Source organism: Clytia hemisphaerica, unplaced genomic scaffold (assembly GCF_902728285.1).
Source record: "Clytia hemisphaerica strain Z4C2 unplaced genomic scaffold, Clytia hemisphaerica genome assembly, whole genome shotgun sequence".
Lineage (NCBI taxonomy): Eukaryota > Metazoa > Cnidaria > Hydrozoa > Leptothecata > Clytiidae > Clytia > Clytia hemisphaerica.
The window spans coordinates 10,069-81,818 of NW_027104528.1; the positions used below are offsets into that span (position 1 = coordinate 10,069).

General features: G+C 35.1%; 7 protein-coding genes and 1 long non-coding RNA gene across 8 annotated transcripts; 7 read left to right on the top strand and 1 right to left on the bottom strand.

Moving 5' to 3' along the window:
- Positions 1-15,620: 15,620 nt before the first annotated feature.
- LOC136822067 (uncharacterized) lies at positions 15,621-17,707 on the bottom strand. The gene is made up of 2 exons (XM_067078278.1): positions 17,076-17,707; positions 15,621-16,527 (listed from the first exon to the last, which is right to left on the bottom strand). Exons 1-2 carry the CDS (start codon positions 17,705-17,707, stop codon positions 15,621-15,623), a joined length of 1,539 nt encoding a protein of 512 aa, XP_066934379.1.
- Positions 17,708-22,045: 4,338 nt separating this feature from the next.
- LOC136822075 (uncharacterized) lies at positions 22,046-23,660 on the top strand. Its single transcript, XR_010848855.1, has 2 exons — positions 22,046-22,774; positions 23,005-23,660. It is a non-coding gene; the product is annotated as an uncharacterized lncRNA (long non-coding RNA).
- A 12,997-nt stretch (positions 23,661-36,657) lies between these two features.
- On the top strand, positions 36,658-57,266 carry LOC136822088 (uncharacterized). The gene is made up of 4 exons (XM_067078302.1): positions 36,658-37,182; positions 37,548-37,679; positions 39,187-39,281; positions 55,920-57,266. Exons 1-4 carry the CDS (start codon positions 36,658-36,660, stop codon positions 56,722-56,724), a joined length of 1,557 nt encoding a protein of 518 aa, XP_066934403.1. The 3' UTR covers positions 56,725-57,266.
- On the top strand, positions 47,858-55,431 carry LOC136822117 (uncharacterized). The gene is made up of 2 exons (XM_067078340.1): positions 47,858-48,204; positions 54,251-55,431. Exons 1-2 carry the CDS (start codon positions 47,963-47,965, stop codon positions 55,029-55,031), a joined length of 1,023 nt encoding a protein of 340 aa, XP_066934441.1. The 5' UTR covers positions 47,858-47,962; the 3' UTR covers positions 55,032-55,431.
- Positions 57,267-59,427: 2,161 nt separating the features above from the next.
- LOC136822118 (uncharacterized) lies at positions 59,428-61,271 on the top strand. The gene is made up of 2 exons (XM_067078341.1): positions 59,428-59,719; positions 60,016-61,271. Exons 1-2 carry the CDS (start codon positions 59,481-59,483, stop codon positions 60,851-60,853), a joined length of 1,077 nt encoding a protein of 358 aa, XP_066934442.1. The 5' UTR covers positions 59,428-59,480; the 3' UTR covers positions 60,854-61,271.
- A 2,840-nt stretch (positions 61,272-64,111) lies between these two features.
- LOC136822043 (uncharacterized) lies at positions 64,112-65,839 on the top strand. Its single transcript, XM_067078263.1, has 2 exons — positions 64,112-64,378; positions 64,879-65,839. The coding sequence occupies exons 1-2, from the start codon at positions 64,140-64,142 to the stop codon at positions 65,309-65,311; spliced, it is 672 nt and encodes a 223-aa protein (XP_066934364.1). The 5' UTR covers positions 64,112-64,139; the 3' UTR covers positions 65,312-65,839.
- LOC136822089 (uncharacterized) lies at positions 65,336-65,716 on the top strand. The gene has a single exon (XM_067078303.1). It carries the CDS (start codon positions 65,336-65,338, stop codon positions 65,714-65,716), a length of 381 nt encoding a protein of 126 aa, XP_066934404.1.
- A 1,726-nt stretch (positions 65,840-67,565) lies between the features above and the next one.
- LOC136822081 (uncharacterized) lies at positions 67,566-69,941 on the top strand. Its single transcript, XM_067078292.1, has 2 exons — positions 67,566-67,931; positions 68,612-69,941. The coding sequence occupies exons 1-2, from the start codon at positions 67,693-67,695 to the stop codon at positions 69,444-69,446; spliced, it is 1,074 nt and encodes a 357-aa protein (XP_066934393.1). The 5' UTR covers positions 67,566-67,692; the 3' UTR covers positions 69,447-69,941.
- The last annotated feature ends 1,809 nt before the right edge of the window (positions 69,942-71,750 follow it).

Below are 71,750 nucleotides of genomic sequence, written 5' to 3' on the forward strand. Positions count from 1 at the left end.
CATTTCTTAGTACTTTTGTTGACAACTACACAAAATAATGACGGGTTTAAAACTTAAGTTATGGCCAAATTATAACATTTATTTGACGTAATTTTGTCACTTTTTGCTTTGAGATTCCACTATATTGCTATTCAGAGCTTCCCAAAATGGTCCCAGCTACTTGTAGAATTATTATCTTTAGACTAGCTACTAATAAAAGGTCAGTAAAACGGGCAAAAATGATCAGTCAAATTATGAGTATGTAGTACATTATGAGTATGCAGAGGACCGTTAGTTTTGTTTTCACAAAACGATTAGAAATTTTTCATCAAAACAGGCCTTAACAATGACACATCACTTTTATTTCTACCCAAGTTAACAATATTTTACAAATTATTAGGCTCCAAATAACTATTCTACTTAAAAACCAGTACATGGACCATTTTTGGAAGCTCTGAATAGCAATATAGTGGAATTTCAAAGCAAAAACTGACAAAATTACGTCAAATAAATGTTATAATTTGGCCATAACTTAAGTTAAATCCGTCATTATTTTGTGTAGGTTGTCAACAAAAGTACTAAGAAATGACTGAAGGGTATATAACTGGTTTCCATCTCAAAATTTCATAAATTTGAGGCTACCATACAATAAAAACATCCAAATTCAGGCAACAACTACCAAGAAGTGGTGTATTTACCCCCTAATTTGCCCACAGTGACCCTGATTACAGACAATGAAAACCACAAATAACTTTCCCATTGCTCCTACTACAAAATGATCCTTGTTTCAGTGGTCAGAAATAAAATTGGTACACCATAAAACCGCTTTATGGGTGAAATAGGTCCAAAAACGATAAAAATCGCCTAAAATGGGCATTTTTACCCCCTGGTTTGTCCATTTACACCCTGGTTTTATTAGTTTTAAGTCAGCATTGTAATCTTTCAGGATATATTACACGAAAATCAAGTTAAAACTATTTTTGATGACGTTTTAACCAAGATTAGTGGTGAAAATTGCTCAAATAAGGTAAAAACCCATAAAAATGGGCAATTTTACCCCCTGCAGCCCTGAAATAATACTAAATACTGTCTGTTTGAAATTTTTCTGATGTATTGCATCAAAGTCTATCAAAACACCTAGTTTGGGTCTCATTAAAAGTTGTTTGGGTAGGTCCCAGACTTAAAAAGGGTCAAAATTTAGTTAAAATACCCAAATTTTCCCCTTTTTTCCCCAGGCAAACCTATAAAAATAATTTTTCACAAAAATTTTTTGCCGAAAATAATCATCAGCCTACCTTGAAACTTTTTGCAAAGTTTCAAAGCAATTGGTCAACTGATTGACTAGATACAGCAAATTATATCATCCCTGGAATGGCATTTTCCTTAACAAATCCTTACAAAGGGTAAAAAGTACCCCCTAAACTCGGTCCCAGTATAAAAAATTGACCAGGAGATAGCTTTGGGGACCGACCATTTCCAAAACTAGGATAGTTGAGGATTCCAAAAATGTATAGTTTGTCCTGTAGAATCTTGGGTTAAGCAAAAGTGCTTATTTAAGGAGATATAGGATTTGGCTCCCGGACTAAGGGTGGTAATACCAAAACGCCAATTATGATCTTCCATAACAGAAGGCAAGTTAGTTTCTGCTGCGCGAGTTACGTCATGCACTCCACCAGACTCCACCGCNTCCTTACTGGTTACGATGCATTGCGTAAGAGTTATTGAAAAATTTCGCAAAAATTTTATATCCCACTACACGGTCACGTGATTTAAAAGTTAGATTTTCACCGATCAGGCAAAAAAATTATCCTATACTTGGTCACATGGACTTGAAAGTTAGATTTCGCAGATTCAGTCAAAAAAAATTATCCTTAATTGTTCACATGACTTGAAAGTTAGATTTTGTAGATCAGTCAAATAATTTATCCTCCTTACTTGTCACATGACTTGAAAGTAGATTTTTCAGATCAGTCAAATAATTTCCTTACTGGTCACATGACTTGAACGTTAGATTTTGCCGATCAGTCAAATATTTATCCTTACTTGGTCCCATGACTTGAAAGTTAGATTTTGCGATCAGTCAAAATAATTTATCCTTACTTGGTCACATGACTTGAAAGTTAGATTTCGCAGATCAGTCAAAAAAAATTATCCTTACTTGGTCACATGACTTGAAAAGTTAGATTTTGTAGGATCAGTTCAAATAATTTATCCTTACTTGGTCACATGACTTGAAAGTAGATTTTGCCGATCGTGAAATAATTTATCCTTACTTGGTCACATGACTGAAAGTTAGAGTTTTCAGATCAGTCAAAGATTTATCTCTACTTGGTCACATGACTTGAACGTTAGATTTTGCCGATCAGTCAAATAATTTATCCTTACTGGTCCCCTGACTTGAAAGTTAGATTTTGCCGATCAGTCAAATAATTTATCCTTACTTGGTCCCATGACTTGAAAGTTAGATTTTGCCGATCAGTCAAATAATTTATCCTTACTTGGTCACATGACTTGAACGTTAGATTTTGCAGATCAATCAAATAATTTATCCTTAATTGGTCCCATGACTTGAAAGTTAGATTTTTCGGATCAGTCAAATAATTTATCCTTACTTGGTCACATGACTTGAACGCTAGATTTTGCCGATCAGTCAAATAATTTATCCTTACTTGGTCCCATGACTTGAAAGTTAGATTTTGCCGATCAGTCAAATAATTTATCCTTACTTGGTCCCATGACTTGAAAGTTAGATTTTGCCGATCAGTCAAATAATTTATCCTTACTTGGTCACATGACTTGAACGTTAAATTTCACAGATCAGGCAAAAAAAGTTATCCTTACTTGGTTACGATGCATTGCGTAAGAGTTATTGAAAAATTTCGCAAAAATTTATAATCCCACTACACGGTCACTAGGCTGCTGGCATCCACTAACGGATTCGTGCTCCTTATAGAGGATGCTTAATAAGCTATATTTCCTTTGTCCAGAGATGTGCCGCCTTTAGCCGATATACGGCTAAAGACATTTTTAGCTGGCGAGTGTCTACAAATATAACATTACGTAATGTTTAAATTTTCTGTGAGGCACCAAATCATAAATTGGAAAATATATTTGGAATTTGAAAAAAAAGTAGGCGGAAGAAAGTTTGCTTGTTTTTCTTCCTCCTTTATTGTTTAATGTGGAGATTTTGTAAAAGATGAGAAATTAGATTTATTGAATTTAAGTGCCCTGATGTATCTTCTGCGTGCACCAACAAAATTTTGCTTCATAAAACTACATTTTGATGCTTTAATTTGGACTTGCATGAGTGTATAATTTTTTACCACACTGGATTCGTTGATCACTTTGGCTCCAGATAATTGTTTTGTCAGTTCTACAGATATGTTGCAGATTATTTCAAGGTATTCTAGTTATGTTTATGCAGTACATTTTGGGGGTCATATTGAATATTTCTGACATTACTTCTTTATGATTCTACAAAAGGGAGTGTTGTTGTTCCTTCAACAAGGGCCTTTAAATGTTAAAACAAACAAAGAACTTTTCTTCAGCTTTGGCATTTCACTTTTTAATACTGTGTGGCCTTTGTATCTTTTCAGGTACTTTGCTTCAATTCTTTGAAGAGATTGGAGTGTTTCTGGTTGTTTTCTTTCACTTTTGTGTTCATATTTGTATTTTTTGAGCTTCGACCGAAGAGCTGATGGAAAAGTTTTGATAATTTTACAGACCAGATATCTTATAAAAGCAAAAATCAAAAATAAATCTACAGACTGAACATAATGCGCATCAGATTGTTTTTTTATCTTTTTACTGTTTTGTTTTTCTGGTCTGGGATTCGAATTTCAAATGTAAACATTCCATTGAAAACGTTCGAAACGATCGTTTTTGCGCGCACATCAATGTCAATTAAATTACTCGCCAAGATTTCCTTTGCGAACCGGAAAGCGGTTGGTAGATCATTAAGCAGACCTATACTACCTGTGGTTTTGTAGAGGTCTGCGATTCAGACTACACGGTCACGTGATTTAAAAGTTAGATTTCACCGATCAGGCAAAAAAAATTATCCTTACTTGGTCACATGACTTGAAAGTTAGATTTCGCAGATCAGTCAAAAAAATTATCCTTACTTGTTCACATGACTTGAAAGTTAGATTTTGTAGATCAGTCAAATAATTTATCCTTACTTGGTCACATGACTTGAAAGTTAGATTTTTCAGATCAGTCAAATAATTTATCCTTACTTGGTCACATGACTTGAACGTTAGATTTTGCCGATCAGTCAAATAATTTATCCTTACTTGGTCCCATGACTTGAAAGTTAGATTTTGCCGATCAGTCAAATAATTTATCCTTACTTGGTCACATCACTTGAAAGTTAGATTTCGCAGATCAGTCAAAAAAATTATCCTTACTTGTTCACATGACTTGAAAGTTAGATTTTGTAGATCAGTCAAATAATTTATCCTTACTTGGTCACATGACTTGAAAGTTAGATTTTGCCGATCAGTCAAATAATTTATCCTTACTTGGTCACATGACTTGAAAGTTAGATTTTTCAGATCAGTCAAATAATTTATCCTTACTTGGTCACATGACTTGAACGTTAGATTTTGCCGATCAGTCAAATAATTTATCCTTACTTGGTCCCATGACTTGAAAGTTAGATTTTGCCGATCAGTCAAATAATTTATCCTTACTTGGTCCCATGACTTGAAAGTTAGATTTTGCCGATCAGTCAAATAATTTATCCTTACTTGGTCCCATGACTTGAAAGTTAGATTTTGCCGATCAGTCAAATAATTTATCCTTACTTGGTCACATGACTTGAACGTTAGATTTTGCCGATCAATCAAATAATTTATCCTTACTTGGTCCCATGACTTGAAAGTTAGATTTTTCGGATCAGTCAAATAATTTATCCTTACTTGGTCACATGACTTGAACGTTAGATTTTGCCGATCAGTCAAATAATTTATCCTTACTTGGTCCCATGACTTGAAAGTTAGATTTCGCAGATCAGTCAAATAATTTATCCTTACTTGGTCACATGACTTGAAAGTTAGATTTTTCAGATCAGTCAAATAATTTATCCTTACTTGGTCACATGACTTGAACGTTAGATTTTGCCGATCAGTCAAATAATTTATCCTTACTTGGTCCCATGACTTGAAAGTTAGATTTTGTAGATCAGTCAAAAAATTTATCCTTACTTGGTCACATGGCTTGAAAGTTAGATTTCGCAGAACAGTCAAAAGAAATTATCCTTACTTGGTCACATGACTTGAAAGTTAGATTTTTCAGATCAGTCAAATAATTTATCCTTACTTGGTCACATGACTTGAAAGATAGATTTTGTAGATCAGTCAAAAAATTATCGTTACTTGGTCATATGACTTGAAAGTTAGATTTCACAGATCAGGCAAAAAAATTTATCCTTACTTGGTCACGATGCATTGCGTAAGAGTTATTTAAAAATCTCGCAAAAATTTATATTCCCACTACACGGTCACGTGATTTAAAAGTTAGATTTTTCAGATCAGGTCCAATTGAAGTCCGATCAGTCAAATTATTTATCCTTACTTGGTCACATGACTTGAAAATTAGATTTTGCCGATCAGTCAAATAATTTATCCTTACTTGGTCACATGACTTGAAAGTTAGATTTTGTAGATCAGTCAAAAAATTTATCCTATATCTTACTTGGTCACATGGCTTGAAAGTTAGATTTCGCAGATCAGTCAAAAAAAATTATCCTTACTTGGTCACATGACTTGAAAGTTAGATTTTTCAGATCAGTCAAATAATTTATCCTTACTTGGTCACATGCTTGAAAGTTAGATTTTGTAGATCAGTCAAAATATTATATCGTTACTTGGTCATATGACTTGAAAGTTAGATTTCGCAGATCAATCAAAAAAAATTATCCTTACTTGGTCACATGACTTAAAAGTTAGATTTCACAGATCAGGCAAAAAAATTTATCCTTACTTGGTCACGATGCATTGCGTAAGAGTTATTTAAAAATTTTGCTAAAATTTATATTCCCACTACACGGTCACGTGATTTTAGATTTCGCCGATCAGGCAAAAAAATTTATCCTTACTTGGTCACATGACTTGAAAGTTAGATTTTGTAGATCAGTCAAATAATTTATCCTTACTTGGTCACATGACTTGAAAGTTAGATTTTTCAGATCAGTCAAATAATTTATCCTTACTTGGTCACATGACTTGAACGTTAGATTTTGCCGATCAGTCAAATAATTTATCCTTACTTGGTCACATGACTTGAAAATTAGATTTTGCCGATCAGTCAAATAATTTATCCTTACTTGGTCACATGACTTGAAAGTTAGATTTTGTAGATCAGTCAAAAAATTTATCCTATATCTTACTTGGTCACATGGCTTGAAAGTTAGATTTCGCAGATCAGTCAAAAAAAATTATCCTTACTTGGTCACATGACTTGAAAGTCAGATTTTTCAGATCAGTCAAATAATTTATCCTTACTTGGTCACATGACTTGAAAGTTAGATTTTGTAGATCAGTCAAAAATTTATATCGTTACTTGGTCATATGACTTGAAAGTTAGATTTCGCAGATCAGTCAAAAAAAATTATCCTTACTTGGTCACATGACTTGAAAGTTAGATTTCACAGATCAGGCAAAAAAAATTATCCTTACTTGGTCACGATGCATTGCGTAAGAGTTATTTAAAAATTTCGCAAAAATTTATATTCCCACTACACGGTCACGTGATTTAAAAGTTAGATTTCGCCGATCAGGCAAAAAAATTTATCCTTACTTGGTCACATGACTTGAAAGTTGATTTCGCAGATCAGTCAAAAAAATTATCCTTACTTGGTCACATGACTTGAAAGTTAGATTTTGTAGATCAGTCAAATAATTTATCCTTACTTGGTCACATGACTTAAAAGTTAGATTTCACAGATCAGGCAAAATAATTTATCCTTACTTGGTCACATGACTTGAAAGTTAGATTTTGTAGATCAGTCAAAAAATTTATCCTTACTTGGTCACATGACTTGAAAGTTAGATTTCACAGATCAGGCAAAATAATTTATCCTTACTTGGTCACGATGCATTGCATAAGAGTTATTTAAAAATTTCGCAAAAATTTATATTCCCACTACACGGTCACGTGATTTAAAAGTTAGATTTCGCCGATCAGTCAAATAATTTATCCTTACTTGGTCACATGACTTGAAAGTTAGATTTTGCAGGTCGGTCAAAAAAATTTATCCTTACTTGGTCACATGACTTGAAAGTTAGATTTCGCAGATCAGTCAAAAAAAATTATCCTTACTTGGTCACATGACTTGAAAGTTAGATTTTGCAGGTCAGTCAAAAAAATTTATCCTTACTTGGTCACATGACTTGAAAGTTAGATTTCGCAGATCAGTCAAAAAAATTTATCCTTACTTGGTCACATGACTTGAAAGTTAGATTTTGCAGGTCAGTCAAAAAAATTTATCCTTACTTGGTCACATGACTTGAAAGTTAGATTTTGTAGATCAGTCAAAAAATTTATCCTTATTTAGTCACATGACTTGAAAGTTAGATTTTGTAGATCATTCAAAAAATTCATCCTTACTTGGTCACATGACTTGAAAGTTAGATTTTGTAGATCAGGCAAAAAAGATTATCCTTACTTGGTCATGATGCATTGCGTAAGAGTTATTTAAAAATTTTGCAAAGATTTATATTCCCACTACACGGTCACGTGATTTAAAAGTTAGATTTTACAGATCACTCAAAAAAAATTATCCTTACTTTGTCACATGACTTGAAAGTTAGATTTCGCAGATCAGTCAAAAAAAGTTATCCTTACTTGGTCACATGACTTGAAAGTTAGATTTCGCAGATCAGTCAAAAAAAATTATCCTTACTTGGTCACATGACTTGAAAGTTAGATTTTGCAGGTCAGTCAAAAAAATTTATCCTTACTTGGTCACATGACTTGAAAGTTAGATTTTGTAGATCAGTCAAAAAAAATTATCCTTACTTGGTCACATGACTTGAAAGTTAGATTTCACAGATCAGGCAAAAAAAATTTATCCTTACTTGGTCACATGACTTGAAAGTTAGATTTTTCAGATCAGTCAAATAATTTATCCATACTTTTGGTCACATGATTAAAAGTTAGATTTCGCCGATCAGGCAAAAAAATTTATCCTTACTTGGTCACATGACTTGAAAGTTGATTTCGCAGATCAGTCAAAAAAATTATCCTTACTTGGTCACATGACTTGAAAGTTAGATTTTGTAGATCAGTCAAATAATTTATCCTTACTTGGTCACATGATTTGAAAGTTAGATTTTTCAGATCAGTCAAATAATTTATCCTTACTTGGTCACATGACTTGAACGTTAGATTTTGCCGATCAGTCAAATTATTTATCCTTACTTGGTCACATGACTTGAAAATTAGATTTTGCCGATCAGTCAAATAATTTATCCTTACTTGGTCACATGACTTGAAAGTTAGATTTCGCAGATCAGTCAAAAAAAATTATCTTTACTTGGTCACATGACTTGAAAGTTAGATTTTTCAGATCAGTCAAATAATTTATCCTTACTTGGTCACATGCTTGAAAGTTAGATTTTGTAGATCAGTCAAAATATTATATCGTTACTTGGTCATATGACTTGAAAGTTAGATTTCGCAGATCAGTCAAAAAAAATTATCCTTACTTGGTCACATGACTTGAAAGTTAGATTTCACAGATCAGGCAAAAAAATTATCCTTACTTGGTCACATGACTTGAAAGTTAGATTTCACAGATCAGGCAAAAAAAAATTATCCTTACTTGGTCACATGACTTGAAAGTTAGATTTTTCAGATCAGTCAAATAATTTATCCATACTTTTGGTCACATGATTAAAAGTTAGATTTCGCCGATCAGGCAAAAAAATTTATCCTTACTTGGTCACATGACTTGAAAGTTGATTTCGCAGATCAGTCAAAAAAATTATCCTTACTTGGTCACATGACTTGAAAGTTAGATTTTGTAGATCAGTCAAATAATTTATCCTTACTTGGTCATATGACTTGAAAGTTAGATTTTTCAGATCAGTCAAATAATTTATCCTTACTTGGTCACATGACTTGAACGTTAGATTTTGCCGATCAGTCAAATTATTTATCCTTACTTGGTCACATGACTTGAAAATTAGATTTTGCCGATCAGTCAAATAATTTATCCTTACTTGGTCACATGACTTGAAAGTTAGATTTCGCAGATCAGTCAAAAAAAATTATCCTTACTTGGTCACATGACTTGAAAGTTAGATTTTTCAGATCAGTCAAATAATTTATCCTTACTTGGTCACATGCTTGAAAGTTAGATTTTGTAGATCAGTCAAAATATTATATCGTTACTTGGTCATATGACTTGAAAGTTAGATTTCGCAGATCAGTCAAAAAAAATTATCCTTACTTGGTCACATGACTTGAAAGTTAGATTTCACAGATCAGGCAAAAAAATTTATCCTTACTTGGTCACGATGCATTGCGTAAGAGTTATTTAAAAATTTTGCTAAAATTTATATTCCCACTACACGGTCACGTGATTTAAAAGTTAGATTTCGCCGATCAGGCAAAAAAATTTATCCTTACTTGGTCACATGACTTGAAAGTTGATTTCGCAGATCAGTCAAAAAAATTATCCTTACTTGGTCACATGACTTGAAAGTTAGATTTTGTAGATCAGTCAAATAATTTATCCTTACTTGGTCACATGACTTGAAAGTTAGATTTCACAGATCAGGCAAAATAATTTATCCTTACTTGGTCACATGACTTGAAAGTTAGATTTTGTAGATCAGTCAAAAAATTTATCCTTACTTGGTCACATGACTTGAAAGTTAGATTTCACAGATCAGGCAAAATAATTTATCCTTACTTGGTCACGATGCATTGCATAAGAGTTATTTAAAAATTTCGCAAAAATTTATATTCCCACTACACGGTCACGTGATTTAAAAGTTAGATTTCGCCGATCAGTCAAATAATTTATCCTTACTTGGTCACATGACTTGAAAGTTAGATTTTGCAGGTCGGTCAAAAAAATTTATCCTTACTTGGTCACATGACTTGAAAGTTAGATTTCGCAGATCAGTCAAAAGAAATTATCCTTACTTGGTCACATGACTTGAAAGTTAGATTTTGCAGGTCAGTCAAAAAAATTTATCCTTACTTGGTCACATGACTTGAAAGTTAGATTTCGCAGATCAGTCAAAAAAAATTATCCTTACTTGGTCACATGACTTGAAAGTTAGATTTTGCAGGTCAGTCAAAAAAATTTATCTTTACTTGGTCACATGACCTGAAAGTTAGATTTTGTAGATCAGTCAAAAAATTTATCCTTATTTAGTCACATGACTTGAAAGTTAGATTTTGTAGATCATTCAAAAAATTTATCCTTACTTGGTCACATGACTTGAAAGTTAGATTTTGTAGATCAGGCAAAAAAAATTATCCTTACTTGGTCACGATGCATTGCGTAAGAGTTATTTAAAAATTTTGCAAAGATTTATATTCCCACTACACGGTCACGTGATTTAAAAGTTAGATTTTACAGATCACTCAAAAAAAATTATCCTTACTTTGTCACATGACTTGAAAGTTAGATTTCACAGATCAGGCAAAAAAATTTATCCTTACTTGGTCACGATGCATTGCGTAAGAGTTATTTAAAAATTTTGCAAAGATTTATATTCCCACTACACAGTCACGTGATTTAAAAGTTAGATTTTACAGATCACTCAAAAAAAATTATCCTTACTTTGTCACATGACTTGAAAGTTAGATTTCGCAGTCATAAAAAGTTATCCTTACTTGGTCACATGACTTGAAAGTTAGATTTCACAGATCAGGCAAAAAAAATTTATCCTTACTTGGTCACATGACTTGAAAGTTAGATTTTTCAGATCAGTCAAATAATTTATCCATACTTTTGGTCACATGATTAAAAGTTAGATTTTGTAGATCACGCAAAAATTTATCGTTACTTGGTCATATGACTTGAAAGTTAGATTTTGTAGATCAGGCAAAAAACATTATCCTTATTTGGTCACGATGCATTGCGTAAGAGTTATTTAAAAATTTTGCAAAGATTTATATTCCCACTACACGGTCAAGTGATTTACAAGTTAGATTTTACAGATCACTCAAAAAAAATTATCCTTATTTTGTCACATGACTTGAAAGTTAGATTTTGCAGATCAGTCAAAAAAATTTATCTTTACTTGGTCACATGGTCAAAATATGTTTTATATTTACCTCTGCGCCCATCATTTTCACACCTAACGGTAATTATTTTATGTATTCTAGAAAAATATATCTGTCAATCAATTTTCCATATTTTATTCAAAGATATCTGTCAATCAACTTCTTAGCTTGCATAATAGCATATGTTACGTCATGTTGTTTAAATGATTAACAATAATGTAGTAGAAACCATGTATATTTTGCTGTTTAATTTTTAAGCATATATTATGACGTAAAAGAGAAAATAACAATAGGAGACGAAGTAAGGATATGTGACGAAGTAGTGCTATGCACAGTAGGAACCCTACTAAGCTAATAATAAACTATTAAATGAACTAATAAATGGAAAAAAGAAAACAAACTACAGAGGATAAATACTAACAGAAATGAAAAACAAAAACTAAAAGAGCTAGGAGAGCAGTTGGAGTAAAAGACTAAAATAACGGTCCCCCAAATCGGCTTGTATCACAGATAAATTTTATCGTTATACTCAATATATCATGATTTTGGATAATGCTAAAATTGGGGTCGCCATAAAGAAGTATTCTACACAATGTTTTGAGATTAAATGGAAACAAGGTTATGTCAAGTTGAAGAAGGCTGTCGAACATAACAAGTCTGTTATTGGAGTAATCAGAGCAATGCATCAGGAAATGGTGTGTCGTTTCAACAGAATTACTTCGACAGTTGCAGAATGGGTCGATTGTGTCTGCAAAGTTATGCCTAAATTTGTGGTCCCGAAGATGACTGAAACGAACCCTTAATCGGTTAAGTAGAACCACGCCATCGTTGTCACTAGCCCTGAAAACTGAGTTAGCGCAAGGTCTGAGAAATTTAAGAATCACTTGTTTGAATAATGAAATAGAAGGAAGATTTCGTATATTTTCGCCCAGGTTATTCCATTCATTGATGCAAAAGGGGAAAAGGAGGCACGGTAACGTTCAGTCCTACAAAATGGTGCCTCAAATGGTGGTTGTATCCTCCGCCCTGCCCTACGTTCCTCCTCCCCTCTTTGGGGAGGAAGAACATTTGAGAGATAAGCAGGTGCAAAGCCATTGATTATTTTATAAAAGTAAATTAGTCTTCGACTTAGTCGCCTGTCCGACAGGCTTTCAAGACCTAACTCAAGATAAATTTTTTCTCTGGAAGTTCCTCTGAAACATCCAGTTATTGCAAGACAAGCATCATATTGAACTGATTCTAGTTTTTCAGAAAAAGTGGAATTACCTGGACGATCATACACGACATCTTCATAATCTAGATGTGGTCTAATATGGGTTTTAAATATCGTGACTAGTGAATCCCTAGGTAGGAATGCACGAAGCCGACGAATAAGACCAATACCTTGATTGGCTTTTTTAATTTTTTCATCAAGATGACGGTCAAAAGCCAGCTCATGATCAAGAATGAGACCAAGATGTTTTTGATGATCTTGTCGAGCAATGGCTGCGTTGTTAAAATAAATTTCTGGAAGATCAGGTAGATTTATCCTCCGAGTGAAGTACACTTCAACAGCCTGTTTAGATGGATCAGGGTTGAAGGTCATTTTCCATTGATGATCCCACTCACTAACCTTCTGAATGTCACTGTTCAATTCGTTTGAACAGCGAATATGATCAAGGATAAGGGAGAATATTGACGAGTCATCAGCAAAAATTTTGATCATGGAAATATTTCCTTCAGGGAGGTCGTTAATATATATCAGAAAGAAGAGCGGTCCTAGAATAGAGCCTTGAGGTACACCGGCTAAGACCTCCGTCCAATTGGAAGCTTGGCCTGAGAGAAAATTTTGAAGTAATGAGAGAAGGGGCCCGGACACACCATACGACTTAAGTTTGAAAATCAGCCCATCATGCCAAACTCTGTCAAAAGCTTTGGAAATATCAAGAAATACTCCGCGAGTATCTTGAGGTGGATTTGAATCGAAACCTACCAGGATGTCGTGCGTTATGGACAAAAGCTGGGACACACAAGAGTCACCCTTGCGGAAACCAGACTGGGAATTAGTAAAGAGATTATTGTTTTCAAAATAGGTGTAAACAGAGTCAAAGATGCATTTTTCAAAGATAATCTTAACAAAATAGCTCCGACGACAGAGATTTTCTCTTTGTTTGCAGCATAAATTTCATGCTTTACTGGAAGTAGGTCAGATTGCTTAAACCCACATTGTAAAAAGTTCTGAAGTCCCCACAAAACGATTGGGCTCCATTATCAGTTACAACCTCAATTTTCTTAGGTTTAATGTTTGGTGGTTCTCTACCAACATCAAGATTATCCTTGGGGTCAACACTGACGGTGAGTTGTAGGGTTGGATGTTCCATGGATTGTTGTTTTCCATCCATTATCAGAATCAAATATCCGATGTGAGAGGGTTGGCGATTGAGCAATACCTCCTATGATCGATAGCGCTCCTGCTTCATCCTTGGAATGCTCGACAGCATTAACACTCTTTTGGTCAGGCTTTTTGTTTTTATTAGCCCCGCAACATTTTGAACAATAGCGTCTCTCGACCATTCGTTTTAGACGTCGACTCAGGGGGGCACGCAGTTACTACAAGACAGTATGACACTTACTACTGTGGTGGGTACTGTTTCAAAAATTTTGAAAGCAGTTACTACACAGGGTAGTAACTGCTGTTTAAGGTGGTGCCTTATTGCGCGCGCAGCTCGTCTCTTTTGGTAGGACATGCCCGGTCAATTAAAATATGCCTGCCAGCATTTCCCCTATATGGCTTTGTGAAAAAGAAAAATTTTGTATGACTACATGATTGTACCAGAGTTTTGTTAAATCATGACATTGAGCCATATACCAGCATATACGGCAATTCCATTGGTCAGTTCTGTGTCAATCCGGTGTCGTTTTTGAAAACTTTTTGGCTTTTCTGTTGTTGCAAGTTAGAGAAATGCACTTGTCGACTTGATGTTGAAGACTTGTCGGGAGATATGTTATTGAAAGTTTCATGATTTGTATTCCTACGATGTTTAGTGTGTGTTTAGATGTATCTTCTGACTGTGTGCACCAATTTTGTTTGTTTTGTTGGTTGGGTTGATAACGTACGCATCTTTTTGGGTTATGTTTTGTATGTTTTTAAAAAGTTTTTTTTCGATTCAAGACAACAGAAGTCATCACACAATTGGTATGTAGATGTAGACAACAAATATCAATCCTTGTGCTGTTCGTCCTTCGCTCAAATAACGCCATATTCTCACGACCGGTGAGATGAGAGAGACGGAAAGAGACAGAGCGCCAGAGAGGGGATAGCTCTATCTATCTAGGTTCCATGGGCCTAATATTAATAGATAGAATTATAGCTCCGGTCCCTTTATCTAGAACACTTGCAGAGCATCGGTTTCTAGCCCGGGGTTTGCAGCTGGATGGGTTACAGGGTTTACCTTTACATTGGTAAAGGGTATGAATGGTCCCACCATGACATGGTAGTTTTTCTTTGTTTTTGATATTTTTTATTACTTTTTTACTTGTTTTCTTAATCTTAATTTAAGAAATGGATAGAAATGTATATCCAATGATAATATTGGTATGGAATAGAAAACAAGGATCACATGGCCTTTTTATTTTTCATTTTCTTTTATTTATTACATCTTTTGAACTCTGCTTGTCTCTATTTTGAAAAAGAACTTTCGAACGTTCAAGCGTTCGATTGTAACGTTCGAATGTCATTTTCGAATGCTTCTCTTTACCTGTCCTTGCCTGTCATACACGGTAACAAACAACAAAACATTTGCTTTCTATTTTATTTGCTCTTTAGGCACATGGGTCTCGGTCCTTTCGAATACTGCGTTGAATCATTTTTTCCTAAACTTCTGAATTTTTCTCATTATGTATTTGATGTATTTGATTTTCCTTATGTATGGGTTACTTTCCACAGCAGAAATTCGAGAATTTTGTTCACCAGCAATTACCAGGCCTATAATGTACTGGTAAATATTCATTGTTAAATGAAAGTGAAAGTAAACAGAAATATTTCTTCACAATGTCACAAAGTTTTATAGGAGTGGTGTCTTTGATATTTCCACCCAAAAATGGGGGTGGTAGCTGAATTTTTTTCCCCGGAAAACAGTTACTACCCTGGTGTAGTAAACGCAAACAGGGGTGGTGCCTAAATTTTTTTTCTGAAAACAGTTACTACCCTGGTGTAGTAACTGCAATGGGTGGTGGTCCTAAAAAAAGTCCTGAAAAGGCACTTACTACACATAATGTCTTGTAGTTACTGCGTGCCCCCCCCCTGGTCGACTCCAGACATTTAATTCAATTTCAATTTTGCATTCTTTGCATCGTCCCGTTTTAGTGTTTTGAGTGGACGTTGCTGTTGTCGTGTGTGTGTATTGGCTGTGTCATTCGTCACGCACCCCGAGGAGTGTTCTCCTCGCCAGGGTGATTGACTGCTCTGGTCGTCTCGTCAGCAAGCTGAGTCCTTCTTCAGATTCCTCACCAAAAATCTCCAGACGTGTGACTCGTGTTGCTGGACATTCCAGGAACCAGTGCTCCAGGTCGTGTCGAGCATGGTCGCATCGAGGGCATTTAGGGTCTACTTTTTCGTGAATTTGATGGTCGTATGCGGCGAATGCTAGGTGCTTGCCATACCTAATTCTGGCCAGGACAACCTGGTCACGTCTTGTCTTCAACGATTTTTCCTTTGTGTTGGAGTATTTAGAATATACTTCTTTCAGCCATGGGCGTTCAGGGTCACCGTCTTTGATTGTTGTTTTGACAACTGTGGGTGCGCAATTCATACTGGTAGGACGATGCGCACCTTTGATTTTGGTTGCTTCTTTTGCTACTTTGTCAGCTGCCTCGTTACTGGGGATGTTGCAGTGGCCCGGTAACCATTGGATGATCGTCTTAGCCTTCGATTGGCTAAGTTTGTGGCGGATGTAATCCACTTCCCAGTTGCGTTGGGCAAGTGCTTGACACAGGGACTGGCTATCAGTGCCAATCACAATGACGTCCTCTTCTTTGGCATTCTCAGCGATCCATTCTGCAGCTCTCTCCATGGCGCAGACTTCTTCTTCGTAGGAGCTTGTAAATTTCGCACCTTTGATCCTCAGTATACGCGTTTGTCTTATATCTTCAGGGTCATCCGTGGTCAGAACCACTCCTGCTCCGCCGTCAGTCGTTCCTGATGTGGCGGACCCATCTGTGTAGATAGTGCGGGTTGGGTTGAAGGAGCGAATCTGTGTTGAGGCTGCTTCGAGGATCAGTTGTCCATCCACGAGTTTGTTTTCGATTCCAGGTAGGGTGCTGAAAATCTTGATATTTGGATCCGGGATCCAAATATGTCGTCTGTGTCCGGGAGTCTTGCTTCAAGGCCTATAGCGGATGTTCCTCAGCTCTTTCTTTGTATTCGTCTAGTTGCGTTTGTTTGTTCGTCTGCGATACGCCTTGGGTGGTCTTGTGGGAGTCTGAGAGCCTTTTCTGACGCAATGATTGTATTCCTCTGGAATTGTGTTCTCAGGCTTTGTTCCCCCGCTTCTAAGAGGAGGGCTTCACAAAGGGTGTTGAGGGTTTGTCCTGTTATATTCCTTAGTGCTCGGTATTGGATTCTCTCGAGATTTTTCAATTGGGTGTCGGATAGGCATGGTTGCCATGCATAACCTGCATAGTTGATGTTTGATTTGATTTTTGCAGTGTAGACCCGTTTTAGGTAGTCTTTTTCCATCCCCATGATGTGTTTGAGAGGCAGGCAATGGTTCTTAGTTTTGGAGAAACTCGTTCTTCAATGCTCGTGACATGTGGACCAAAGTTGAGGGATCTGTCTAGAATCACTCCAAGAAGACGGGGTGTTGTACTTAATGGTGTTATTCTCTATCTTAATGTATGGGGTCCAATTTTTTGCTGTCTCTCTGGTGGAGTTTGAGAAGAGGCTCGATTCACTTTTCCCTGAGTTCAAGGAGATTTTCCATTCCTTCGACCATTTCACAACCACATCTACTGATCTCTGGCATATTTCCTTTGCTTCTTTGAGGGTGTTTGCTGTAGCTAGCAGTGTCACAACATCCGCGAAGAGTGAGTTGGTTGCCTCTTGGGGTACGATTTTTGCGAGATTGTTGATGTAGAAGAGAAACAGTATTGGTGATAACACTGATCCTTGGATAGGCCTTGTCGCATAGATACAGCTTTGCCTAGTCTTCCGTTCATTCGCACTCTTGCGGTTCTGTTGCTTAGGAAGTTGTTCCAGTTCCGGAATGGTGAATGGGACCCAATCTCTATCGTCTCTAGTTGCTCTCAGTTTTTTTTTGCATTCTCGGTTGACATCTCTTTCTTCCTTTGTGAACTTATGGCGACTGACCGAGGCATAATGTTTGGCGAATATCTCCGCTTTCCTCTCGTTTGAGGTTATGGTTTTCCCGTTATCCTTCATTGCTTCATTTGGGGAGTTTGTTTCTGGGGTGCCGTTGAGGGATTTGATCAGACGCCACATCCTTTTGTCATCAGCCTCTGTGACAGTGTTGTTGTTTAATTTGCTTCCGGTATGATGAGATGGAGGTGGTTGAAGATCCTCTATTCATCGCTTCAAGTGCCATCTCCTTTGCTTCAAAGAACGAAACCGTCTCTTAGATTGATTTTTGGTCTAGATCACTCCAACCGAGAACTTCGCGTTTAATCTCATCATCTGAGAGTCCAGATATAAAAACATCTTTAATAATAATGTGAAGTCTACAGATTGATTGCATTTTTCGACTTGAAGTTTGCAGACCAGATAAAAAAATTCTTATTTACTTTTCTCTTTTCTGTGTATGGGACCATTCAAAAAGTACGAACGCTCAAAATTGGTGAAAATTGACCACCCCCTACCCCCCTTGTACGCTCTCGTACGCTTTGACATCCCCCCCCTTCCTTTTCGCGCACGTACGCTTAGAATTGACCCCCCCCCCTCAACAAATTTTTAGATCGTATTAAACAGTCTATACAAAGGTAAATTAGGGGATTTTAAGAAAAATTAAAATAAGTTCAACTTTTGTTTGTCTTTGTTGATGATATAATCAGAAGATCTAACCAAACTTTGACTGAAATTTCGTTGTATTGAAAAATGTCAAAGCGTACGTACCTTTCTACCTGACCTCCCCTTCCCCCTCGTACGCTTTCGTACGCTTTTAGTAGTACCCTCCCCCTCCCTCTCAGAGCGTACGTACTTTTTGAATGGTCCCTATGTTAAAACTTTCTTTCTAACATGTATATAGTTTTCTTCTGTAAATTATTTCTGGTATGCCTCTTGTGGGTGATAAAAGAGAAAAGATTTTTATAATTACTCATTGTGAGTCACTTTTCTTTTAACAAATATTTGCCTTAATTGCTTATTATTTTCCCATTGTTGTTGAAGTCTCTCGACTGGAAATATTTTTTATAAAAATACGATGTTTGAACGGACAGAATTGAATATAGGAAGGAGTCTGCAAAATTGCATGGGTTGAGTGCGTGCGTGGGTTGCGTGATTGCGTGGGTCAATATTTTTGAGTGGGTCATTGTTTTGCGTGGGTCAAAATAATTTTTGGGTGGGTCAAAATTTTTGCATGGGTCATCATTTTTTGCATGGGTCATTATTTTTTGCGTGGGTCATATTTTTTGCACTGGTCAAAATTTTTGCGTGGGTCAAAGTTTTTGCGTAGGTCACTATTTTTGGTGATCGGTATTGACAGTCAAATCAGGTCAGTGTAGATGATTAACATTATTTAATTTTTAGTAAGCTTTTTCTTTATAAGAAACAAGCTCTTGAATGAAACTTAGTGATCAGTATTGACAGTTTTTACAATGTATATCAGCAACATGAGCATTATTTTTTCATTGAATAAAAAGAAGACACTGCATTGAGTTTCTGTTTCTCCCCTGTTTCTCAAGAGTTATATGCCTGTCCCTTATAAAGAAAAATACTTATAGTTACAAAGAATAAGTCCATTCTTCTTCTGCACCGCCCCTAATTTAATCTTTAGTAGACTCTCGCTAATTCGAATTTCAAGGGGGAAGATATTTTTTCGAATTACAGAGAGAATTTTGCCCACGCACCCACACACTCACGCAAACCACGCATCCACACACGCACACAACCCACCCAATTTAGCAGACTCAATAGGAAGACTTGAAAGTTTTTAAAAGATTATATTTGTTCCTGGGATACGCCGGGATACACTCTTCTTTCATTATAAGCATATCAAGCCTAAATGTAATGGGATCCCGTCTAGCTTTTCACACTTTGGCACGCGTAAACAGTGCAGTGTGCAGTGAGAGGCGGCTGGCCTCCAATTAAAGAAAAAGCTAGTATATACAGAAAATTCAAATAATCAAGTTGATGGCTCATGTGGCTATTTGTATTTCATTTTCATATTCAAAAGTTATGTAATTAGATTATGTAAAACCTTTCTCGCTATTGGTTTTGAATAGAAACGAGAAAACAAAACTCACCGGCTGTAAAATGAATATTATGTCAGTAAATTGAACGCGTTTCAAAATAAAAACAGACATTTTACTTTGTATGATAATTCAATGACTACTAACAATTATACCGGGTGCGCCATAAAAAAGTTTCTCTCTTTAAAACTAATTTTCTCGAAATCTAAAAGTTTTAAAAGAACCATTCCTATTTCATTGGAAAGAAGAAAGATAAACTTAAATTGTGGTGGGTCATTTATTGAATTCGATTCGTTAGATCAAAAGTTATACTCAATTGAATAAAAAAGTTACTTTCAGAAAATGCTCAAAAACGTTAAAAATCGACCTATCAAATTAAACAAAAGCATAGTTATTATGATATATCAGTATTTTCGTTTCAGTCATTAAAAATGATAATTAGCTGTCTAAATGACCTTTTGTTATTAAAAGGAAGGTTGAAGTTATTTGAAATAAGGTTGAATTTCAATGAAAGGAAGAAAATTCGTCGAAAAAGGCCAAATAATCTGGTAAAATTCATAAAAATACATCAAATATGGGTTTCGAGGTAGATCCAGCCTTACATAGACTTTATCCAGTCTAGAACCAAAAATCTAAGAAAAATTCCAGTAATACCAAATTAGATTAATGTTGATGAGGATTTTAAACCCTTTCGACCCTTTCGTTTCAAAATTTATGTGTTTGTTACGGAAAAATGCTCTTAATCATGTAAAGGCTATTGCAATTGCCAAATTTAAAGTAAAAATTTGATAGGTCGATTTTTGACGTTTTCAAGCACTTTCTGAAAGTAACTTTTTTATTCAATTGAGCATAACTTTTGATCTAATGAATCGAATTAAATAAATGACCCATCAAAATTTAAGTCTATCTTTCTTCTTTCCAATGAAATAGAAGTGGTTCTTTTAAAAATTTTAGATTTTGAGAAAATTAGTTTCAAAGAGAGAAATTTTTTGTGGCGCACCCTAGAATAATTTATATATTGTCGAAACCGCAAAGCTCCACTCTACACGTTGGGATATTTTATTTTTGAAATTTCCATCAAAAAGATTAAACCTGTATATAACCTGAAACCTGAACCTGTAACCTGAAACCTGAACCTGCATTTCGAACTAGCCGGCTAACTCAAAAACTTGTGAGCGAAAAATAAATTCCGAGTTAGCTAACTTGAAAAGAGGTTTTGTGAAAAATAATTCAAGTTAGCTAACTCGAACAGGTTTTTGCGCAAAATAAAATTTGAGTTAATTCTAACTCGAAAATCCTCTTTTCAAAATGAAAAAGCAAGTTACAATTTTTTTCCGTAGTTCAGATTCTTTTAATAAAAGAAAAGCTTTCTTCTTGTACGTTTTTTTACAGTTGATCTTTGTTTATCTTTGTGGACCAGCACTATATGTAGCTGTTATAAGCCTTTGTAGGCTAACCATCACAAATGAAAACTACTGCAATTGCAGTATACCGCAATACACTGTTTACACTGGGTGAAAACCGAAATTTCCAGTTCATTGGAAATACCAAAAAAGACCTAAAAATGTCTGGAAATCTCACTTTTTTTGGTATTTCCGAAGGTATGGAAATGTCAAATTCTCAAAATTTGGAAACGCCACTATGTGACATTCGCTAAATTCCCAGACTTTGAAATGTCAAATTTCCTGATCTTTTTTTATGTTTTAAAATTCATCTTTTTTGGGATTTCTTGAGGAATGGAAATGTCAAATTTTCCAAATTTGGAAACGCCACTATGTGACATTCGCTAAATTCCCAGACCTTGAAATGTCAAATTTCCTGATCTTTTTCATGTTTTAAATTCATCTTTTTTGGGATTTCATGAGGAATGGAAATGTCAAATTTTCCAAATTTGGAAACGCCAATATGTGACATTTGCTAAATTCCCATAACTTGGAAATTTCATATTTCCTGGTATTCCTTTTAATTATTATCATATTTTAATAGGTTTTAAAAAGCTTCAAATTACTATGTGAGGAAAGATGACCATAAAATCTTCGTTAATCTAATCATTTTACCAACTATTGACGCTACAAGGATACAAAAAATGGCAAACCAACAAATAATACATAACATTAAATATTTATTTAACATGTTTCATTTCAAAGCACAAAGATAAAGAAAGCTATGATATTCTGTGATATTAATTGTATAAAAAATCCATCAAATCTACCATCTCACCATCAATCAAATTCCTGTCGAGTCTAGTTATTAGAACCTTGCATACAGTATTTGAAATTTTGTGTACAATAATCTGTTGAGTGTATCATTAAAACTGCGATTTCTGAGATTTCCGATGAATGTTTAGTTTACCCATTCTACAAGTTTATGTCTGGAGCGAAGGATGTATGAGTTTTAACAAGAAAGTTTTAAAAGAGAAGGAATAACAACGCGGTCGTTGCGCGGGCCGTTTCCATTGATTTCCCTATTATGATATCGCTATAATAGAAAGTGAAGCTTGGCATATCGCCCCAGTCCTTTTTTGCGTTTCTCGGCAAACCGACAGTTTTACGACAATTGGTTACTAAGATTTTTCTTGACCATCCAAGATATTTTTAAAGATTTCTCTACAAAAACTGTTTACCAATCAAGAATTTTTGCTGAATGATCTTGTGGAATGTTTGAACTACACAAAACATATCAAGAGAGAGAAGAAACATGCTTATGAGATGAGATTTGGCGAAGAAAAGTTGAAGGATAATTTTTTCTTTACATTTTAGGGGGTCTTATTTAAAGTTAGGTAGCTACTCGTGGAATTTTCGAAATATAATGTGTGCATCGTTATGAAAAGTATAGAAGTGTGGTTTTCTTGTGGTACATAGATCTTTTGCATACATATAGGATTTAAATTCTAGTAGAGCACTTAAAATTCTGAATTTTCGGTTTGAAAACTTCCGAGAATTTGTCCTCCATTTTGTTTTTTTTACAGCAAGAAAGTAATATACATCATGTAATACCGTAAAAGAAATCAAAACGTCAGCTTTGGAAAGAGAACACAGGAAAAATTGGATGATTCATGTAGAGTGTGTGGAAAGAAAGTTGTATTTGATTACAAAACAGTATTTCTTCAACATTTTGGAATCAGACTTGAATAGCTACACACAAGGTAAATTATGTTTTTTAAAGAGTCTCCCTATTCATGGCTATTTTTTGTAAGCCAGAGAGGGTATTATGTTTTCAGTTTTTCTTTGGGATGGCAAGAATTGACCAAAAGGGAGTTATATGTACTCTGTTATACTGTTGGTTCATGAGTATCTTTTAATTTGTCAGAGAAAATTTTCATCACCTTTCTTCAAGTCGCTTAGCTATTAAAATTTTATTTCTTTCATTATCTAGGTCAATCCCAACAAAGTTTGTATTGCCTGCAGCTTGTGACTGTCACTGTCACGCTCTCCACACCAAAACATATGTACCATCTGTAATGGAGCTTATTGATTGTGGTAAAGGAAGAAAGAATGATGGAAAAATTTAATAGGAAACGTTGAATGAAGTAATGCTGTGACTGTCGAAATATTTTATAAGATACCATGCAACCTGTCAAGAAATAACTTATTGAACAACTTGGAACAATAATCATGTTCAACCTGCTATTGATCTAACATTGAAATTTAATGAGGATTTCTCATGGGAAATGTTTGTACAGGCCTGTACATGGTCAGGAGTACTCAACAATTTTGGTTTACTGTCTCGAAAATTGACAAATAAAAACTTTAATGAGAATTCAGAATTAATGCAATCCTTGAAATTATGTTTATCCTCGAGATGTTTTGAAAAGAAAAACTCAGAAAGAAAATTAACAGTGCTAGTTTCAATACAACAAAACACATAAAGTTAATGTTTTTTAATGTAATTTTTTGATTTGCCAACACTTTTGATAACAAACAAAGTTATAGGATTGTTTTTCTGAAAGATTTTATTTTATCTTTAAATGATATATATTAAATATATTTATATTGATCCGATGATATTGAAAAATCTTCCTTCGTCAGTTATTCATGATAAATGGGGTTTCTGGTTTTAATTTTGTTTATAATTTGAAACCTTTTTTAAAATTTCACATTTATATACAAAAATGTGAGAAATGATTTTTCGTCTTATGTTATGATACGCTTCAAAATGCGCTTGCGCTCTCAGCGATTAAGAATCGAGTGATTTGATTGGACATTGAATTGATAATACACCTATTGTGTTTTTAAAAAGTCGGAAACCCGAGAACTTATGAAAGAGGGAAATATATAATAGCGTCAGGTGTTAATGTGCTGAGGATCACTCAAAGGAAAGAAGATCATTGTTATTCCTTCCCTTTTAAAACTTTCTTGGTTTTAATTAAGTTTTCAAGCCACTGATCTGAATGGTAAAGTCTGTCATTCTGAAGCGTAATGTATCAATACTCTGTCCATTGGAAATCCAAAAGAATTCAATTTAATTTACCGACTGCAACAATATTTCTTCGAGCAAAGGCTTCAATTAAAAGTCTTTAAGGTACAGTAGAATGATTCCATGGTTGCGTTGTTTGTGACTGAATTTGTTTCCATTTCAAGTTTCATTGTTTTTTTCTGAAAAGAAAATCAAAACATTAAATCGAGCATTAAATGATAAGAAAATATATAATTTTACAAGTTAAAAATTCATAACCAACACACAACTTCATCTTACAAAGAACTTTCGAGAAAAAAATAAAATCGAAATTTTTCACATGTTCGCTCAAAAGTCACATGATTGAATACTCACATATAATTGGCTCAACACTATGTTTATTGATTTAAGATAATAAACCACATTTTTCTTTCTTTCGCTCTCTTTTGTTGAAAATAATAAACAAATCTAATAAGCGATTTACGTCATAGCAAAGATAGTTCAAAATAAAGTCTTAAGGAGAGCAATTACTTCCATATAAGGAATAATAACAGGAAAGAAACACTTTTTATTTGAATATATTTTACTCAACCTTTTTTGTTAGAAAAACTTTGAATTTTCGACCGTTTTTCACAAAATTTGCTGAGTCGTGACCAACATTTGAAAGAATCTTTTTCCATTTTTGTGATCTTAGGACTGCTCCGAAAAATTGGTGAAATTCATACCCTTTACATGTCATACAGTGGGCATTTTCCTCAATATTTCAACCCTTTAAGAGCGAAAAATCTTTTTAAGAATTAAGAACTAATTCATCTTTAGTCTTTCTAGCGACTAAAAATTTGAAATTTCCTGAACTTTGAAAAGCGCTATAACAATGTGAAATTTCGAATTTTGAAAGATGTGAAAATATAAACTTTCAGATCTTTTTGTAAATTAAAAGGTCAGATTTTGAAAATTCAGGAAATACGACTATTTTTGTGAAAACTTCAGGAAATATGACATTTTGAAAAATTTGGGAAAGTGATCTTTCATGGTCTTTCTGACATTGCAAAATTTCGGATATCTTGACATTTGAAATTATGAGAAATGTCACCTTTTTTTTTCTTTGGAAATCTTGGAAAGTTCATCTTTTAAATGTTTCTTACGACTCAGAAATCTCACATTTCCTGAATTCTAGAAGACCATAAAATGTGAAATTTCAAATTTTGAAATATCTGAAAATATCAGCTTTCAGATCTTTTTGTAAATTAAAAGGTCAGATTTCGAAAATTCAGGAAATACGACTTTTTTTTATGGAAATTTCAGGAAATATGACATTTTCCAAATTTGGAAAATTCCCGAAGACAGCTTTTCACCCAGTGTTAGCAGTCTCGCTATATCCATCCGTGAAAACGGATGCGCACTTTAGTTCTGTGGAAGGTTGTAAGGTTAGAGGAATGTAAACATTGTAAATTTTTTTCTTTCCTTTGAATAGAATGGTTTAGCAGTTTAGATATTTGAACATGATATCAATGATAATTTTATGGATCTCTCCTGAAAATTTCACAAAAATTCCTCTAGACTGCTAGAGGAAAGGATGTTATGATTAAAATATGGAAGCCGAGAAAGGTCATCTGGCGATTTCTTACCGTGAAAAGCACAGCTCAAAATCATATATTTACGCTGTGCCGACGAATCGAGATTCTATTCATCGCGCAATCAGCGAAGACAAAAGTAACCATGACGACCATCCAAGATCTTGGATGAGCGTCATAGTCGATATTTTTATTCCCGTCGTTGAAAACACAACTTACAAAAAGTCATCAATGCTTTGTAAAAAGAGTCAGTGATAGAGAATCATAACATAAAGTCTGTCTATTATTTCGATTCAATTAAAGTTACATTTCCATAATTAGTAGTTTAGTAATTACTGTTATACATTTGGGGATCATGTAAAAGATTTCTTTCGAAAGAAACTCATTTCAACTACACTTGGAGGTTTCTGGGAAATTCGTAAATAGTAAACTGCATACTGATACAGTCTGCTAGACATTAATATGGTAATATTTGCTCTTCATCTTTGATTTTTTCTACAGTGATTAGATTGACACATGCGCGATAAAATTTCTTTTATTTGTCTTCAGAGGTTACTATTTTCTTTGAAAACTTAACCTCTGATACTCAGGGTAGCGATTTCTTTCAAAATCTGTCGAGATTTCTTTCAAGTTGTCGAGATTTCTTTCAAACTGTCGAGAATTCTTTCAAACTGTCGAGAATTCTTTCAAACTGTCGAGATTTCTTTCAAACTGTCGAAATTTCTTTCAAACTGTCGAGATTTCTTTCAAACTGTCGAGATTTCTTTCAAACTGTCGAGATTTCTTTCAAACTGTCGAGCTTCCTTTCAAACTGTCGAGATTTCTTTCAAGTTGTCGAGAATTCTTTCAAACTGTCGAGCTTCCAAAAAAGCGTCGAACATTACACTGGGGGAATCACCCTATTATTATCCACTTGTGAAAAGTCCACGTGCCAAGCTTTTCTTTAACGATGTTTTGCCATAGATGTGGCAATGAAATTAGGGACATCTTTTGTGGCAAACGTTGCACACAAAAGTGGAACATTATCGTCAACACTCTTGAAACAGCGTTGAATATAAGTCTATGCACATTGAAAAGAAGATTGAGAGATTATGGGCTAAGTAAAGCTGGTGGTGAAGTCAGCGACGATCAACTTTGGCAAATCATAAGTAATGAGATTGAAGGGCAAGGTTCCCAACTTGGCTATCGAGGAATGTGGAATAAATTACGGACTACGAATGGAATAACAACTCCTAGAGACACTGTAATGATAGACTCTTAAGAGAGATCGATCCTGAGGGCACCGAAATGAGGAAGGCTAGAAGGTTAAGAAGGCGTGTTTATTAATCTAATGGCCCTAATGACGCGTGGCATATAGATGGCTACGACAAGTTGAAACCCTACGAACTTCCCATTCATGGTTGTGTGTATGGTTTTTCCAGAAAGATCATATTAATTCCCAAAAAAACGAAACGATGATACTTAACCATCCAAATGAAATACCCTACCCATCCTCAATTATTGATCTCGGTGAAAGTCAACTGTCAAACGTGTCAGATTTTAAATATCTTGGTACTTATCTAAATTCGAATCAACCTAATACAGTTGAAAAGGAGATCACTCACCGCTCGACTCACCGTATTCAACTAGAATCTGCAAAATTTTCACAAATATCAAATCTTTTACAAAACGTTCATTTAAAGCTGAAAACGAGAGTTTTGTTTTTGAATTGTTTATCGAAGTCGTCTTGTATATGCCTGTCAGAATTGGAACCTTAATCAAGAACAGTTTGATCGTCTTGACGTGGTGTATCGAAAATTTCTGCGTCGAATGGTACATGGTGGTTTCAAATTTGTAAATGAGAATGAAGATGATTACAGATTTTCAATAAACAATGCGCAGCTCCACAGGATCTGTGGAACCTCTGATGTTAGCCATTTTATTAAATCACAGCAACATCACTATGCTGCACACGTCCTTCGTATGCCCTCTTCTCGTTCTTTGAAATTATTAACATTTAATGATGACCCATACACGAGAAGAGCTCGCCCTGCCAAGTCTTTGTTGGATCAAGTTGTTGGTTATAAAATGATTTCTATTTGTGAATTTTGTTCTCTTGCCTTAAGCAAGAAGTAATGATGTGAATTTGAATTTAACTAGTTCGACATGGGAAAATACCTCTAAGTGAATAGGCCTCACGGTGAGATACTTTCCCATGTCCAACCATGTCCAGTAATGGGCGGTTGTAGAATTTCTTTATTATAAGTATTGTATGGCTCAAAGTTTGCAAATCAAATAACAACCCAAATATCCCGACTAACTTTTTCATCAATGCAATTAAAGAATTCAAAGTGCTTCCAACGGTTGTACAAACCGATCGTGGTACTTAAAATGGTGTCGTGGCTACAATATCCAGTCCCACATTCATAACGATATCAATGCTCACCGTTATGGTAAATCTGTAAATAACCAGAGAATTGAAAATTGGTGGTCGCATCAACGTTGCGGTTACACAAATTGGATTATCAATTACTTCAAAGAAAGATAACAAAGCCATTATCTTCGGAGTAGTTTACAATTAACTCCGACTGGATTGGTGCTTCCTATTTTTCTTTCCCGCGTGTGGAGGTGATACCCATGTCCTGCGTTTAGTTTATGTTCCCGCGGTTTTCATGAGGGAATCTCTACATTTTTTCTGGAAAAAAATGAAATAGCGATTCTTTTGGGAAAGCGACACTTATTGGAAGCTCGACAGTTTAAAGGAAATCTCGACAGTTTGAAAGAAATCTCGACAGTTTGAAAGAAATCTCGACAGTTTGAAAGAAATCTCGACAGTTTGAAAGAAATCTCGACAGTTTGAAAGAAATCTCGACAGTTTGAAAGAAATCTCGACAGTTTGAAAGAATTCTCGACAGTTTGAAAGAAATCTCGACAACTTGAAAGAAATCTCGACAGATTTTGAAAGAAATCGCCAAATGACCCTTCTCGGCTTCCATGTCAAAAGGAGTTCTTTACCATCAACTGCTCCAACTTGGGACGATTAGTCGCTGCATGAGACTGTTGATATTCTGGCCTGTATTTTCATGGTGTCAGGAAAATTGCCCCCGAGAAAACTGCCCCCCGGAAAACTGCCCCCCGGAAAATTGCCCCCCGGAAAACGGCCCCCCGGAAAATTGCCCCCTATTTTTCCATTTTTCGAAACTAAATCTAACTCAATTTTCAACATTCCGGAGATTTTGGATTACGCAATTTTACGTGATCGCGTCTTAACGGATTAAGAGATCTAGAATATTTTGGGGCTATATTTTGGTCCAACGGTTGCAGGTTGCAGCCGTAATTTTCATTAAGTTGACGCTTTTTATAAGGAATAATGTGGTTTAACCATGGAATACAGAGAAAGCGTTTTCTCTGTCTAGCGATAGTCAATTTCAATGTGTTTTATACTGTATTTCTTTCGCTATTCAAGTATTTTCTTTATGGTTTTACAAAATTTCTTGGTCATATGGAATGGATAACTTCATTCTTACTATATTCCTCACGCTGACCATTGATCTGCTTTGCATGTTTTAGTTTTTAGTTTTTTCTTAAGAAAAAAGACGCTCAAAAACGACTTTTACAAGTTTTGTATGAGGTGGAGAAAGATAGTCGAGTAATAAAATCACTTTCAAAAAAATCTTTCCCCGTTTCTTAACCCTAAGCGCTCTATCCGTGCTATCTTAAGCTAAGGGTACTAATTTTTACTAACTCGCCAAAATAAGTTCCCACCAAAATTAAAATTTAAGTTTTCTTGGCTAAATAACCCCTGAAATTCAACAAAGTTGCTCAAAATAAGATGAAATAGAACAGATTTGCGCTGTCATTCGCTAAAATTAATTCCAACCACAGTTAAAAAATTAATTACAGTTTTCCCCAAAAAAGTTCCCACCAAAATAATCTATTTTTCGAAAATTTTCTACCAGGACATTGTTGATCCAACCCCTCCTCCGCTTATCAATTTTTCGGAATCTGAAACTTCTTTTTTGTACGGATTATGCTGTTTTAGCCTTTTTTCCAATCCACCCCCGCTGACCCCCGTTTACTAGGTACCCTAAAAGTAATTCAAAACTACTTAATTTTACAGCTACAATGGCCATTTGAAGTTTCATTGGATTTTATAAAAAAGTGGAAAAAAAGATGGCGGGGGGGGGGGCAATTTTCTCGGGGGGCAATTTTCCTAGGGGGCATTTTTGGGGGGCAATTTTCTGGGGGGCAATTTTCCTAGGGGGCAGTTTTCCTAGGGGGCAATTTTCCGGGGGGCAATTTTCCGGGGGCAGTTTTCCGGGGGGCAATTTTCTCGGGGGCAATTTTCCTAGAACCATTTTCATTTACTGTTAAATCTCATTGACAGCAAATTTGTTTTGATAGCTTTACCAATTTTATCAATCATACTTTCTGTCATAACATGTCACAATAACTCGCCTGTGCTTCACTACGGAACAACTTTCATATTTCGATTTAAAAGCGAAGCCTACTCCACTGTCTGGGTGCGAAAGAGAAATCGTGTATTTTTTAATACGCCGTTCATTGACTCAAATCAAATGACTTTGGAGGATCGGTGAAATGGTGGCTGAATTGTAGCCTAGAAATCTAAGCTACCATTCAATCACTTGGTAAAAATATGATGGTTTAAGTTGTGACTTATTCGAAGCAAACATTAAAATTCAAACATCAACAATACAATGATTTTGAAGCTACGATGCGCTACCGTGAGAGTGGGTGACTTGCATCAGTGGAGGCTTAACATGCAGAAGCCCTCAAATGAATGACCTGGCTGGTCACATTAAAATAAACTATATTCAGCTCCGCTTGCATCTCTACTCTACCATTTTTGTTTTGATCTATTTCAATGACCAGACGGGTCATTCATTTGTGGGCTATGCATGTTAGCCTCGAATGATGCAAGTTACCCACTCTCACGGTATATGATTTACGGATATTGTACGCATGCGGTTTCATTTTTATTACACTGAGAATAAGTTTCTTGGTTCACCAGGCTAGCTGAATTGCTGTCCCATGTTTTGTCAGATATTTTTTCAGATAGTCCCAAGTTAGAGCAGTTGACGGTACACAAATCTTGGCACAAATAAGTCCATCAATTTTTTTCTCGCTCACTTCGTTCGCATGGAGGGTTGAGAAAATACAAAAGTTTTCTCCATCGAGGGCAACCAACATAATAAATGTAGAAACCCGTATTGAATAGTATTGATTCACTAAGCCAGCTTATTTTTGGAAAAAAGTGTCTAAAAAGGGCGTTTTTAGCCTAAACGAAAGCTAGAAAACTGAAATTTTTCCGTTGGCGCAAACCATGGTTGCGCCTCCTGCTTCCTCCTAAACAACAATTTGAACTCCTGCCAGCATGCATTGGTTGGGGATTATGCTACAAAAATTTCGGGGATACATGCAGTCTACTTTATTAAGAGCTACAGACTGACAGACCTTTTTTGAAGCAAGAGTAAAAAGTCGGTGTCGGTGAAGAGGATAAATTTCGTCGGTTTATCGGTGAAAGAGCTATTTTTGCGCGGTTTATCGGTTTTTGGAAGCCTTACTGGCGGGTGGCGTCGAAAGGCGAAACATAAGGCGGCTTTATTCCGAATTATCCGGGAAAAGCCGGTCGAAACACCCCGATTTTGGACGGACAAAACCACTTTCGTTTTCAGTCAGAATCGAGAAAAAGATCACGTTTTTCACGTTTCTTCACAGAAAATCAAACAACAACAGTTCCACACATAGTCCACTTCTAATTTTGGTTTTGGAAAAGAAAAATAATCTCACAAATTCTTGGGAAAGTAGAGTAAGTAATATATGCTTTAGTAGTTTGTTATTCAAACCTAAAACTAAAGAAGGTCTAGGATTTAAATTGAACCAGATTGAATTGAAAGTATCTCTTGTCAGCACTTGTCACCCAGGCTGGAATTAGTGAACAGCACGCCGAATATATTCGACGTGAAGCAGTACTTTTGGCGTAAGGAGTGGATATAAAGTAAGATATTGACGTATGTCAAAGCTTTTCAAGGCGAGAGGGAGCACCGCCATTCTAACAAAAACTTTGAGAAATTGCCTAAAATTTGAGCCATATATGAAAAAATTTGAGCCAAGCCAACCTTGAAAACTAATTTGAAGATCAACCTCCCAAGAAAAAGATCTACGGGGGAAGCGGAACCCCCCTAGATCCGCACACCACCGGACAGTCTGGGAAATCCTCTCAATCGCACGCTTATGTTCCGAGGGCGTAAGCGCGCAATTCCATGGTTATAATTTACGCCCTCTCCCGCCCCGGTTGAAATTGCTTAGGGATTTCAAGGGGTTCAGAATTCTCTAATTCGGGCAAAGGCATGGTTTAACGGGCAATCCATTTTTACGGAATCTTCTTCTACGATAAATTTTGAGTAAAACTGCCCTAGGCTTTTGAAATTCAACAGAGCTTTCGGAAGGAATTGCGTGTCAAATAATAAAGGGTTCTATTGCATGCTTACCGCTTACCGCCCGCTTCAGAACAATTTCGATAAGCGTGTAATTACACGCTTAAAAATTCTGCCATTTTGATAACCGTGCAATTGGGCGCTTACGGCCTCGGAACATAAGCGTGCAATTGAGAGGATTTCCCAGACTGATAATGACCCATTTACATATGCGGAATTATTTTTACTTTAGCGTATAAACCAGGCCTTAAAAATGGAAGCGCTGTCTTGGGAATTGAATGACAAATTTTGGTTGGATGATTTTGGCTGCTGCACGTTTTATTTTGTTTCAAACTTTCAAGTTTTAATTAATTGTCTTGCGAACTTGATTCAGGTAACTCTCATCCTTGTTGTGCAAATCTAGTCATCTGGGGTAATTACGGGACAGTTAAAATTAAGGGGTAAATACGGGACACCCCTAAAAATGGTGCTATTGTTATAAATTTGGATTCAGATGGAGAGGATTTTGGAGATAGTCATTCTAGCTGCTAGAAAAATGTCTAGTTAGATTATTCTAACATATACTTTTGATGTTTCAACAAAAGTTTCATATGTCACCATAAAAATCAATTTTCGTAGTTTTAGAAGGAACTTTTCAAGCTTTAGTGTCAGGAAGAGCTGCAATCACTTTGATTATATTTTGACTGAATTCTGGCATCAAGATACTATGGTTTGAGATTATAATAGTCTCATTATCAAAACAAGGCACCTTATCTCTAAAAATGTGTCCCATATCTACCCCGTAGTGAAATCTTTAATTTTGTCTGTGTAATTATGGGACACTAAAGTTTGAGTTCAAGTGTTTATTTTTTATAAGAAAAGTACAAAACTTGATTTTCTAGTTTAATGGAATCATAACTACACTCTAGTCTTTCAAAACCCTGCAAAGGTTTGCATCTAAAGTTACTTCAGTTGGTCTAGATTGCTCTCGCAAATATTATGTGTTAAAGTGCCCGTTATTACCCCCAAATGGAAAAAAAAGCTGGGGTAAAAACGGGACACTGTCACTAATTTTGTTGTGATGAAAGTCCTTTAAATGATAGCACTTGGATTTGAAGTCATCAAGTTGAATGCAAAACCTCAAAATATCATGACTTTGGAAAGATATCTGGATTTTTCAATAACATTTTATACCTGCCCCATATTTACCCCGAGGGTGTCCCGTAATTACCCCAAAATGCGGGGTAATTACAGGACACCTTTAAAATAGATTTTAGGAACATCTACTAAATTTTAAGGAAAAGTAATACATCTTATGTAAAGGTTATACTTTGACAAATAAAATATCAAAAGATCGGATCTCTAGGATTAATTCTTTCAGAGTGATGCCCAAATAAGTCAAAATCGTCCCGTAATTACCCCAGATGACTATACATCCTGTAGATGACTGATGTTGTTTTTTCTGAAAGCTAAATTTCCTAGTGTGACTAACTATTATCAAGCTAGTATTTCAATCGAGTATATCGATTTGTCATCGATCGTTAATCGATTCGTCATCGATCGTTAATCGATTTGTTATCGATCGTAAATCGAGTATGAGTCGATAGGGCCAGACGATCCCAATCGAACGGAACCGACGATCGAACCAGTCGAACAAAATCGACCGAATGAAATTCGATTATCGAATGCAATCGAATCTCAATCGAATATTACCGCAATTTTCAGATTCGATTGATATTCGATTGAGATTAGAGATTGAGATTGCCATTCCAGAAAATTTCTGTTAATTTTTGTTGAAATTCATACATTTTCTTCTCTCGCCTTGGAAATTTCGAATTTTGGTGAAAACTTTTGCCCTCGGAAATCCTGTGTCGTCCGCCCCCCCCCCTGTTACAGACAAATTCTGGAATGGCCCATTGTAAGGCGGCAATCAAAAATATCAAATTCGGTCGGTCGGTCGGTAGTAAATTTTGTCCGATTTTTAAGATCTAGTAAATCCCGATGAATCAACTCTGCAATCAACAAAATACTTATGGCTAAATCTTCATGATGCATGGACAAGCACAGAGACTTAGAAAAAATTTTGAGACTTTTCAATACCCTACCCTGGTTCGAAACATGTAGTCTATACCACTGGGCCATGAGGGCTGCTGATTTTCTAAATTTCAAGGTTATTTATAGAGTGACATATAATATAGTATATATGGGTGAACAGACCTCGCGAGTTAGGCTAACTGTTATGATTGCCATTCATCCAGGAAGACCCCACACACGGGTGCACCACCTGGAGGATGCACAGCCGTCTGGGTGCAAGGTGCAAAATTTGAGGTTTTAAGGTGCAAGTGCCGACGGTTTTTAACCCCAAGTGCAGATTCTGCTATTTTCTCCTCAAGTGCAGCTAATTTTAGCAATCTTTTGCCTTTTTGAGCCATATGCGTATGTGCACCTTGTTTGGATCAAAATTCATCAGGTGCACCCTTCCACAGTGCGGAACTTGGTATTTCCAAATTATTCCTTGAATGCTGCTTTGCCATACTCTGCAAACTGGCCAAAATGTGTGTCAAAGATTAATGCTGCGAAAGTGCTATCATTTACTTGACTTATTTTTACTTTAGCATTTAGACAAGGCCTTAAAAATCAAAGTGCTGTTTCAGGAATTGAATGACAAAATATTTGCAAAATGCAAATTTCAACAGTGAAATTCCTTTACATAATACAGCTTGAAAGATCTAATTTTAAATTTTATGGATAAAAAGAGACGAAAAAAGTTCTTTTTTTCGGAACTAAAAAAAGCGATGTCATGTTGAATAATTTAAAACAGCGTTAAAACAATGATAAGAAAATTGGTGCACACTTAAAATAATTATACATTAACGTGTAATTGGTTTGAAGCTGGAGTTTTTATTGCCCGACATGACATCACATCAAGCAGAAGGTATATTCAACTAGACTGCTAGCTCGCTTTTTGTGTGAAAATTTTCATTTTCATGTTTGGATTATTGCAAAAGTTTATGCTCGCAAAAAAAGTTGTTGTAAACTTCACTATTTTTTTACCTCAAATATCTGTTTGTATTTCATGATCGTTTCAGTTTTATTTCAAGATTTTAGATAATACATGTTTTTTTTTATAAGCATATATGTTTTTTGGAAAACAAGCTCAGTTATACTTAGAGATATTTTAGACTCAGGCTCGAAGTATGTTTATCATATGCTTATTTGGATCCGCTTATTTTTCTGAAAAATTCGAGTCTCCAATTTTTCCAAACACTGTCATTGCTATACATGAGGATAGGGAAATAAGACACAAAGATTGTTCAGGAAAGTTGTGAACCAATATGCGTTGACGCTTGCATTCTTTTTAATTAAAATTTTCACTTACACACCTCAAAAGCAAGCTCAGTAATATGCTTGTAATATGCTTATTTTTTAGACAAATTCAGGTCTTGGTATCCTTATAAACGTTATGCTTATAAAAAAAACATGTATACCTGTTTAAAAATAATATAGATTTTTGTCTTTCTTTGAGAAATTACCTGGGAAATTGACAAAGTCAAAAAATTAAAAATTTGGATATCTCAAAAAGTAACTGGTCAAAAGAGTATGAAATTTAGCCTTGACCAGTTCTTCTTCTGAATATAATCCTTCGATCACCTGGTATTTAAAATTTATTTGTTAATTTTGTTTTTTGACAAATATTTCTTGACATAGTGAGTAACAAACAGTCCAATTTGTTGTCATGATGTGATCATCTCTAATCAGTCTGAAGTGGAGTATTCCAAGTCATCCCATGCTTATTTTAATATTCATCTTTTTCATAGTTTACACTCCCCCTAAATAAAGGGGGTAGCAATGTTCCAAAAATTTCATAAAGGGTTAGAGAGTTTTTGAGGTGGTTTTGAAAGTGAGGGGGTGGTAAAAGAAGAAAGGGGGGAGTTAATATGTCATTTTTTTTTCAATTTAATTATGTGTATTATACCAGTGCTGGTTGTACATTCTGGTACATTTTGAAAGAAGTTCACTTGGATGAAAGCGTACACAGAGTTCACATTTCCTTATTATTTGCTTATTTACACTGTTTGTTCTTGCTTTCTCACCAGTAGAATCATGGTAGGATTTTAAAAATTTGAAGGGGGGGGTAGTATCAAATGTTAAAAGGGGAAGAACCTAGGGTAGGGGTAGTGATCCCCTTCCGAACTGTGTGTTTTGTACAGACTCAAAGCACATTTTAGGATTGTGGAAGAAATGATAATTTCCAGCCTGTTCAGTTGAGATAAATTCAGTTGAGAAAAGACTTCACTCATTGATTAAATTCATAAACCTTTTTTTAGAACGTGATGTTAATACCATGTGTACTGTTACACATGTACTAATTCTTTTTGGATATTTCAAAGTGGCCACTGCATTTTATTGGCTTTCTACTAACAAATTTTGTCCTCTTTGAAGTATTGAACCATTTTTCTCAAAAGTGGTGATTTTTGCAACTCTAGAAATTCATTTTCATACAAATTGATACTTTCAAACGTACTACTTTATAAATTGAGAAAACATTTTAGACATGTGACGGAATGCCAAAATTGCATAGTATAGTAATTGTTGATAATTGTTGATTAATTCTTTGTTTTTTTAGAAAACGAATACATGTAATGTTTTGTCGTACAATCGTTAGCCATGTGCTACGCCAGACCACCAAAGCTTATCTCCCTGTTCAAGAGAGAGCTTTTCAGACTGGTTTACTGAGCTCTTTAAATGCTACGAAAACTGTCCATCAACAAGCAACAGGAGCAAGTGTATCAGCTGAACACAAAGATGTCAAACATTTGAGAAAAACATTTGAAAAGGTTGAACTGGAATGTCAAACTGACTTGGAGAATAAGAAATTATTTGCTGTTGTACATATTTCAGGAAAACAGTTTAAAGTAGCGCATAATGATGTTATTATGACTAATAATAAGATTGAGGCAGAATGTGGTGATACTATACGTTTGGAAAAGGTACTAGCAGTTGGAGGACGAAATTTCACATTGCTCGGTCAACCCTTATTAAAACGTGATCTGGTGAACGTTGAAGCTATGGTGATGGAGAAAACAAAAGGAGAAAAGAAAATCGCCTTCAAAAAGAAACGACGAAAGGGTTACAAACGTTGGAAGGGACATCGCCAGGACCTTTCAGTTTTAAAAATTAAATCCATTAATTTTGATAGCTCAGCTTTGTAGTGATATTATTTTTATATAATTACTTTTTAGTATTAAACTTTATGAAGCAAATATTTTATTCGACAGCTTTAAAAAAAAGAATTTTATTTTTGTCTATTAATAACTTACTTGCTCATATTGATCGTCTCATTTTGTTGAATCTGATAGTATTTAAATTCATTGAAATTGAAGCGAAGTTGTTTAGAAGATACTCTCGGGTACCCCCCCCCCCCGCTAATTAATTTTTCGAAATTTTTCCACCCAGGGCATTCTTATTCCAACTTAGTTACCAAATAGAAGATCATTTTCTAGACAATTTCATTGTCTCACTTTATTTGCAGCCGACCCACCTGATACAGAACAATGTAACATGTAATAGTGGTTGGAGACTGTCGGAGAAGCTATATTATTTGAGTAAGAAGAATCTAGATGATCAAAATACACTTCATAGTACCAATAATCTAACATACAAGGTTTTCTTTCTTAATTATTTTTATTTGATTTGTAGAGTTTGGAAGGATACCTTCAAAATTTACAGATAGTCCAGGGGAATTTTGGTCATTTTTTACCAAACCCAAAATTTGCGTACACATGGAATTTTTTGATTGAAATGTGTTCATTGGGTCATTGGGATTGAAAAACCGTCGAGTGCCACCTGGCACACCTTGAGCATTTTCCATAATGGTGGAATTTTCAAAATGGCGGATTAAAAAAATTTCAAAATTTTGATATCTTCAAACCTAAGCACATTATATACCGTTGCAAAGGATTTTTTATGCTGAACAACTTTTTTGCTTACGAAAAAGTCTGAAAATGTACTCAATGTGAGTAATAAGTGTCCGAAGCTAGGTCGGTGATGTCGTCAGTTTTCGGACATGTGCTTTTTTCGTTAAAACTATCAAGTGTAATATACTGTTGGAAAGGATTTTTTATGCTGAACAACTTTTTTGCTTACGAAAAAGTTTGAAAACGTACCCAATGTGAGTAATAAGTGTTTGAAGGCATGTAGCTGATGTCATCACTTTTCAGAAACCTGTCTTTTTCTTTTAGCTTAAGTATCGAATCTTCGGAAACTACATATTGTATTTAGTAAAGCTACGTCAGAATTCTTTTATCTGTATTAGTCAAAATTGAAAATTGAATTAATTGAAGAACATTATTATATTAATAGAGTTTCTCTTTATTTATTTTCTAGTGAAAGAAAAATTATAAGTTATAAAATGATTGAACAGAAAAGTTAGCTGAAGACAGAAAAAAGTTTGCTTTCGTTGGAATTTTCTGGTAAGTCTTAAAATTCGTTCTGTTAAGCTTTAGTAAAGATCTTTTAAATTAGCATTAGAAGATGCTTTCTAACCAGCTCAAGAGGCTCAAAAATCTTGATCAAGGAATATTTTGATTTCAAAGTTTCTCATTTTGCCCGTTTAAGGTATAGATAGGCTTGCATCTTCACAGATTATCTCAGTACTTGCAAGGGAGATAATGATAGAGATTTAATACAGATTTCTGAGCAAAGATTATTATCAGTCAAGGATGCATGTACAAGTAGAGGAGACGCCAACTTAAATGTTATACTAGAAAGCTCTGAACTATTTACTGCACACAGAAATTGTTTATCTACGTATACATCAAAATCACATATTGACCGTCACTTGAAGCGCAAAGAAACAAAGGACAACCCTACGCAACCAAAACGAAGGAAGATTTCCCGGAAGCCTTTCTTCTGGAAAGAACAGTGTTTCTTTTCCGGGGAGAAATGCGAAGTAAAAGTCGACAAGAGGAATCCTAGCCGGTGGAGAGAATCGTATGAATGTAGAACAGCAGACAGGGGAAAAGGACAAGTCTTAAAAGTAACTATTTTTGCCATTATAGTCTTTTTTAGACAACAAGTGTAACACGTGTAATTGATAGACGTTTTAGATCTTGTGACATAAATCTTTGCTTAGCCCCGAAGATCTAAAATGATGACACACTTATTTACAGGTTTGCGACGAACGAGGTGATGATTGGGCAGATGAAGTACAATTAAGACTGAGTGATACGAGAGCAGCGTCCGATTTGCACGCTGCTTTTGGGAGGTATTTTTTACCACTTGACTTGATTCGTTGAAGTTTCTGAGAGGGACAGACGAATCAACTTCTAATTTTGTGGACCAGGGGGGGGGGGCTTCAACGCATGGAATCTTTCTATCAATCGAAAGAGATCACCAACCTAGCTTCGGACACTTACTACTCACATTGAGTATATTTTCAGACTTTTTCGTAAGCAAAAACGTTGTTCAGCATAAAAAATCCTTTCCAACGGTATATTACACTTGATAGTTTTAACGAAAAAAAGCACTTGTCCGAAAAATGACGACATCACCGGCCTATCTTCGGACACTTATTACTCACATTGAGTACATTTTCAGACTTTTTCGTAAGCAAAAAAGTTGTTCAGCATAAAAAATACTTTGCAACGGTATATAATGTGCTTAGGTTTGAAGATATCAAAATTTTGAAATTTTTTTAATCCGCCATTTTGAAAATTCCACCATTATGGAAAATGCTCAAGATGTGCCAGGTGGCACTCGACGGTTTTTCAATCCCAATGACCCAATGAACACATTTCAATCAAAAAATTCCATGTGTACGCAAATTTTGGGTCAAACCTAAATTCCCCTGGACTAAGACCTTTATTGTCCTGGGGTTAAGGAGCTTTTTGCCGAAAAAAGGACGTTGACAGATTTGAGAAGGGGTAAACCCTCTAGAATCCGTGGTATCATTTTGTGGGAAGAATTTTATTTAAACCAAAAGATATCATGACGTCCATTCGCTTCGAGTATGCACTAATCTTTGTTTTGCTTGCCATTTTCAACTAAGGCTTCAATTATAACATACAGTTATATACCATTAAAAAGATTATTTAGTGCACGATAAAATAAAATAAAAGATTTTAAAAAATGAAGATGAATATCGAAGAATAAAAGATGAACTTTTTATCCTTTAGTGCTAGAAACTTCATTATTGGTACAGAGGTTCCTTTGAAGCCTCTTATTTCAGCTGTATAGTTATTTTTTCCTTAAAATTCTTCTTTCGAAGGGTACAGCCTCTAGAAGGTAGTTTCGTTGGCGTCGAAAAACCTCGTTTTTTGCTGTACTGCTCTTTTTACTCCAAAGTGCAATCTTATAAGACCTATAAATTTCTATGCAATGATTGTATATCAGAAATGATATCTGAACTTAGGAGGTTTCAAAGTATCCCAAGTTTTAAGCACCATAGGAATTCTTTGAATTAATCTTGCTTAAAAATTATGGTGCTCTGAATTATCTTTTCAACGGTATATATATAATATGTTAAAATTAAAGCACTAGTTGAAAAATGGCAAGCAAAACAAGATATAGTGCACAGTTAAAAGGATTGGGCTTAAAATTGCTGTAAATATTACTGAAAATTCGTTAATCCAGATTACCTTATTGGTATATATTTTCGCGTGTTACAAATTTTCGCGGGTACTTAATTTCGCGAGTTTTTTGGTCAATTTTCGCGAAATTTAATACTGTTTAAATTTTTCAAAATTACAAAATCGCGAAATTAAATACACGCGAAAAAATTTTTCTTAGTATTTTGTTAGTATTTTTACATCAAAAACGTTGTGTTTCAAGCAAGTCTTTTTCTTGCTTTATATTCCCACTTTCTGAAAATACCTAGTTTAGTGAATCGCGAAATTTAATACACGCGAAAATTTTCCAGAAGTCGGCAATCGCGAAATTTAATACACGCGAAACACGTTTTTTCGAAAAAATTTCGCGATTCGCAAATTTCGTAAACGTAAAATATCTTTGTTCAAAAGGCTTGGTTTAATGATTCCTTTGATGGATGTACGTTTGATGGCAAGTTCGTATTCAGAATGTATATTTTTTGGAGGAGCAGCGACCTTTGGCTGACATTTGACTCTGTTTTGAACAGGTGGCAAAATGGCAGCCTCGTTTCATTCAAAACGCCTTTGTTTGGATTTTCCATAACCAGTGGATCCAATTTTATCGTAAGATTTGACTTTCTCGTTGAAGATTTTTACTTTCGATTCAGGAGCAGCTCTCTTGGTTGAATAGACGTGCGATGGAATTGGTGGTAATCCCTTTGGAGCGACAGCTTTCGACATGACAGCTCTTTGTTGTTTTCGAATCATAGAATGATTGTCATAGTATGCCTGTTCTTTTTCAAGATAATTTCATATTCTTCATTTACTGGTGATTGCAGCTCTGGAGAAGATCGTGGTCCTTTAAAGTCATCATCTTCATCCAACGTTGTCAATCTCATAACGTGTTCTGGTGACGTCACTTTGTTTTGTTCGACACCTACTGGTGTTCTTCGATGGTAAGAAACTGGAGAGTGAACAACTCGACCCTTTTGTTTAGGAGAGTCAACAACTCGTCCTTCTATTTGAGAAGAGTGAACAACTCGTCCTTTTACTGGGGGAGAGTGAATTACCAATCCTTCTACTCTTGGAGAGCTAACAACTCGTCCTTCTGCTCTGGGAGAGTTAATAACTCGTCCTTCTGCTCTGGGAGAGTTAATAACTCGTCCTTCTGCTTTGGGAGAGTTAATAACTCGTCCTTCTGCTTGGGGAGAGTGAACAACCCGATTGTCAGGAGATTTTATGGCGAATATCTATGTCTCTTTTGCTTCATGTTCTTCTGCAATTTTTCCAAACAGCTCATTCATGAGAATGTTGCACTCCTCAATTTTTGATTCTTGAATTAAGGAATATTTCTGCAATTCAGCGAACCTGAGAAAGAAAGAGTATTGTCGATACGTTGATTGATGAATATAGCAGAATGGGGTATTCGTTAAACAAGCTTAGGTATTAATCGTTTTCCTGAGAAAGGGCGGTATCAGTGAGGGCCAATAAGGTAAACAATCCCTTTGGTCACGCGATTATCTTCAAGGAAGGGCAATAGTTTGTGGAATTTTTTGTGGAAATATCGGGTCGCTTTACAGACAAGGGGTTTTCTCACCTTTGTTTGAGATAAGTGTACATTTTCTTCAAAACTTCGACATATCCTCAACTTCATCTAATTGTTCATCAAGTAACACCAAATTATCGATGTAAACAAACTGATGATCGTGAAAATTCTCTTGCAAATATTTCGACTTTGACGAAATGTTAAATATTATGCTCAAAAGTTTTTTTTTCGTTTGAGGACATTTGCTTGAAAGCGAATTTTTTCAATTGCTTGATTTGATGAATTGATTGGTCGATATCACTGTCCAATTCTGTGACATAGTTGTGAAGTTCGTTGTATCTATATAAAGTGGTAATTTATGATGAGACGAAAATAATAACATGGAGTGATTTGTATACATCATGTACGATGAACATTTGGGAGGGAGGGCTCGTACGGAAAAATGACTTTTCGGCATAGTAAGTAAGTAAGTAAGTAATAGTTTATTTCATGTTGACGAAAAGGTAGCAACAAAGGCTAATAAAAGTCAACGCTACTTTACAATTAAAAAAGACTAATGTTTTGTTGGCAGCTCATCGTCGCTGCTACTGAGGCTAGATATTGACAGCTTTTGGTTGGCAAAGTTTTTGTTTGTTTTTATCAAGTGAAGGTTATCTGTTCTGGGACTTCCTCTCACACGCCAAATGAAATCACCATCACATTCGGAGTTCCATTTTTTAGCTTTTTCGCACATCTCTTTGATTTTTCTTCTTTCATTGATGGTGAAATCATCAGTGATGCTTAGATGATATCCAAACTTTTTTAAGGCTTTAAGGTTGCTCATGATTCTTTCTTTTTCTTCTTCACTTTGCAAGCTCACCTTTATCGGACGATTTTCCTTCGATTTTTCATGTTCGAACCCAATACGATGTTGATGCTTTGGTTTGATGTCGCGGATGCCGATATCTTTGAGCAGATCCTCAATTTCCTTTTTGTCCTCTTCTTGATCTTCTTCTTTCGTGTCTTCAGCTTGTTCACAGAGTCCATGAATTATGATGTTTTTTCTTCTTGATTCGATGTCTCGTTTTTCTCTCCTCTCCTCTTCTTTTTGTTCCGCAACAACAGATTTAAGATTTTCCTTGTGTGCTTTGGTTATATCAGCGTAAGTTTTACGGGATGACTCTTTCATAAAATCTTTTGTCTGTTGTATCTCTTCTTTTATCATTTTCCTTGTTTTGGCATCGGTTACATTTCCCTTGGCTCTTTACTCGTGTAGAGCTATTGAAGTTCGTACCTTTCTCGAGCAAGAAAAAGTGAAGCCTTAAGATTTGCCCCGCATTTAGAAATTTTGTTTGAAAAACACATGGGTCACGTGTTCTGGATGGGAAATAAGTGGCTGCATTTCCAATGGTGAAGGAAAAATTGCGCTGTCGATGATTGAGCTACTGCTCGGTCTCGGTTAATCGGGGTTTAGGAGTTGCACGCGTGCGTACTACCCCCCCCCCCCCCATTGAACATAAAGCACCTCACTCATACATTGGTTGTTACTGATTTGGATGATTGTTATTCATTTTATTAAAAAAGTTTGTTGCTTATCTTGATTGTAAATATCTGAATCCACTTTTGATTTCTTCTGCATTTTCCATGATATCAAGGAAGTTGACATCATTATTGATTCTGTTCTCATAAATACTTTGACTGAATCGAAAGAAGTCTGTGTATTTAACAGAATCATTGATTTGTTTTTGTAGATCTACCCACAAGTCTTTGCAATCGAACGGTTGCAAAATTGGGCGTTGTTTTTGTTGTTGTTTACTAAAATTGATTTCATTTGAATCCATTATTAGAAAAGATTCCATTCTTTGTTTATCAATGTATTTTTCACCGAAAGCCACTCGATTAATTAATTATTTAGATTAATAATTAAACAATTAAAATCGATAATATCGACGAAATAAGTAAGAGTTTTTAGAAAGCGCCTTCACTCTTCAGAAACTAGTTCCTACCTAAAGTTTGACAAAATTATTTTTCATATATTTTCACACTTTTTAACTGACGTCAAATATTTGTTTTGATATATGTATGTATTAGCTATCCTTCAACGAAAGCATTTTCTTCACGAATACAACGAAAGCCACGGCATCAAAAGAGAAATCCGTTCCGAAAAATCCAAGAGACAAGAAGCCAGACGGAAAACCATCGTCGAACAACTTCCGATCCACCAGCGAAAGGCCGTTGAAATAAGCTCCGAAAAAGGTGCTTCTATCTGGTTGACGACGCTACCTCTTCTTGAAGAGGGGTACAAAATCCCAAAGAACGTATTTTGGGACTTGATTCGCCTTCGATACGGGTGGAATCTAAAACGTCTACCAGCCAAATGCGAGTGTGGTGAAACGTTTACGATTGAACATTCACTCACGTGCAAGAAAGGAAGATTTGTTTCACTTCGTCATAATAATTTACGAAATTTGACGGCGAACCTTCTGAGTAACACATGCAAGGATGTTTGTGTTGAGCCAGCTCTTACACCTCTCACTGGAGAGGAGTTTAACGAACGCTCAGCTATTGTCTCAGACAATGCACGTTTAGACATTAAAGCACGGGGTTTCTGGCAAGCAGGACAGTTGGCCTTTTTTGATATAAGGGTATTTAACCCACTTGCCAAGCGATACGCCAACCAGAGCCTCAAAAAGTGTTTTGAAATAAACGAAAAGGAGAAAAAGAAATCTTATGGTGAACGCATTCTTCAAATTGAACACGGTTCGTTTACTCCCATTGTTTTCTCCGCTACTGGTGGAATGGGGCGAGAAACAACAAAATTTTACTCTCGTTTAGCAGAGACTCTCGGTGAGAAAAAGAACATCACCTACTCTCTAATGGTTACGTGGTTGCGAAGAAAGATTTCTTTCTCCCTAATAAGCGCTGTTGCTATGTGTATTAGAGGAAGTCGATCGTGTAGGTCGCAGAAAGAACTATTAGATTCACTAGACAAGGGTAACCCCATTGTCAGTGAAACAATTGCAAATATCTAATTTTATCTATTTTTTTTTTTTTTTTTTTAATCTAATCTTATCATTTTTACCATGTTTTATCATCAAGATCCATACCGGGACAGGCTCCGGCTATAGCCTTAGCTCTTTAATTTATTGTATATTTTTCTGTAAGCTATGTAAATATTCGATTTTACTACGTATACGTTTTTGTGATAAAGGGTACAAACTATTGGTCACTACAAACCCTGCAAACCCTGCAAAAAAACCGTATTTGCAAATCTTTGGTCACGAATTTGAAGGGTTTGTAGCGTTTGAAGGAGATTCAAACACAGTACCTCTTGAGCTACTTTGTTTCCAGATATCACAGGAGTTGTAGCTGAATTTCAACCTTTTCTCAGCAAAACAAAATGTGCAAATCTTTTGGACATTCAAACCCTACAAACCCTACAGAAAATTTACAAAATCTGCCATATTTGTTTTTATTCTTTGGTTTAATTTACTTAGATTAAAAACCGCTATTTGTTAGCAATGTCAAAAAAGAATGACTGACCAAGGATAAACCATGCGGCTTCTCTTCTCTTTATTACCACAGCGGGCGGACTCACCTTTCAGAGCAATTTTTAGCTATCCTTGAGTTGGCGTTCGTTACGGCGGAGAAAAGAAATCATGCAGGCAATCAACAAATTTCAATCTACAAACCCTGCAGGTTTGCAAATCTTTGGACAAAGTTGCAGGAGTTGAATATCTTGTAGATGTTGTAGCAGATGAAGGTGACCAATAGTTTGTACCCAAAGACAAAGTATTTTTCCAAGAAAAAAAAAAAAAAAAAAAAAAAAGAATAAACTCGGATTAGAGAAGACTCTACACTGCTATTTGTAAACGAAAAAAGTTCTGACGTCAATTTCATGAAAAAGTACTGCGACGTCACAAAGTTTCAAATAAAAAGGTGCGGCATTTTTTTTTGCACGATTTCGAATTATTTTATATCAACACACGCAAAAAAATGCAACATTGTTGTTTGATGATTAAACTTCGTCTAACATTATTTTAAAAGGTTTTAATGTTGGTTGCATTGCATATGCGCCGGTCTTAATCTGTCCGCATGTGAAGCCAACAAACGGGAAAACCTTCAGTGCTCAATCGCAAAGCGCGAGCCTCTCCTTCACAACTAAGGCTTTTTCTTTCCTAGAAGCAACCCTCTCACCACCTCAGACACCTTTGGACGTCTGCAACGACGGGTACCCTCGATAATTTTGACAGGGTCACTATGACATTTCATTGAACACAAACTTCCGTTATCTTAAAAAGACATATCATCGAGGCTTACAGACACATTATTTTGACTAATGTAGAAAGTTTAGAAGTATAATTTTTATTATTGTATTCGGCATTTTAAGCCAAAACGATGTCAGGAATTAACCCACATTATAGTATTTTAAAGGCTTTTGATGTGCAAGCAAAACCGTTAACCGGCGTTTGCGACGACGGGAACCGTCTAGTATATACCTATTTTCTTTCCGTCGCACTAAACGACTGCGTCGCCACTGCGTCCGGGTGATGTTCGGTCACTAAAAATATTAACTTATTAAATTCGAAGTCTGTTGCCATTTCCCAGGAGCCTTGCCATCTGTCATCTGTCGGGAAACGAACAGCATATAGGAGAGAGTTATATCGGATCACCCAAAGTTACCTTCATTTTTTTATTTTTCATTTTTTTATTTTTTTATCCACGGATCGCTGATAGTCACCTTTCCGGGGGTTTTGTTGTTTGGAATTGATTAACTAACAGTTAGGTAGGGTCAGGGTTGCTAGTAACGGCTTGTCACTGTGCCGGGTGCATACTCGGCGCCTTGGGCCCCGCAGGGTTGCTAGTAACGGCTCGAATTTCAGTCAGGTTTAAAAAAGGGGTACTTTTACCCATATTATAATAACATTACCCCCGTCTTTTGCCAGTTCGGTATAATATGTTATGAATTGAGTGGTTCTGCTGTGCGGCGATGGCTCAATGGATAAAGCGCTGGCTTCCGAATCTGAAGGTCTTTCTTTGGTGGTGGTTCGAATCCCACTCGGTGCGAAAATTAGGTTGGTCGAAATTGATGGACAAATGATTGACAGGTATGAAAACTCAGTCAGAAATGAGAAACTAAGTCTCAGAAACTCAGAAACTCAGACAGTCAGAAAAGAGAAAGACAGGATCAGAGATAAGAAAATAAAATAAAAACATGAAGGTACTTTGGGTGATCCGATGTAACTCTTTCCCAGCATATAGGACGAAGAAGGCGTTGTGGTATAGTGGCGTTGAGGCGTTGTGGTATAGTGGACATTAACCTTGATTCCTGTACAGGCGACCAAGGTTCGATTCCCACTCACAACGGTTCACTTGGCAAGTGAACAAACCTTCGCCCGGGTCAACCCATGCCATGTGAGGGGAATTGGGTAGTCAGTTCAAGGTGCTGACGGGATGCTTACTCAAACCATCTATAGTTGCGAGAATGGGCGAGAACAGAGCCTCCTGTAACTCAACCATAATATATAGAAATAGAATAGAATAGAATAGCAGAATAAGTAATCTGAAATCTGAATCTCGTAATATCGGTATTGACTTTGAAAAGAGAAGAAGTACTTGTGTATAAATGAATGTATAATTTTTGAGAGGTAGAAAAAACTTTGCTCATCCGCATCTTTGCGGCTTTTGTTGCCTTTATTTGAGTGGCGGGAAGAGATTTTCGCGCCGAAATATTTGTCCCGCGATGCACGAAAAGCGAACCGACACGTTTTGAAAGCAAAACACGAAAAAACCACAACTGAGTACATTTTTTTGGCTGCTTTTTATCCGTATTCTATGTCCATCTCGTTGCATGCAGTGCTCAACATGGATGGTAATGTCAGATTTGCATCTGTTTGTTTAGCACTTGTCATACTGCAAGCTGGGTTTGGAGCATATGGAGTTATTTACACTAAACTTGCAAAAGGAACAGAAGTTGAACCTCTAATCTTTTGTTTCTATCGTGATGGTGGATGTGCACCAGTTTTATTTTTGCTATCATACTTTTTGGAAAAAAGACTTTTGGTTCCTCAAGTAAGGTAAGAAAAAATCATAACTATTCTTTGATTTTGTCACAACCATTTTGAAATCCTTCTAACTCTAAAGGTCGCTACACCGTAGAGCCGTAGGACCCTGCCGATGCACCGGACTGTCCGGTGTATTTGTCTGGTGGCAAAAAATATCCTTTCGCTACACCGGACGCAATAAGTCCGGTGTCAGTCCGGTGTTACATACAGGGAATTTGGGACGCCGGACATTTATGAAACAAAAAATTACAAAACACCGGACGCCACCGGACTGGTCATGTCCGGTGTTTTGATTGTCCGGTGGAAAAAAATATCCTTCTCCGACACCGGACATCCGACTTCCTTAAGTCGGGTGTTGAGATTGTCCGGTGGTAAAAAAACTTCTCATTTTACACCAGACTTTCGCGTGTCCGGAGTTCTTTAAGTCCGGTCCCGGTGCGTCGGCAGGGTCCTAGAGTCGTTTGGATATCGACATGCCCAGACGATCTCAATCAAACGGAATCGCCGATCGAACCAGTCGAACCAAATCGAACGCAATCGACCGATTGAAATTCAATTGTCGAACGCAATCAAATCTCAATCGAATATTACCACAATTTTCAGATTCGATTGATATTCGATTGCGTTCGTTTGATGTTCGATTGCGTTATTGCGTTCGATCGTCGATTCATTGTATTGATAGCAACTCCAGAAGATTTTTCAAATTTTAATTTTTTTTTCAAAACCTATCCTATCTTGTAGAGCTTTGAAAAAGAAAGAAAATGAGGGGTCATAGGCCTCCAGAGGATAAGTGGTTGTAAAGATATTCAAATTTTAGTGTCAAAAATTTGACTAAAAATGTCCAAAAAAAGGTTAGGAAAATAGCTTGGAAAAATTCGAAAAATGTGTCAAAAAAGAAAAAAAAGACATTTTCCAATCATGCTTCTTCAATTTTGCATATCTCTTTTTCTAGCGTAGCTAGAGACCTGAAATTTGGAGGGAGAATTCTTTGATGGTGTTAGAATATTATTATATAAAAATATTTGTATGTATATTTATCAAAATAACAAAAGATATATTTTTTTGAAAAAGAAGACATTGCATTGTTGTTTTTTTGTTTTTGAAGAAAAGTAGCTTGGAAAAGGTTTGAAATGAGTCAAAAAAGGTGGTAGGACCCATTTTCAAGGGGCCTCTGGAAATGGAGGAACAAAAACTTATGAGTAAAGAATAAGTTTTTCTGAAAGGAGAAACCCCAAATGAAAAGAAAATCCATTTCGGCAGAAATAAAAACTTTTTTTTTGGGACATTCCCATGCAAAAGAAGCAAAAAAGTGAAAAAAACTACATGAAAATGAAGGAACTAAAATTAGCGAATGTGATTTTTGAATTCCTCACCCTTTTTCTGATAAACAAACAAAGTTTCAGCCTTCAAATACATTTTCCTCCGTTTCCAGACACATTTGTTCATCGATAGTTGGAATTTTTTTTCTCCCGTTGGCAAACAATTTTCAAAATGTTGCAAAACGTTCAGCGTTTTACCAATTTGCCGTCTAGCCCGTGTCCACAGTGTTATACCGCTGGAAAGCTAAGATCACAGGCTTTCATTTAGTAAAAACCGGAACGCTTTTGCATACATAGAAAAAAAGTTCGAAGGGTTCAAAGTTCACGGAAAAATGAAACATTTGGTTTGACGTCAACAAAAGTTGCATGACTTCTGGAGTCGCTAGTATTGACCCCCGGATTGTTCATCGCATAATTTCTACGGGAAATCGAAAGTAATTTCATTCGGCTTGTGATGTTTGAGAGCTTGGATTGGATGTTGGGAAGCTGCAAGAATAAAGCCAGACGATCTCAATCGAACAAAATCGACGATCGAACCAGTTGAACAACAATCGAACCAATCGAATATTACCCAGAATTTTGACGTTCGATTGAGATTCGATTGCGTTCGACAAATTCATACATTTTCTTCTCCCGCCTTGGAAATTTTGAATTTTGTGAAAACTTTTGCACTCGGAAATCCTGTGTCATCCGCCCCCTTTTACAGACAAATTTTGGAATGGCCCAAATCATCTGACAATCAAACCAATCGAACTCCTCGCCATTGTGCATTGAACAGTTAAAGTTGAAGTAAAAAGTTTAATAAAAGCTTCAATTGTTCAATCAAGTTTGATCATTTGATTCATTATCTAACTTGGACTTTTACTAGGGTGGGGCGTCAAATGTCAAAGTCAGAAAATTCAAGTGGTAGTGTTTTTTTATGAAAATTTAACCTATTGTGAGGCATTCTGCGCAATTTTTAAGGTCAGAAGTCCAAAATTGGCCGAACCCCCTTGGGGTACTGATTTGCACTACAGGTAAAAAATTGGAAAAAATGGCATTTTCTGGCCTTTTCAGGCCTGTAAATATGTCAAAACTATTGCAAATCTTATTTTTTTCATTTGCTGTACTAAACTTTATGAAGAAACAACAAAATAATCGTATTGGGTTGAAAATTGTGCTCATTGGAGCCCTAAACGAGCCAATTTTGGGTAGCAAAATGCTTTTTAAGGCCAATTTTGCAAGTTCAAAAACTTTAAACTGATTAAATCACATGTCTGAAATTTTCAGAGATGGAAGTCTTCAATAAAGTCTTTAAGCAAAATGCAAATAAAGTCTTTAAGCAAAATTTCAAGTTTTTCACTTTTTTCAAAAATTCATAATGGCGTCTTCAAAAATCGCTTTTTAGCAACAAAATATCATATTTATCAAAAAATAGCATTTTTTTAAGGCAAGATTCTAAAACTGAGTTTTAAATGCTGACTAAATTTTTTTTTGCAGTGATAGTATTCTAGAGATACTCCAGGGAAATCAAAATTATATGGGTTGGGGATGCGTCTATGCTCGCCATTATGGAAATAAAATCCCTGCTAAGAGCCATTTTTCAGGCAAAAACCCAAATTTGAACTGAAAGAAATCTCTAAAATGACAATAGACATGGGCCCGAATTTTCTTGCAGTGTGTGATAGTATTCTGGAAATTCTGCAGGGAAATCAAAATCATATGGGTTTGGGATTTGGGTATATCCACCATTTTGGAATGGAAATTCCTGCTAAAACGTAATATTTCAAGCAAAAATCCCATTTTTGACTTGAAAAACCTTAAAAATGGCGATAAACATGAACCTAAAATCTTTTTGCAGTAATAGCCTTCTGGAAATACTCCAGGTAAATCGAAATCCTTTGGGTTTAGGATAAGGGTATATCCAACATTATGGAATTGAAATATGTGCTAAAACTGGTTAAAATGTAACGTTTCAAGCAAAAACCCCATTTTTGACTAAAAACTGCTCTAAAATGGCAATAGACATGGACCCAAATTTCTTTGAAGTGATAGTATTCTTTGAGTCTGGGATTTGTTTACATCCACCATTATGGTAATGAAATCTCTGTTGAAATGCTACATATTTCCATCAGATACGTCATTGACTAAATATTTTGTATGTTACATTAAACAAAGAATATGAATTTACTATCCTTTAATAAATTTAGAAATACTAGCCTTAAAAGCTTGCCTTAAAAAATGCTATTTTTTGATAAATATGATATTTTGTTGCTAAAAAGCGATTTTTGAAGACGCCATTATGAATTTTTGAAAAAAGTGAAAAACTTGAAATTAATTTTGCTTAGAAACTTTATTGAAGATAAATTGGCTTAAAATGGCTCGTTTAGGGCAGCAATGGGAAGAATTTTCAACCCAATACAATTATTTTGTTGTTTCTTCATAAAGTTTAGTACAGGAAATGAAAAAAATAAGATTTGCAATAGTTTTGACATATTTACAGGCCTGAAAAGGTCAGAAAATGCCATTTTTTCCAATTTTTGCCTGTAGTGCAAATCAGTACCCCCAGGGGGGTTCGGCCAATTTTGGACTTCTGACCTTAAAAATAGCGCAGAATGCCTCACAATAGGTTAAATTTTCATAAAAAAACACTACATTTTGAATTTTTTGACTTTGCCCCAAAAATGACTGTTGACACCCTACCCTACTTAATTACATTTGTTTTGAAATTTTGCTGCTTTGGTTGGTCAGGCATTTGATGGCTACCATCAACTGCTCTAACTTGGGACGATTGGTCGAAACTTGGAACTGTTGAAATTGATGAAAAACTTTAATCTGTCAATCATTTTTCTCAAGCGAAGAGTGCACAAAGCAATTTTAGCTTTACTTTATCATTATCCCTTTATTTTCATTCCTAGAACTTTTGCAAAAAAAGGAAAAATAGAAAAGTTAGAAAATAGAAAAGAAATATTAAAATAGAAAAATTGCTCTGTATTCACATACTGAGTTCGAAAAATCTTCTATGTGGCGTTTTTTTGCTAACTTCAAAAAACTGATTTTTGTCCCGCTTTTTGGGGACTTTAGCTTAAGTGCTTGTGTGCAGCATAGGGTACAAAGTCCAAATATGCGTTCCCCGTAACTTTTGTATGACAAGTTAGGTCTATACTGACATACTGTAAGTTGGTCTAATGTCGACATCCCTCTTCTAATTATGACATCCTTCTTTAGAGATAGGAATAATGGGAGGGTTGAAATCACGGATTAAAACTAATTTTCTTTGCTTAACTAACAATCAGAGAGGAATAAATCTTTTGTCAATCAGTGATTATGACCTTCCTATCATTCCTATTATCTCTAAAGAACTATGTTGAAAATAGAAGAGGGATGTCGACATTAGACCAACCTACGGTATGGCGTATGGCAATCAGCGTGCAATGTTACGCAGCAGTAAAGTGTACAATTAGAGTGATTATTTGGCTGAGGGCTTGTGAAGCTTATGGTATGTCTGAACAGGTCCGGATAATGCCACAAGTTTAGCGCAAAATATTTGAAGTGTGATAATTGACATTCTATATTTCAAGTTCAGAAAATCAAGTAACACGGGTTTAGTCTCAGATTTTGAAAAAGGAAAATTTTAAATCCAAAAAATTGGTAAAAAGAAGTTACATATGAAAAAGTTCCCCAGTTTTCTGGATTTTCGATCTAGAATATCAGGAAAATCAGACTTTTTGAAAACATTTTCCTAAATGGGAAAATTGGCAGCTACTGTAAATTGACAAACCCTGCTTGATTCTGTCACCCTGCTTTTTTTAGATAGGAATACACAATTTTCCTTTATAAGATTAAGAACCAGTAAATCTCATCCTTGATTTTTTGTAATTTTTACCTAAATAAAAACTTAAAATGGGTTGAAAACTGTTAAGAGCCACATACACTACACAATATATTGTCAGGCAATATATTGATGATATATTGCTGAATGTCGATAATATATTGAAAAGGTGTCCGCAATATATTGTCAGCTCGATTTGCAATATTCCAACAATAAAGGGGGATTGTTTACAAAAAGAAAATTCCTTTTTATAATAGAGTACCAGTTGTTTACTTCGTACATTACGGTCCGCAAACCATATTGTCGAATATTGTTCGTCAATATATTGTGTAGTCTAAGTAGCCCTTTATTAAAATTGTTAAATTTCTGACACCTGAGGCTTTTGATTGTTCTAAATTTGTTCTTAGGTTTTGGCCAATTTTCAGCCTCGTGTTCTTATAAAACTGTTCTTATAAAAAACTTGTATTTGCAAGATCAGTTTAGCTTATTGAAAATACTTTTTTATCTTTTTTGGCTTCTAAGCAAAAAAAAGAAGATTGTTTTGGTCAGTGATTCCATTCTGTAAAACAGTTGACAGTTAATAAGTTGACACTCAACCAAAGAGACCAAAGAGACATTGGAAAATTAATCACTCGTTCAATACCTACAATGTAGGGAAATTTTAAATCACCCTGGTCAATTACATTAGGAGCGACTTTCATTCAACTTGATATTTTGTTCAATAATATAATAACTGTTTGAAACAAAATAAATAGACAAAGATCAAAGAATTTAACCCACATGGCTTTCTTTATAACCAAAATTCGTTGCTTTTTTCTTCCTTAAAAACATTTAGTTTGTTTGATTATATTTTCAAAAAAGCGCTGTGTTCATCGAATAAAATGATGGCTTCTATATATTAGAAAATATATTTTCTTTTTTCATTCAGGGAATTACCATTGCTTGTTTTCTTGGGCTTCACTGGGATATTTTTATCACAATATTCTTATATTCTGGGATTAATTAACACAACACCTGACACAGCATCCATGTTAGTTTTGTTAACTCCAATCGTGGTAACTGTGTTTTCAATTATTCTGAAAATCGAGAGACAACCTCAATGTGATAGAAAAGGTTATGCGAAAATCTTTGGTATATTGACAGCAGTTGTGGGTGCTTCAATCATGGCTGGACAACACAGCAAAAATAAAATATCAACTGGATCAAGCTCATTTGGGTTTTTGTGTATTTGTTTTCATATTGTCACAAAGTCTACATGGATACTTGGACAGAAAAAGCTGGTGTACCAAAATACAAAATGCAGATGGCAGTCTTATCCAGTGAACTTGACAGCATGGTCCTATTTCTTTGGTGCCTGCTGGATGGGCATTTCTATACTCCTCAGTGTTAATAATACAGCTAAACTTTACATCCAATCCAGAAATGTAATTATATGTCTGTTGTATGCAATATTTATACCCTCAGCGCTTTGTTACGGACTTCTTGCTTGGTGTAACAGACAAGTTGATCCATCATTTGTGACGGCTTCATGGTGCTTACATATTTTTTTTACAGCTACCTTCTCATATTTTGTTCTTGGCGAAACGATGAACTTGAAAGAAATATTTGGTGGATTTTTAATTGTGGGTGCTTTGTTTATGGTCACGTGGTCAAATTATAACAACAATAATGGTAGTAATAATGAAATTAACAAAACTGAAAAACAATAAACAAATGAAATGTGTTTATATTTATAGACCGTTTTATTTTATACACTTTTTCAAATCAATTTTTGTAGCATTATTTACACAATACATATTAATAGAAGGATCTTTTTTGAATTTAATTAATTTTTTATTTGAATTTATATTCTTAAGGGCTACTTAGACTACACAATATATTGACGAACAATATTCGACAATATGGTTTGCGGACCGTAATGTACGAAGTAAACAACTGGTACTCTATTATAAAAAGGAATTTTCTTTCTGTAAACAATCCCCCTTTATTGTTGGAATATTGCAAATCGAGCTGACAATATATTGCGGACACCTTTTCAATATATTGTCGACATTCAGCAATATATCATCAATATATTGCCTGACAATATATTGTGTAGTGTATGTAGCCCTTTAGGGCCTTTTTTATAATGTGGGAAATAGAATATTGAATTTTGAGTAAACAAAGAATATCTTTTTCTCCCTTGTTGTTTTGCTTCCATCTTACTTTCCAGAGTGGGCTTTTTGTGCCAAATAAGATGATCAACTGCAATCTGAGTAACAACAGTTTCGAAAAGTTTTGAAAAGTTCAAACTTTAGAAACTTAACAAGTTAATTTGCTTGTTTTAAATATCTGTTTTCTTGAAGCCTCTACTGCTTTCAACTAGCATACAACTTTCAACTATCTCTAATTCGAACTTAGTCTTACTATAATTTGAACCGTAACATTGGTCCCTATAGCAGCTTAAATATAATTTTAGATATTTTAAATAACCTCGTGATTCAATTGTAACACATGTTAGAATTGAATCACGAGGTTATTTAAAATATCTAAAATTATATTTAAGCTGCTATAGGGACCAATGTTAAGAGCTTCGAATGATATCTTTCTCTTTTCAGTGATCTTGGTTTGTTTGTGGCAATGGGTGGAATCGGTATGTTTGGTGGACAGCTCTTCTATATTATCGGATTAATAAACACCACACCAGATACTGCATCCATGTTTCAACCTCTGACTGCTGTCCTATGCACTATTGTCGCTATTTTAATGAAAGTTGAAAAAGTACCGAAGCTGTCTGAACGCACTGGTTTGGCAAAAGTTGTTGGTATTTGTCTAGCAACTCTGGGTGCTTTGATAATGACTTATAGTAAAAACAGTAAACATTCTGATGTCTCGAAGGATGAAAAAAGTAAGATCGGAGAACCGAATTTATTTGGGATTCTTTGTCTTCTTGGTAATATTACCACATCCTCAGTATGGGTTGTTATGCAGAAGAAATATATTTTCAATAATCCAGAATCGAGATGGCGTCAATTCCCAATAAACGTTACTGCATGGAGTTACTTCTTCGGTGCCTTATGGATGGCTCTTGCTTCAACCTATTACATCAATGATCATGATAAATTCCATATTAGATCAAAGAATGTATTATACTGTTTGATATATGCTATTTTCGTAACATCAGCTTTATGTTACGGTCTTATAACATGGTGTAACATGCAGGTAAACGCTTCATTTGTGACCGCGTCATGGCCCTTGCAAGTTGTGTTTTGTTTGACATTATCGTATATATTTCTTGGTGAAACATTGACAGTCGTTGAGGTGTTTAGTGGTTTGTTGATTATTTGTGCTTTGATGGCTGTCACGTGGTCTAATTATAACGAGAGAAAGCCGAGAATAGTCAATGGAAAACTATTACGGTGAGATGAAAATATGAATGAGAATGCTTCATCAAAAACGAGAAAACTCGAAGAGATAGAGAGGTGATAACTTCTCCAATTTCTCTACTATCCCAATTTTGTTTTGCAATTCAAAATTACATTTGCCCTCACCTTGAAAAGTAAAACTCTCCACAATTCGTAGACAGTTGTTGGTGCTCCTTAAAAATGTAATTTATTTATTTATTTATTAAAGAATTACAGTCCAGGCACACGAGGGCCTCTAAACCGATCTTGTACAAAAAATCTTTTTTAGGTACAGTTTGTCACGAGGACTTCCCCGCACCCTCCAATTAAAGTCTTCATTCGACTTGGCTTTATTCATCTCGTCTGCTCTTCTTTTCCATTCTTTGATTTGCTCTCTCTCAATTTTCGTTAAATCGTCGGTGATGCTCAATTTTACGTACTTCTCGTGCTGTCTTAGTTCAGTCAACTTCTTCATGAAGCGGTACTTTATATGGCTGTCTTTGAAGGCGACTTTGATTGGACGCACACCATTTGATTGTTTTCCAACTCGAGAGACGAAGGTTGGTTGAGTTTTTACGTTGACGTTGTTCAAAAGTTCGTTTACGAAATCGATATCTTCTTCATTTTCTTTTTCACGCACCCGTGGATGATGATGTTTGCGTCTATTGACAGCTTTCTTTGGTCTTCGATTTGTTCTTCGACTTTCTCCTTCTGAGTAACTGCTTCATGTTGTTTAGGTTCAACGAACCATTTACTTTCGCAGCGTCGGCAAAACTTTTGGTTCTTTAGCCACTTGGACTTTCGAAATCTTAGCATTCACTGTCTCTTCAATTTTAGTGGATAGCTTCTTTTCCAGACGGAAATTGGCTCTGGATTAGATCAGTTACTTGATTTTTGTCTTTTAGGTATTCCTGACATTTTGCCTTTAAGTCCTTGACCACGGCGTTAAGTCTCTTTTCATTCTCACTTTTATGGTGTATTATGGTTTCACATGCATCAATTTTTTTATAGCTATGTGTACAGCATTCTATTCTTTCTGCTTGATGATGGATTTTTATGCTGAGGTCTTTTGCCGGAGAACAACAAGTTATGCATTGGTATTTTCTGTAACCTTTATTCAAAAACATATTCAGCTGGTATGGTGGTAGTCCAGTGCAGGCATAATGTAGCATTCTTTGACATTTATGGCATTGAATCTTCATTTTTTCATTATCTTTAATGCAATTATGCTCCGTACAACGGTTGTTGTCAATCTCATCTTCATCAAGGGTCAGGCTCTTGTCAGGTGATGCCAGTTTTTGTCGAATTTTGGTGTTTTTTCCATTTTTTGAAATTTTATTAAAAGTTCTCCATTTTTTTGAAAAAACGAAGAGCACAACCTTTCTGATTGACAAATGTAATCAGAGAGCACAAACCGTGATAGTTCGTTTATTTCAATATCTAACAAGGGGTTAAAACCCACGATACTGAGGAATCCTTTCTTTAGATGATAAGCTTTATATAACGTCGTTGAGGTTGTTTTTTATTCTTATAAGAAAAATGTTAGAGATATCGTCACATGATTGCCATAAGGAAAAGCGCACACTCTACAAAGGAGATATGTTATTAACTATTTTTAGTATTATAAAAGGAGTTAAATGGGTACTCCTCCTTTGTGTTTTAACAATGTCAATTATAAAGTGGTCTGTGTGCTATTATGTTAGTAATTCAATCTCTGTTTACTTTATGTTAAGAGAACACAAGCGACTTTTTATTTTATGTAGTTAGCATTCTTGTAGGTTTTGGATGATTTTATTTCAGACACCTCAGGTCTTTAACGTTGGAAGAAACACAAAGGATGAACTTATTTTTAGTATAGTAAGATATATTTTTGTATAAAATTCTACTCATATTGGAATTTCTCCAATTCGAATTAGCGGTAGTTAACTATATATATTTTGTATACTGATATTTTAACTCTATGTATATGAAGCAATTATTATTACTGCAATACAGGCTCGGATACAGAGGGAGGCTATAACCAAAGGAGGAGAGTGCACTTTATTATCGTATTACCTTATACGGAAACTAATTACTCTCCACGAATAAGATAGCCTACCTCCTGTATCCGACCCTGATACATTTGATATAAGTGGATTTTTTTTATGAAGATCTCTCTAACCTTTACGGATATTTTTATGAAATTATTCGAACTTCCCATCTCAAATTGATTTTTTTAAGTTAGGACGTCATTTTCTGCTTACTAACAATTAAAAATAAATCACCTGAAGATCTTTCAATTCATATTTCGATTCTAATGGGAATTAAAAACACACAATTATCTGCATTACTACCTATCAGCCCTACGTAAAAGCCACAAAGGAATTGGGTTAAGTTTACCATGAATAAATGACATCATCAATACTATGTGTTTATTAGAAAAAATTAATTCATCGGGCAGTCGTTTGACGTCAATCCTTTCCTGGTAAACTCTAACCCAGTCTTTTTTAAGCTTTAAAGGTTGATAGGTAAATTCCACAGATATCTTATATAAAACACTTATATAAAACACTAGATAGAGCTACTCTGTATTTCCCAAACAACGAAAGGTGAAGCTTTTCTGACACTGCAATGACTTCAAAAATTCAAGGACCTCGCAAGCTAAATCGTGATGTCATTCATTCAAGATGGCGGATTATTTTAATAGGGTAGGAAAAGCTCTATCTACCCTAATATACGATATCTATGGTGTATTACAATCTAATCTCTTTAGATAAACACACCATATAAATAAACATGGATGGTAACAGGGCAAGCCGAGCAACCAAGATCGCTCGATTTGTAGCTGTTTTTATAGCTCTCCTGGCTATCCAGATCGGATTTGGTTCATATGGTGTTATCTATACTAAACTTGCTAAAGGTGCAAAAACGACTGCTTTGGTTTTCTGTTTTTATCGTGATGCTGGTTGTACACCTGTGTTGTTCTTAGCTGCTTATGTTGCTGAGAGAAGGATTCTATTCATCAAAACGAAAGGGTAAGAATTGTTGTATGATTTCTTTAATGTGGTTGGCTATATCGATAAAACCAGTATAATAGCTGCATGTTTTTCGTTAGATTTTCGTATGAAAGAAGATTGGTTTCTAGTTTGCCAGGATTGGATAAAATCAAACGTCTGAGCTCATTACATTGACACGTTCATATATACATACACGCTTTTTTTTATAAGAATACCTTCTATAAGAATATCAGGGTGAAAATTGGCCAAATCGTAAGAATACCCAAAAAAAAAACAGAAACCCCGAATTAAATCGTTTTTTCTTTCATTTTCAGTGAATTTCTACTGTTTTTCATCATGGGGTTTTTTGGTATGTTTATCAATCAATTCTCATATATCCAAGGAGTTGTATTCACCACTCCAGATACTGCATCAATGTTTCAGTCCCTGATTCCAGTATTGGTCGTCATTATTGCTATCTTGGTGAGAAACGAACCGTTCCCAAAGATTAGAACCAAAACTGGACTCGCTAAACTATTAGGAATTTTATTTGCTACCGTTGGCGCCCTCGTAATGGCGTACGCCAAACAGAACGCCAAGAATAAATCAGACGCTGATAAAAATTTAACACAGCCAACATGGTATGGATATTTGTTTCTGGTTTCGAATATAACATGTACAGCCGGCTGGATTGTTGTTCAGAAAAAGTTCATCTTCAATAGAATGGATTCTAGATTCCGCGAGTACCCTATAAACACTACGGCTTGGACATATTTCTCTGGTGCAGTATGTATGGGGTTTGCTTCAATCTATTACGCCGAAAAGCCGAGTGCTTTCGCTATAGAAAATCATAATGTCATCTTTTGTTTGTTATATGCTGTCTTTATAACATCAGCTATGTGTTACATGCTTATAACATGGTGTAATATGCAAGTGAATTCATCATTTGTGACAGCTACTTGGCCACTACAGGTGTTATTTTGTGCAATTTTATCTTATATCGTTCTTGGTGAAGTTATGGTTGCACTTCAAATTGTAGGTGGACTAATGATTATTGGTGCATTGTTGGCTGTGACTTGGTCAAGTTACACTGAACAAATGTACTTACAAAATAAACAACCTTCCTTAGAATGTCACGTAGAAGACGAGGACCCCTTATTATATGCAGAATAGATTGTATTAATTTTTAAGTTTTATCGCTGTTGGAAAAGCTTATGATTCCTTTAGACAGCGGTTTTAATTTTCATACAGAAGCTCAGATAAAAATTAACCAACGAACGCGTTTTAAATAATAGATACTTTCTTGAGATTTACGCTTTGGCATCGTTTTTTGTATTATTAACATGCTTGATGCTGAAAACTATTCTCAATGTCAATTCGAAGCTGTGTGAAAAAATTAGCAATATCGTTTATTTTCAAGTCTAATTAAAGCTACGTTTGAATTAAATCTTTTATTTTTATATAATTGTAATTTATTTTGAATTGAATTTTTAAAATTTTATTAGATGATATATCATTTTTGAATTTTAAAAAGTTAATTTTTCGGTAAGATTATGAAATTAAAGTGTAAACTACATACACAAAAAATCGCAATTAAATTTCCAACATCTTTTACACCTTTTGATCTTGGTGACTTCATTAAACCCTATGCACCTAAAGTTACAAGGGAATGTATTCTTTCTCAGACTATTTCCACTGCGCTCTGCCACAATGAATAATTAATAAGATACCTCCATGAAAAGTTTGAAAGCCCCAAGAAAAACTTTTTTAAATAACGTGCTAGGAGTGCTCAACTTTAGAATCGTTTTCACTGTCCCAGAATGCATACGTTTATTTCAATATCTAACAAGGGGTTAAAACCCACGATACTGAGGAATCCTTTCTTTAGAAGATATATAACGTCGTTGAGGTTGTTTTTTATTCTTATAAGAAGAATGTTAGAGATATCGGCACATGATTGCCATAAGGAAAAGCACACGCTCTACAAAGGAGATGTGCTATTTACCATTTTTAGTATTAAAAGGCGTTAAATGGGTACTCCTCCTTTGTGTTTTAACAATGTCAATTATAAAGTGGTCTGTTAGTAGAGGGCATTTTGTAAAATCGCTCGACTGTTTTGTTAAAAGCACTTGTTATACATTTTTGGAAAGCTGAGGGGTAGGGGAATCGAAATTACTATGTTTCCAATTTTTTTTCGGACACTTTGGTGTGATTTTCGGACAAATATGACGGTCTCAGGCAAAAATCATAGGGTTAAAAATTAATGAAAATTTTAGCTCGAGAAAACGGAGACCTGTTGTATATTTTTGGAAAGCTCTCAAAAAATTAGGATTAGAGATATATTGCAGGTATGGTGATTTCAGTACCTAACTCGAGATATTGAGCTTCAAAAAGCGCAAAACTGGACAAAAATAGCTGTTTCTGCTGAAAAACACGGTTTTCAAGGGTTAATATCTTCGAGTTAGGTACAGAAAGTCACCTACTACTTGCAATATATCTCTAATCTTAATTTTTTGAGAGCTTTCCAAAAATATACAACAGGTCTCCGTTTTCTCGAGCTAAAATTTTCATTAATTTTTAACCCTATGATTTTTGCCTGAGACCGTCATATTTGTCCGAAAATCACACCAAAGTGTCCGAAAAAAAATTGGAAACATAGTAATTTCGATTCCCCTACCCCTTAGCTTTCCAAAAATGTATAACAAGTGCTTCTAACAAAACAGTCAAGCGATTCCAAAAAATCGAACAAAATTCCCCCTACTATGTGTCCTATTACATGTTTTTTTTTATAAGCAAGTGTATGCCCCTTGGTCAAGCTCGAGTATGCTTAAGCTTTCAAAGCATCCAGACATGAAATATGCTTATTATATGCTTAAGAATTATTATGCTTTTGATTCACCCAACCAAATTTTTTAATAAAATCTTTAAAATTTGGTTAATATTCGATTCAAAAAGCATTTAAATTTTTGAGCAGTGGAATGAGGCTAGCCATGGAATGTCTTTTTTTACTTGACCACTTGCAAACCTTTTTGAATAGAAAGAGATTGACTACTTGAAAAAATATTTCAGGCTAGCGTATATGCTTATGTTATGCTTAGGAAATCTGCAAATCTGAGCCTTCGTATGCTTATAAGCGTTATGCTTATAAAAAAAAAACATGTATGTTTGTAATTCAATCTCTGTTTACTTTATGTTAAGAGAACACAAGCGACTTTTTATTTTATGTACCATATGAAGTTAGCATTCTTGTTTTGGTACGTTCGGTGACTTTTTGACAAACTGTGGATAGGTTTTGGATGATTCGATTTCAGACATCTCAGGTCTTTAACGTTGGAAGAAACACAAAGGATGAACTTATTTTTAGTATAGAAAGATATATTTTTTTTTGTATAAAATTCTACTCATATTGGAATCTTGCGAATTCGAATTAGCGGTAGCTAACTATATATATTTTGTATACTGATATTTAGTTATAAGAAATTATCATGAAGACAGTGATAGATTTGACGAAAGTGGATTTCTTGAAGAACTTTCCAACCTTTCTATGAATATCTTCATAAAATTATTCGAACTTCCCTTTTCAAATAGATTTTTTTTTAAGTTTGTAAGTCAATTTTTCTACATACAATACTCAAGTAACGATGTAAAAATAATAGATAACCAACTACCTCTAGAAGGCACTTCTCCCAAGAGAACAACCATTGTTTTCCTATTGTAATGAGCACTCCTTTAAATAGCTCTGTGTGCAGTGCGTGTTATGCTTTTAGCTAGATTTTGACACACATTTTGACATCCACTGAATTGATAGAAAATTTGAATTGTTATTTACTGCAAATTTTGGAATTTTTTTCAAAAGATAAAGGTACCAATCTTTAGACAAATTGACTACGGATCGGCCTGATACCACTTAATCTTCATCTGGATAAATAAACGCTCATAAAATGATGTTATCTGAAAAATATATGTGTGATTTGAAGTGCGATATCTCACGAATGAAAAGTGCATGAAGGTTGCCTGATACAGAATAAACAGATGAATGTTTATAGAACAATAATATCTAATTAAAAAATTCCTTCTGTGAGGCTGCCTATAGGAAAATACACTTTTTCTAACCCAAATTTTGGAAAAATATATATCACGTGATCGATTCTGTCCAATAGAAGGTTGCAAATGAAGCAAGTTTTTATTTAATTGCACTTTTTACGATGCAAAATGTCATTAATATTTTTACAACCGTAACACGGATGTTTTTTGAGAATCAAGGCAAGTTGGTTATCTATTATTTTTACATCGTTGACTCAAGTCAAAATTAAGAAATAATTCACCTGAGGATTTTTACAATTCATATAATCGGTCAAAGAGGGAATTGAAAAAACAATTAGGAGCACTCACATTTAATATAATATATCTATGGTGTATTACAATCTCATCTCTTTAGAAGCACACCACATAAATAAATATGGATTGTAACAGGGCAAGCCGAGCAACCAAGATCGCTCGATTTGTAGCTGTTTTTATAGCTCTCCTGGCTATCCAGATCGGATTTGGTTCATATGGTGTTATCTATACTAAACTTGCTAAAGGTGCAAAAACGACTGCTTTGGTTTTCTGTTTTTATCGTGATGCTGGTTGTACACCTGTGTTGTTCTTAGCTGCTTATGTTGCTGAGAGAAGAATTCAATTCATAAAAACTAAAGGGTAAGAATTGTTGTTTGATTTATTTTAGCTGTTTGGGAAAATCGATAGAACTAGGCCAGACTCTACTTCTGACTGAACTTTAATTTTTGATTTTGATTGCGCTGAGTCCAGTGAGACTCATCTTGAATTTTTTCACTTTCGTTTTCAAAAATTATATGAAAACAATAAAATATGTTTAAAACTCCCATCCAAACTTTAGAAACAATTGGTCATAGTTTTCTGTTTGTTTTTCGTCAAAAGGGGACTGGATCTAGTGGTCTGGATTTGCTACCACCTCAAACAAAGCCAAAAAATGGAGCCTGTCAAATTGCACCTGGCCACTTATCAGCACTATCCAGTCTATCAAAAAGCTATAAGTGGCCGATAAAACCAGATATCTTATATAAAACACAGACCTACGGTGGATAGACAACATCAGTTTTTTACATTTTTAACATTTCCTCCTGTATCAGTCTTTAAAGCCAAATCCCACGTTAAATCTTTTTTTTCTCGTTTTTCAGTGAATTTCTACTGTTTTTCATCATGGGATTTTTTGGTATGTTTATCGGTCAATTCTCGTATATCCAAGGAGTTGTTTTTACCACTCCTGATACTGCATCAATGTTTCAGTCCTTAGTTCCAGTATTGGTCGTCATTATTGCTATCTTGGTGAGAAACGAACCGTTCCCAAAGATTAGAACCAAAACTGGACTCGCTAAACTATTAGGAATTTTATTTGCTACCGTTGGCGCCCTCGTAATGGCGTACGCCAAACAGAACGCCAAGAATAAATCAGATGCTGATAAGAATTTGACACCCCCAACATGGTATGGCTATCTGTTTCTGGTTTCGAATATAACATGTACAGCCGGCTGGATTGTTGTTCAGAAAAAGTTCATCTTCAATAGAATGGATTCTAGATTCCGCGAGTACCCTATAAACACTACGGCTTAGACATATGTCTCTGGTGCAGTATGTATGGGGTTTGCTTCAATCTATTACGCAGAAAAGCCAGGTGCTTTCGCTATAGAAAATCATAATGTCATATTTTGTTTATTATATGCTGTCTTTATAACATCAGCTATGTGTTATATGCTTATAGCATGGTGTAATATGCAAGTGAATTCATCATTTGTGACAGCTACTTGGCCACTACAGGTGTTATTTTGTGCAATCATGTCTTATATCGTTCTTGGTGAAGTTATGGTTGCACTTCAAATTGTAGGTGGACTAATGATTATCGGTGCATTGTTGGCAGTGACTTGGTCGAGCTACACTGAACAAATGTACTCACGAAATAAACAACCTTCCTTAGAATGTCACGTAGAAGACGAGAACCCCTTGTTATATGCAGAATAGATTGTATTAATTTTTAAGTTTTATCGCTGTTGGAAAAGCTTATGATTCCTTTAGACAGCGGTTTTAATTTTCATACAAAGCTCAGATAAAAATTAACCAATGAACGCGGTTAAAATAATGAATACTTTCTTGAGATTTACGCTTCGGCATCGTTTTTTGTATTATTAACATGCTTGATGCTGAAAACTATTCTAAATGTCAGTTCGAAGCTGTGTGAAAAATTAGCAATATCGTTTATTTTCAAGTCTAGTTAAAGCTACGTTTGAATTAAATCTTTTATTTTTATATAATTGTAATTTATTTTGAATTGAAAATCATATTTGAATTTTAAAAAGTTAATTTTTCGGTAAGATTATGAAATTAAAGTGTAAACTACATACACAAAAAATCGCAATTAAATTTCCAACATCTTTTACACCTTTTGATCTTGGTGACTTCATTAAACTCTATGCACCTAAAGTTACAAGGGAATGTACTCTTTATCAGACTATTTCCACTGCGCTCTGCCACAATGAATAATTAATAAGATACCTCCATGAAAAGTTTGAAAGCCCCAAGAAAAACTTTTTTAAATAACGTACTAGGAGTGCTCAACTTTAGAATCGTTTTCACTGTCCCAGAATGCATACGTTTATTTCAATATCTAACAAGGGGTTAAAACCCACGATACAGAGGAATCCTTTCTTTAGAAGATATATAACGTCGTTGAGGTTGTTTTTTATTCTTATAAGAAAAATGTTAGAGATATCGTCACATGATTGCCATAAGGAAAAGCGCACATTCTACAAAGGAGATGTGCTATTTACCATTTTTAGTATTATAAAAGGAGTTAAATGGGTACTCCTCCTGTGTGTTTTAAGAATGTCAATCATGAAGTGGTCTGTGTGCTATTATGTTAGTAATTCAATCTGTGTTTACTCTATGTCGAGAGAACACAAGCGACTTTTTATGTACCAATTGAAGTTAGCATTCTTGTTTTGGTATTTTCGGTGATTTTTTGACAAACTGTGGATAGGTTTTGGATGATTCTATTCATGATATGTACCACTCGTACCACTGCAATTACTTTTCTGTTTTGCTCCACCCAATACGTCACTTTTTCTATTGTTTAAGTGACGTATTGGGTGGACATTTTTAAAAGTTCCCAGAAGACTCTCCAGTGGTGCATATCATGAATTTCAGACATCTCAGGTCTATTAAGTTGGAAGAAACACAAACGATGAAATTTTTTTAGTATAGTAAGATATATATTTTTTTGTATAAAATTCTACTCATATCGGAATTTCGCTAATTCGAACTAACGATAGTTAACTATATATATTTTGTATACCTTATCGGTGAAAACTTCGTCGGGGAAAAGTGATGAAATTTTGGCCAAGTGACGAATATTTTCCCCGACGAAAATTTTCCCCGGCGTTAATGCGTTTACCAACTACCAGCAAGTGACAAATATTTTTCCCTGACGAAAATTTTCCACGACAAAAATTTTCCCCGACGAAGTTTTCCCCAATAAGGTATTGAAATTTAGTTATATGAAATTATCATGATGACAGTGATAGATTTGACGAAAGTGGATTTCCTGAAGAACTTTCCAACCTTTCTATGAATATCTTCATAAAATTATTCGAACTTCCCTTTTCAAATAGATTGTTTTTTAAGTTTGTAAGTCAATTTTTCTACATACAATACTCAAGTCAAAATTAAGAAATAATTCACCTGCGGATTTTTACAATTTAGGTTTTTACAGTAGGTTACAGTAGAAACCTAAACCTAGGTTTTATATGTTGAAACTGTTTGACACTGCGATGAATTCTAAATTTCATGGATCTCGCAAGCTAAACTGTTACGTCATTCATCGAAAATGGCGGATTATTTTGCTTCAAATAGGGTAGGAAAAGCTCTATCTAGTGTTTAATATACGATATCTATGGTGTATTCCAATCTCATCTCTTTAGAAGCACACCACATAAATAAATATGGATGGTAACAAGGCAAGCCGAGCAAACAAGATCGTTCAATTTGTAGCTGTTTTTATAGCTCTCCTGGCTCTCCAGATTGGATTTGGTGCATATGGTGTTATCTATACTAAACTTGCTAAAGGTGCAAAAACGACTGCTTTGGTTTTCTGTTTTTATCGTGATGCTGGTTGTACACCTGTGTTGTTCTTAGCGGCTTATGTTGCTGAGAGAAGAATTCAATTCATAAAAACGAAAGGGTAAGAATTTTTGTATGATTCTTAATTATCTGGTTGGCAACATTGATCAGCATAACATCAACATAATTTTCCTTAAAGTTTTACATGAAAGAAGATTGGTTTCGAGTTTTACCTGGATCAAATAAATTCAAACGTCTGAAGTCATTTACATTGGCACATTCATATTCATGATATGCAACACTGCAATGTCTTCTGACATTACATCACGGACCCAATAACTGATTGGTTGAAAGTGACGTAAAATCAGTCAATATGTCACTTGCAACCAATCAGCTGTTGGGTCCGTGGAAGGCATTGCATATCATGAATATACACACTGAACTTGACGTCGTTTGACTGGTAGCTTCGAATCCAATCCTGTTTCAATGATAGTGTTGATATGTGCATATCGCTGTCTCAAAAACTAACTTTGGTTTACACGTTGGTTAAGAAGAACCAAGTTCAAAAAATTTGTTGTGGGATGAATATAGAATTAATATCAGAAGCAGAGGGACACGACCCTGGGTCCTACGCCCTGCGTCTTACTTTCAACCCCTCAAAATTCCAGATATTTTTTTCGTTGTCCACGTGCAGTGGAAAGACAGCATCAGTTTTTTACATTTTTACATTTTCTCCATGTATCAATTAGTCTTTATTAAGCCAGAACCCCGTGTTAAATCTTTTTTTTCTCGTTTTTTTAGTGAATTTCTACTGTTTTTCATCATGGGATTTTTTGGTATGTTTATCAATCAATTCTCATATATCCAAGGAGTTGTATTCACCACTCCTGATACTGCATCAATGTTCCAGGCCTTAATTCCAATATTGGTCGTCATTGTTGCTATATTGGTGAAAAACGAACCGTTCCCAAAGATTAGAACCAAAACTGGACTGGCTAAACTCTTAGGGATTTTATTTGCTACCGTCGGCGCCCTCGTAATGGCGTACGCCAAACAGAACGCCAAGAATAAATCAGATGCTGATAAAAATTTAACACCGCCAACATGGTATGGATATTTGTTTCTGGTTTCGAATATAACATGTTCAGCCGGCTGGATGGTTGTTCAGAAAAAGTTCATCTTCAATAGAATGGATTCTAGATTCCGCGAGTACCCTATAAACACTACAGCTTGGACATATTTCTCTGGTGCAGTATGTATGGGGTTTGCTTCAATCTATTACGCAGAAAAGCCAAGTGCTTTCGCTGTAGAAAATCATAATGTCATATTTTGTTTATTATATGCTATCTTTATAACATCAGCTATGTGTTATATGCTTATAACATGGTGTAATATGCAAGTGAATTCGTCATTTGTGGCAGCTACTTGGCCACTACAGGTGTTATTTTGTGCAATTTTATCTTATATCGTTCTTGGTGAAGTCATGGTTGCACTTCAAGTTGTAGGTGGACTAATGATTATTGGTGCATTGTTGGCAGTGACTTGGTCAAGTTACACTGAACAAATGTACTCACATAAACAACCTTCCTTAGAATGTCACGTAGAAGACGAGAACCCCTTGTTATATGCAGAATAGATTGTATTAATTTTTAAGTTTTATCGCTGTTGAAAAAGCTTATGATTCCTTTAAAAATTAACCAATGAACGCGGTTAAAATAATTGATACTTTCTTGAGATTTACGCTTTGGCATCGTTTTTTTTATTAACATGTTTGATGCTGAAAACTATTCTCAATGTCAATTCGAAGCTGTGTGAAAAAATTAGCAATATCGTTTATTTTCAAATCTAGTTAAAGCTAGGTTTGAATTAAATCTTTATTTTTATATAATTGTAATTTGTTTTGAATTGAATTTTAAAAATTTTTATTATATATTATGCATGATTTTTTGCACAAAGTTGCATAACTGTAAACCCTCGAATGTGACGGAGCTCGATTTTTTTGAAAAAAAAAATTTGGGTAAATTTCAGCTACTTTGTGAAAAATTGGATCATTGTTTTTTTCTGATTTTTTTTTGCATGAAAGTAGGTAAAAGATGGCTCAAGCAGATTTTTGTGAAAAAGGAATTTTTCAGCTCAAAAAACAATTCTTTATCTATAAGAATCACTATTAGTAAGCATACATCAATGTTCATAAAATTACTGAATTTTTTTATGAGATATGTTTTTTTTGCTCACAAAGTCTTGAATATGAAAGAATATTTCAAGAGCATGAAATTTTGGTTTCTAAACGTTGTTTTTTATAAGAAACAAACGACTTATTTTAATAGATCGTCAATATTTGTGTTCTGAATGATTGTTTAACGGTCACGTAGATATCAATTATATATGTTAAATGCATAACTAGGTAGGTCCATTAAAGTATCACTTGTTGCCGTTAGAATATTTTGATTCCGTAAGACAGCGGTTTTACTTCTCATACAGATGCACAGTTAAATATTAACCATTGAATGAACGCAGTAAAAATAATGGATAATATTTTGAAACTCACGCTTTCACTTCATTTTTTTGAACTATTAAAACATGTTTGATGTTAAAAACTATTCTCAATGTCAATTCGAAGCTGTGGGAAAAATTGGCAATATCGTTTATTTTTAAATCTAGTTAAAGCTAGCTTTGAATTAAATCTTTCATTTTTATATAATTGTAATTTATTTTGAATTGAATTTTAAAAAATTTTATTTTTATATATTATTTTGAATTATAAAAAGGGAACTTTCGATAAGATTATGAAGTAAGGTGTATACTACAGATACACAAAAAATCGAATTTAAATTTCCAACATCTTTTACACCTTTGATTTTTGGTGATTTCATTAAACTCTATGCACCTAAAGTTACAAGGGAATGTACTCTTTATCAGACTATTTCTACTACGCTATGCCACAATGAATTAATTAGATGTCTCCATTCAAAAGTTTTAAAGCCCCAAAGAGAACTTCTTAAAATAACCTTCTAGGGGTGCTCTTTAGAATTATTTTCACTGTCCCAAAATGCAAAGCCCCAATTCCTCTATAGTATACGAAAACCTGATAACTCTCACTTTCTAAACGGATTTTTTTGAGTATTTAAATCTCATTTCATTGTTGGCAGTGACTTGGTCAAGCTATACTGAACCTGGCAGGAGATCGAACCCACAACGTAGAAAGTATGCGCACCGTAGCCCAATGTTTTACCTTTATGCTAAGGCTGTTCTTCACATTTAAACATCAGGATCCGTCCGGTGGGTTAAGAGGTGGATTAGAATAACTTTTGATTGAATCTCGATTAGCGCAGGACCACTAGTTGTTCAAAAAGAATTTAGCTTTAGTATCAAATCCCATTAATTTTATATCCTGTTAACTTTTTATACGCGCACCTTAATCCAGTTCACACGATCAAAGGTCAACACATACATGTGAGTTAAGATAAGTCAAGATAAGTACAGAACGCAGAAGACAGCCCGCAAGAAATTTTCCTAGTAACCACAAAATATTATGTAAAAAGTAACGGTCGATTTTTGAGTCAATTCTTTGCGGACGATTTTTTTTCCTATCGATAAGGATAAGGTATCACGAAATTTTGTAGGCCTAGATAACTCCCCTGTAGAATTCCAATCAACAATATTGGACCCATTTTCTCCTGGACCATCAGAAGGCGTCTCTAATATCCTTTTTCCCATGAAGCAACCTGGAGATTTAGTAGCTATGTCAACTGCATCATCAAACCTGGAATATTGAACAGAGATACCGTCATTTGACTGATGACCCTCTTGGGTTGCTAAGATAAAGAATGATTGAATCATCAGGCTTTGGCACACCACCCAATGAGGAAGAATAAAATTTTTGTTTTGAAGGGAGGTGTAGTGAAGGAACCTTTTGTGTGACCTGGTTCAACTCTTTGAG

Coding starts and splice junctions, on each gene's coding strand:
- LOC136822067 (XM_067078278.1), bottom strand. CDS start 17,707: ATGTGGCGTCTGATCAAATCCCTCAACGGCACCCCAGAAACAAACTCC. Junction 16,528..17,075: donor ATAGAGAATAACACCATTAA/GTACAACACCCC, acceptor CAAGATTTTCAG/CACCCTACCTGGAATCGAAA.
- LOC136822088 (XM_067078302.1), top strand. CDS start 36,658: ATGTTTTGTCGTACAATCGTTAGCCATGTGCTACGCCAGACCACCAAA. Junction 37,680..39,186: donor CCAATAATCTAACATACAAG/GTTTTCTTTCTT, acceptor ACTTATTTACAG/GTTTGCGACGAACGAGGTGA. Junction 39,282..55,919: donor TTGCACGCTGCTTTTGGGAG/GTATTTTTTACC, acceptor TTCTCTTTTCAG/TGATCTTGGTTTGTTTGTGG.
- LOC136822117 (XM_067078340.1), top strand. CDS start 47,963: ATGTCCATCTCGTTGCATGCAGTGCTCAACATGGATGGTAATGTCAGA. Junction 48,205..54,250: donor CTTTTGGTTCCTCAAGTAAG/GTAAGAAAAAAT, acceptor TTTTTCATTCAG/GGAATTACCATTGCTTGTTT.
- LOC136822118 (XM_067078341.1), top strand. CDS start 59,481: ATGGATGGTAACAGGGCAAGCCGAGCAACCAAGATCGCTCGATTTGTA. Junction 59,720..60,015: donor CTATTCATCAAAACGAAAGG/GTAAGAATTGTT, acceptor TTTCATTTTCAG/TGAATTTCTACTGTTTTTCA.
- LOC136822043 (XM_067078263.1), top strand. CDS start 64,140: ATGGATTGTAACAGGGCAAGCCGAGCAACCAAGATCGCTCGATTTGTA. Junction 64,379..64,878: donor CAATTCATAAAAACTAAAGG/GTAAGAATTGTT, acceptor CTCGTTTTTCAG/TGAATTTCTACTGTTTTTCA.
- LOC136822089 (XM_067078303.1), top strand. CDS start 65,336: ATGGGGTTTGCTTCAATCTATTACGCAGAAAAGCCAGGTGCTTTCGCT.
- LOC136822081 (XM_067078292.1), top strand. CDS start 67,693: ATGGATGGTAACAAGGCAAGCCGAGCAAACAAGATCGTTCAATTTGTA. Junction 67,932..68,611: donor CAATTCATAAAAACGAAAGG/GTAAGAATTTTT, acceptor TCGTTTTTTTAG/TGAATTTCTACTGTTTTTCA.